Genomic DNA, 60,948 nt, shown 5'->3' on the forward strand with positions numbered 1-60,948 from the left:
TGCAATTTTTGACTCCCCCATAGTATTGAATGGAACAGTAGTACACGTGCTGGACCTGTCCATTAGTGAGATCCAGATTGCTGGGGGGTACCATCCTCATGATTAGTGGGGTCCCAGCAGTCGGACCATCATAGATCACCTTGTAATCCCCTATCCCATGGATAAGGCATAACTTGAAAACTTTGAACAACCCCTATAATGCTGATGTGAAGGCAAACCAAATACAGGCAGTCCCCGGGTTACATACAAGATAGGGTCTGGAGGTTTGTTCTTAAGTTGAATTTGTATGTAAGTCAAAACTGTATATTTTATAATGATTTATATAGATTTTTTTCTTTTGTCCCAGTGATAATTGTAGTTTCCAAATTTTTGCTGTAATTGGACCAAGGATTATCAATAAAGCTTCATTACAGACACCTTACAGCTGATCATTGCAGTCTGGGTCTATAGTAAAGCATCCAGAGAGCTTCACCAGAGGTCACATGGGGCAGAGGGGTCCGTCTGTAACTATGGGTTGTCTGTAAGTCGGGTGTCCTTAAGTAGGGGACCGCCTGTATTAATATGAATAGGATCCCTTCATGTGCATTCATGTTGCTTCTATAGGGCTTTGGTCAAATCCATTTCAAATAAATTCTTCTGGACCCAACGCATTTTGCATGGAAGAAGATAGTGGTGTCTGCAGCTCTACTTGTAAAGGGTCTATAACACATACAGAGGATGGTCTTTTTATGAAGTTATGGAAAAGGAGAATGTAAAGTGTATGTCTCCAATATAATTTACAAGAAACACAATATCATTTTGATATCTGGTTACAAATTAGAGGATCCCAATTTAAAAAGGCAAAGGCAATTTTAATACACAAATGTGATTATTGGCTGGGAGAGCTCACCTAGCAGCTATTACAGACCAGGACGTGATTAACATTTGCTATTATTCAGAATTACATTTTCTTTCGTTTTATTGGAGACCCCCTATGGGACTAATGATTTAACTACACATAATACACCATTAGATAGGAATAAATAAGAATTAACCTTGAGAAATATACTCGGATCACTTATAATGAAGTCAGCGTGGTAAGGTCTGATGATTAACAAATAATGGAGACAGAGCTAAGTACATTCAATCAATGCTAACGCTGTCTACGGGAAAGCGTCTTACTGTTACTTTACATGGTAACATAATTTACCCTAAAGCTCAATAGCAGGCATTGTACATGTAATATGGCACAGTAGTCATGTACAGTGAGGAAATAAGCATTTGATGTACAGACGATTTTGCTAGTTTTTATTTAATTTGATATAAAAACTGAACTTAATATTTTACACAAAAACCTTTGTTTGCAATTACAGAGACGTTTCCTGTAGTTCTTGCGCACATTGCAGGAGGGATTTTGGCCCAGTCCTCCATACAGATCTTCTCCAGATCTTGAAGGTTTCAGGGCTGTCATTGGGCAAGAATGGTGCTCATTTTCTAAGGGTCCGCGGATCGCATTTTCGTCGGTTTTCCTGACGATTTCCGTGTTGCGCCGCATTTAACTGGGGTTTTTGGCGCATGCGAACGGATTTTAGCGCATTCGCAACGGCTTTTATATGACACAAATCAGGGGGCGTGACGTCAAACGATCCGACAGATCCGGACAACGCGCGGGATTTAACATCTCAAATTGTGTCGCACTCACATACGCCGGGAAGAAGAAGGTGAACTCCGGCAGACCTCAGCAGGGGAAGCGACAAATGCAGGAAATCGGGTGCACGGGTGCACGAGCTACGTGAATCGCGCCAGACTTCATCTTCATCGGACCATCCGGATTGGGCATTGCGACAGGACTGGGTAAGTAAATTTGCCCCATTGAGTTTAAACCCCCTCCGAAGATTTTCATTTGGGTTCAGGTTTAGCTATGTCACTACAGGACCTTGACCTGATGCCAAAAAGTTGTGTCTCCTTTGGATTATCTAGATGGTTATTGGCACACTTCAAATTGGCCTTGACATCTGTTGGAATGAGAAGAGGGACCTCAACTGACCTGTAGGATACTGATGGTGCAGTATGTTACTAATGGTAATCATTGAGACTGTGGTCCCAACTCGCTTCAGGTCCTCCTGTGTTGTTCTGGGCCGATTCTTGAAGATTTTCATAACTATCCTTACTCCACAACATGAGCTCTTGCTGGGAGCCCAGGATCGTGGTGATGTTTTTCTTCTTTCTAATAATTGCAACCACAGTCTTCTCATCAAGCTGCTTGCCCTTTGTGCTGCAGTCCATCCAGGCCTTGTGCAGGTCTAAAAACTAATTCCTGGTGTCCATAGACAGCTCTATGCTCTTGACCATGGTAGAGAGGCTGGACTGTGATGCCTGAGTGTGCGGACAGGTGTCTATTATACAGGTAACAAGTCCAACTGGTACAATTAGAACAGGTACAGTCGGTACAGAGACTATTCAGACCCCTCACAGCTCATAGTGCATGTCAGAGCACATGAGAATCATGAGGTCTAAGGAACTACCCAAGGAGCTCAGAGACAGAAAATAATTTCTGAAGCACTCAAGGTTCCTAAGAGCACAGTGGCCTCCATAACCCTTTAATGGAAATTTGGAACGACCACAACTCTTCCTTGACCTGGCCATCCAGCCAAACTAAACAATCATAGGAGAAGACCCTTGGTGAGAGAGGGAAAGAAGAACCCCAAGATCACTGTATCTCAGCTCCAGAGATGCACTAGGGAGATGGGAGAAAGTTCCACAAATTCAACTTCAGCCTCCACCAGTCAAGGCTTTATGGCAGTGTGTGCTGACGGAAGTCTCTCCTTAGTGTAAGACATATGAAAGCCGCACACAATTTGCAAAAACACACACGAAGGTCTTCCAGACTATGAGAAATACGATTCTCCGGTCTGATGAGACAAAGATTAAAGTTTTTGGTCTTAATGTGTGAAAAAAGCAGGCACTGCTCATCACTTGCCAAATTAAATCCCAACAGTGACACATGATGATGGCAGGGACAAGATGACTGGTTGTAGTTGAAGGAAAGATTAAAGTGGCCAAGTACAGAGATACTCTGGATGAAAACCTCTTCCAGATGCTCTAGTTTTCACACTGGGCTGAAGGTCCACCTTCCAATAAGACAATGACCCTAAGCACACAGCTAAAATAACAAAGCAGAACATCTCTGTGACCATTCCTGACTGGCCCAGCCAGAGCCCTGAGCTAAACCCAAATGTGCATCTCTGGAGAGACTTGAAAATGGCCTCCGCCAACGTTCACCATCCAACCTGAGGGAACTGGAGAGGATCTGCAAGGAAGAATGGCAGAATGCAATGGAAGAATGGCCCTTAAGTCTTAATTATAAGTTGTAGATTTATGTATGAAATGTGGTTTAGTAGTATAAAATGGGATTATGACTGCCATTGGCCTTGTCTTGTATTAAAATTATAGTCCCTACAAGTTTGGGATTAACTTCTACATATGATACTTGATTTAAGCTTTTTGGGCAATGGAGAATGAGTGTGCCTTCTGACTGCTTTCAAACTGTAGAGCAGGACCCTTAGAAGACCTTCAAAGGTCCTGAAATGGCTATTGTGTACGTGGACCGAGGAAAGTATTAACTTTTTTTTTATTTTAATGCTTAAAAATTATACAGGGCGATTGGAACACTAAACCACCAGAACTATGGGTGATTTAGTATCCCAAATTAGTGTGACAGATTCCCTATAAGCTATTAAGTGCACCCCTCAGATTTTGTCCCTTTGCAGTATTTATGGTTGCTATGAACTAATACCCAAAAACACCCTTTCCATAACTTGGGCGCCACCACTGCCTGGTTATTATACTGCAAATGAAGATGATTGCAAAAATGTGAAAAGTCGAAGATTTTTGGAACTGCCAGTAAAGTGAATAGTAAATTCCCTGCATATCTTGGCAGCACAGAACAGTGTGGAGCAAGGCTGATATCTAATATGTATGGCTCCTAATAATTGTGTTGCCATCAGTGGTAGGCTCAGGTAAGTGCTGAATGCCCATAGACACAAGTTTGCTGCCAGCTATAACATAATTAGGCCAACAGCTGGCACTCCCAGCCATGCCATTAACATGCCACTTGGGGTCCAGCCAAGGATGAATACTAATGTCTATTGAGCAGGTAAGGGGGAGCAGCTGCCAATCACTTCTGCCGTCATTTGTCTTAGGACAATGCAAATTTTTAGATCAAAAATAAAAGAAAAAACATACAACAAGTTTGGATGATAAAAGCCCCAATCTTATATGTACAGTAACCTTGGGTTTTGATATTAGCTAAACTTTTCTACGACTTGAGTCTCCGCTTATAGCATTCTGGGAAAACACATTGGTTTGTAACACTTGACTGCTATTCCCGACAGTAAATGGGCTGAATGAACATAAGTGTTGCTTTTATGGCATCAGGCCCCCCTCATCCCATATAAAATGATCACCTGGTATGAATATAAATCAAGGAGAGTCGTGCACACAGATGACTACCTGCATTAGAGGGCAAAGCAAAATCATTGCTAATTTCCCCTAATGTTGTAAGATCCTATTCCTGCCGCCTGTCAATCTGTAACTGGAGAGATTTAACATATTCGAAACCCAATTAAGCGTCTTTTATTTACTATGAATAGCATTACCGGGGTGATGGATATGACGGGCATTTTAGCACAGAGTGCTTCAAATGACTTCCGAGCCACAAAAAAAATATAAAATCCTATTTAGTGGTTTATAAGTGTTAGGAGACATATAAGACGCCTCACAGAATATTATAGACATGAGACGGGTCATTAGTCTTATTCAATGTATGGATTCCAATACAAAATACCAATTCTTACTGTGAAATATTGGTATATTCGTCCTTGCTGGACACTTGCTGTAGTCTCACTGACCTCTTGTTATAGACTCTTCCATAAATATTAGGAAAAAAGTTTTTTCTAATTTTTTTTTTCTAATTAAAAGGGACATCTTGCCGGATGGTAACTGCAAAGGAACTGGCACCTTACCAACAAAGTGCAAAGAGGTCAGGACGGTTGGTGGTGAAGAAGTGCAGCTTGGGTGGCATTCTGATTCCCAACTCAGGATTTCACCAGTTTTCCAGTCGAGGACCGGAGCGTGGAGCTGAAGCCATGGAAGCCATGGACTGGCTTAGTGCGGTAGCGGACCAGATCAGGCAAGATTAGAGATGAGCGAGCACTAAAATGCTCGGGTGCTCGTTATTCGAGACGAACTTTTCCAGATGCTCGAGTGCTCGTCTCGAATAACGAGCCCCATTGAAGTCAATGGGAGACTCGAGCATTTTTCAAAGGGACCATGGTTCAGGAATAAAATGTGTTATTTAATTGAAAAAGAATGTCTTCTGATAAGTGATCAGATGTATGCAAACATCTGCAATCTATTCTTCACTGTTCCGCGCGTATATTATCTCCCGACAAGTTAGCAGATGTGAAGAACAGTGAAGAATAGAATAAAAACAGTGAACATAGGATCATTTAAGTGAAAAACACAGTGAAGAATAGATTACAGATGTTCGGCACATCTGCTTACTTGTCGGGAGATACGCTGTCCTGGGATCCGCTCCTCTGCTTCCACTGAAGTCTCCCCGATGTCTCCCTGCTGCGTGCGATGTCTCCCTGCTGCGCCCGATGTGTCTCTGCTGCGCCCGATGTGTCTCTGCTGCGCCTGATGTGTCTCTGCTGCGCCCGATGTGTCTCTGCTGCGCCCGATGTGTCTCTGCTGCGCCCGATGTCTCCCTGGTGCGCGATGTCTCCCCGCTCCGCGTGTATCTTCCGACAAGTAAGCAGATGTGCCGAACATCTGTAATCTATTCTTCACTGTGTTTTTCACTTAAATGATCCTGTGTTCACTGTGTTCACTGTTTTTATTCTATTCTTCATTGTTCTTCACTGTGTTTGTTTAATTAAATGCTCGATCTCGAGCAGGGGAAATACTCGTCCGAGCAACGAGCCGTTTCGAGTACCTTAATACTCGAACGAGCATCAAGCTCGGACGAGTATACTCGCTCATCTCTAGGCAAGATCTGTCCATCCATTGAAGATATGGATAAAGGGTTCTGGGAAGGAACCACCGGAATGTGATGTAGGGAGACCAGAGCGGAATCCACAAAATTCTCTGCAGAAGCAGAGTCCAGGAATGCTGGGACTTGCAGTGGAGCACTAACCTAGGGATGTTATTGAGGCAAGAAGGTTGTTGCTCATGATTTCAGTTGGCCCCATCTGTGAAGCAATACAGTGCAGTTATCCTTTCACTGTTGCAGAAATGTATGATGAGAAAAGTATGATGTTTCTACTCTCATGCTTCACGGTTGGGATGGTATTCTAGCGGTTGTATTCATCCTTCTTCCTCCAAACACAGCGATTGGAGCTGATGCCAAAAAGTTTTATCTTGTTCTCATCTGACTGCATGACCAACTCCTATGTCTCCTTTGGATCATCTAGATGGTTATTGGCACACTTCAAACTGGCCTTTACATCTGCTGGCATGAGTAGGGGACCTCAACTGCCCTGTATATATGGTAACATGGTAATCTGTGGTCCCAACTCGCTTCAGATCCTCCTGTGTAGTTCTGGGCTTGATTCTTGAACATTTTTAGAATCATCCTTACCCCACGAGGTGAGATCTTGCTTGGCGCCCCAGACCATGGAACAAGATTACAAAATAATTTCTGCAGCAATCAAGGTTTTAAGAGGACAGTGGCCTCTAATCCTTAAATTGAATTTCGGGATGACCACATGTCCTTGACCTGTCCGTCCAGCCAAACTAAGCAATCATGGGTCAGAGAGGTAAACAAGCTTCAGAGATGCAGTAGAGGGAGAATGGCAGTCGGGGCTTTATGGCAGAGTGTGGCGACAGAAGCCTCTTCTCAGTGCAAGACATAGAAAAGCTGCATACAGTGTGCACAAAAAAATTAAGGACTCCCAGACAATGAGAAATAAGATTCTCTGGTCTGACGACACAAAGATTGAACTTTTTGGTGTTAAGTCTAAGTGGTACATGTGGAGAAAACCAGGCTATGCACATCACCTGCCTAATATATTCCCAACAGTGACACATGGTGGTGGCAGCATCCGGCTATGGGGGGCGATTGGTTGTAATTGAAGGAAAAATGTACAGAGATATCCTGGATAAAAACCTCTTCCAGATTGCTCTGGAAAACTGGGCTGAAAGTTCACCTTCCAACAAGACAATGAGCCTAAGCACACAGCTAAAATAACACAGCAGAGGCTTCAGAACATCTCTGTGACCATTTCTGACTGGCCCAGCCAGAACCCTGACCTGGACACAATTGGGCATCTCTGGAGATACTAGAAAATGGATTTCACCAATGTTCACCATACAACCTGGGTACTGTGTATTGAGAACAGGAATAGATGTTTGTGGGTGAAGGTCCTTCTCAGTATAAAATTTTCTAGGTGGTTTGAATGGCCAAGGGACCCCTCTGTGGTTTGGCCAATGCACCTATATTATAATCCACTACTAGCTCACTTGCCAGAAAGTGCATGCTCCTCAAACACGGACTGAAATTCAGACAGGAACGCAACAAGGGTGGCTGCGACTGGGTTGCCCCTGTCCCATAGAGAAGCAGCCTAGGCCAGGGCCTCACTGGAGAGCAAACAGGGGACAAACGCCACCTTGGAGCGCTCGGCGGTGAACTGGGATGGCATTAGTTCAATGTGTAGTGAGCACTGAGAAACAAAACCCCGGCACAATTTGGGGTTGCCATCAAATTTGTCAGGCATACAAAGTCTGAGTCTTGGATCTGCTGCCGGAGGAGATGCCTGGGTGGGTGGAGGAGGATCAGGAGCAGATGTAGAAGCCTGTTTTGTGAGTCAATCAGCTGTTGAAGCGCAGTGGCAACTTTGCCTAGAAGTTCCTCTAGAGAGGCAATCTGTTGAGACTGCCAGGAGACAACACCGGAAAGTTCGGCCAGTAACTGACGTGGCTCCTTGGCAGGGTCCATGGCCGGATCTTACTGTCACAGTTCATGAGGGGCGAACTATCAGAGTCTTTTTGGGAAGAGTCTGTGGACCCTCTGGACCACCGCAGGGGTTGGTAGGAGACCTGCGGTGGCAGCCAAGGTAACAAACGCAGGAAACAGTCAGAGCCTGAGAAGACAGCAGGAACACAGAGGAACAATGGTAACACTGGTATGGACTGAAGACACCACTGGGCTGGAACCCTGGAAGGCACAGAAGGAGCACAGGATGGCAGGAGTAAGGGAACAGACCACAGGATACAGACTACAGGACACGGACCACAGGCATGGACCACGGGATATGGACCACAGGATACTGACCACGGGACACTGACCACGGGATACGGACCACAGGATACTGACCATGAGACACTGACCACAGGACACGGACCACAGGATACGGACCACTGGACACGGACCACAGGACACAGACCACGGGATACGGACCACAAGATACGGACCACAAGACACTGACCAAGGGACACCGACCACAGGATACGGACCACAGGATACGCAGGAACTGAACAATGGGATACACAGGCACGGAACCACGGGATACACACAGGTCTTCTGTGGAAAGACTTGAAGATCCGGCGGGGAGTGAAGAGAGCCGCCGGGTTATATATAAAACCCGGAAGTGACCGGCGCCAATGGGGAGAACGCTGACCCTTAAAATCCTGCAGAGGTGGCCAGGTCAGGAAGCAGGCGTACGGCCTAACCAAAACCGGAGTAGAGCCAGGAGCCAGGAGTGGTAAGTCCGGGTCCGGGGATGCTGAAGACACACCGCCACAGAGAGGAGCGCGGGTGTGCCCGCGATCCGTGACATGGACCGCGGGGACACCCGTGACATTATAGCTATCCCCTATCCACATGGCAGGGGATAACAATCTGATAGGTGGGGGTCTGACTGCTAGGCCCCCCCTCTCGTGATCATGAGACTGGTCCACCAGAGATTACTAGAATGTGGGTCCAGTTTTCACTAATTGAACGACACTGCAGGTCGAGGTTGTCTTGCAGATGCCTCAATTCTATGGAAACCTTTGGAAATTAAATTATTGAGCGCAGCACTGTCCCATATTTACTAAAAGTAAACCGCTTGTGGAGCTGGCAACACATTCATGAAGAGTGGAGCCCGTGGCGGCAACTGCGAATACGCACCAGAATGCCCTATTCTGTGCACGGGAATGTATCGTGTGTCATAGCGCAGTCGCAACACAATAATAGCGTAAACACTTCATAAGTACATGTACAACTAGTTTGCACATACATTTATGTGCAGCCTACGCCAGAATGAAATGTAAATGGCCAATGAATGGCAATTCCTTACTTTGTTGTTCCCAAGTCCAAGCAGCCCACACATTGGTCAAAGCAAATCCCGTGACCCGCTGGAACTTCCACCCGGCTGCAGGGCCAAAAAGTAGAATTACTGGAGCAACGCATGAATTGGGAATATAAAGTTTTACTTTTTACCACCACTGCCCTGACACCCTTTCCAGAATTCAGAAAAACTCCTTGGCAACTGCATTTTTCTGTCAGTTGATTATAAGAAAATTATCGAATGTTCTACTGTTGGAACACAAATAGCTGTACTCTGTTATGGTCTGTTTTGTGGAACTGAACACAATACATTTGATGTAGAATAAACTGGGGCTCGGAGTATAAAGGGATTCGCCCTTCTTTTACATAAGATGTATCTTTACTGCCTCAATAATAATCCCTGAATGTTCATCAAGTGATTCAGCAGTCCTGATACTTACTTTTGTGCTGTATGCACACTCTCTGTGATTCTTTGTTTACATGTGTGAGCTCTGATGAAAAAAGGAGCAGTAGCAGGAAATTATGACTCATCCATGCAGAGTTCAGCATGGTGAGAACAGGGAAAGGCTAACACTCTTAAAGTAAGCAAAGGTACGGGTACATATACATGCAGAGAAATGTCTAAAGGAACAGATTTATTGAAAAGTGGCCAACCCCTTTAAGGAATTGCCTAGTTTTCACTGTAAGGGCCGGTACACATGAAGTAGTTTGATGTACAGTAGAGCTAAGTCCATGTGTTGGCATGATGTACCTGTGCAGGATGAGAAATAGAAAAAAAAAGGTCATCACCAGGGGAATCGGGCCTCCAACAACCAGTTCCCTTTATTTACATGCTGTTCCAGAAGATTGCTGGTCAGGTATGAGAAGGTTACTTGCAGGCCCCTAGTTTTCTAAACGTTGGTGACCTCAGGGATAAGAAAGACAATCTCCTGGGTAGGGAATAAATGTCATAAGTGGGACAAAGTCTTTGGACATATATATGATCCCTAAATTCGGTTGTACTGTATATGTGCCCTTCCCACCTGTCAGCATCATGTATCCACACCCCCTGCCTGTCCAGTGTCTTAAGAGTATGATTAAAGATATTGTTTGACTCTGCTTCTCCTCTAACTAGTGTAGCTTCAACGGTGCACCTTTCATAAATCTGCAACAACCCTGCCAATGCAAAGGGTAGCGAGGGTTGCGAATGGAACCCTCTCCATGTTAGGAGCTGCCTACGGAGACTGGACACCTGTTTAGCAGATCTCTAAAAGTGGAGAACATTGCAGCTGGAAACCCCTGCCTGGTAAAGCAAGAGTTTACATGTGTAATGTTAGTAACCAATGATCTCCTTTGTACCATTGTAAAGCAAGCTGGTAGCTGATAGGAGAGTGCTGCCACCTCATCAGGAGAGTATAAAAACCCCTCGTGGGCAGTAGCACATGGTCAGTCAGCTCTTGGATCTTAGTCAGCAGAGTGAGAAGCAAGTCCAATGTGCAGCTCCAGCAGAGCTGCCATCCAAACACACTACAAAGAAGTAGAGGTGTCTCAGGCCAGCTGCCTGACACCCTGGGCAAGTCAGGAGACTAAGCCGCAGAGCAAAGGTTCACTGTCTGGACTTGGCTCCATCTTTGCCAGCCCAGCCTGAAGTGACAACCCTTCCTTGGGAACAGCTATCTCCTACCAGCTTTCCAGTCTGATGACATTGCCTGCTGTTCCAGTTCAAATTAAGAACCGTGAGTTGATTTGCACAACGTGCCTCCGTGTGATACCTGGATCAGGTTGTTTCACCATCACGGGCTCCCCATCCTCTATCATGCAGAGGACTCCTACATACACCTCAGGGGTTGCCCTGGGGAGAAACCTCATTCATCAGCCTCTCCCTCCATATTTCTTGCACACACCACCTGCTGGAGACCTGCCAGGCTGTAGGACCGTCCTCTGGTCCCAATACCAAGCACCGTGCCCACACCGTGCCCAAGGCCACATAAGCCAGCCACTCCGGTATTCGGGGCCCCAGCTGTCGACATCCACCGAAGAACGTCTAGGTGCCAGTGGGGGAAGTTGCAAATGCATCTTTTAGATATGCAAGTGATGCAGATTTTTTTTTTCTCTTGATATGGTCCTTGGGTAAGAAAAGCTAACATATGGCCATAAGGTGGGAGAGAGGATGTGGGGAGAAGCTGCATTATGGTTTATGTATGATGCATTCTGTCTCAGCCCTTGTTACATGCACCAGTAACAGATCCCAACAAGTGTCACAAAAGAAATCTGTGAGAAATTCTATTCCCTCGCCAGCACAAAGATGGAATCAGATGCTCCGAGATATTAGATGGAAATGTTACCGTACACGAGCCCCGCTCATCTGTTTTAGCTGTACACATTCTTACCCTCCGAAAATTTCAATGTGCTGGAGAGTAATTGAGATTGAAGTGAATGTTTGGCAGTGTGATGTAGATTGCAGAATCGCTGTGTTACGTGTAGCACATGGCGGATTGAGTTTATGACCAATCAGCTGAGGTCTTGCTGGATTATCAGAAGGGGGCAATGGCAGGTCTGCCACCACATGAGGGGCAGGTATTACTATTGATGGCCTAGCCTCAGGCCCGGTGTCCAGGCTCGCCCTGATCACATATTCGTTTCCATTTAAACGCATACGAACACCAGTGTTTTGATTTGTGTATATGTAAACAGATTCCCGCTCCGAACTCACAATCCACAGAATATCATTTATCTGCTGTCGACCCCATTGTGGAATTCACTGTGGCGTTATCGAAACCTGCAAGTCCCGGCATAAAAACTCTGAAACTGGTGGATTATGGCTGGATTCTGATGCTTGTAGAATTATCCCTCATGTGCAGATGGCCTTAAAGGGATTGTCCAGTCACAACAACTTATCCTCCATTAACAGGAGAAGGTGGAGCATCCAGGGGTGGAGACGCCTACGGAGCACGAGAACGGGACTGTTGTACCCAAATGCAGGTCTGACATCTGTGCTAGCGCTCCAGTCACATACAGTGACTGTATATACAGTCACTATACAGTGACTGTATATAGACAGTCTATACAGTCTGTCTGTCTCCATCAGCGCCATATAGATGGAGAGAGCAGCAGTCGCATGTGCGGCCAGTCACTCTGGTCATTTAGGGGTATAACGGACCCCCATTCTCATCACCTGTGGGGGGCTCCTAACACTTGGATCCCCTATCTTGTGGATAAAGGATAACTTGTTGTGACGGAACAACCCCTACACAACAGGGACAGAACCGTATGGGCTATAGGAGCACATAGTCAGGAAGGATGTTCAATGTGTCTCATGATGGAAACCAGCAGTGGCAGATAAGGTTATGTTCACACTAAGTTTTTTGTAACACTGATTGCGTTTCTTATTTTTAGGGTTCTGTTGCATCAAAATCTACTTGTTCAATCTTTAGCCACAAGTCACTGTTCTGCTGCTATTTTACGGCAGCGGCAGACTATGACATGATGTGAGGGTAGACGCTCCTGTATGGTAGTGTTCATACAGGACACAACTGTGTGACTGCGCTATGGCACGCCTGTCGCCTCAGGGGTTATCACAGGCAGCAGAGAGTGGAATTCCCCTGTAACTCCACGCGGCTCGTGACGTCACGCCCAGGACACGCCGGAGCTGGTGACGTCACGCCCCAGGGGAGGGACAGATCCCGCTGTAAAAGTGTAACGGAAGGCGTGACCGCTCGAGTCGGTGGGCGGGGTCCGTTGTGAGCCGGGGGCGTGGCGTGCGGGAGATGTCAGTGAGGACGCGGACACGCGGTGTCCCGGGAGCCACCATGACCGTTAATAACGTGACCGCCGAGCGACAACCCGACGACAACGAAGAGGAGGAGGAAGGAGAAGAGAAGGAGGAGGAAGAAGAAGAAGAAGAAGAAGGGGACGCTGACATGGGGAGCCGGTCTCCTCACTGCACGGTGAGCCCCGGGGGGAGGGGTATGTGCGGCGCCTATACCGTTACGTTATACAACGTGTGGCCGCTCAGAACTACATCTCCCAGCATGCACCGCTGCCATAGCTGCGTGCAGTGTCCCCGGGCCTGCTGCAGAGGCCACAGCAGACTCCGCAGAAAGTTTACATGAAGTTTAGTGGCTTCCTGATAATTTCCTGTGTTGTCTCCTGGTGGTCCTGTCCCATGTGAGAGGCTTTAGTGGAACAATATTTGACATTGGGGCCCCCAAAAAGTTCTTTCTGACTGTGTGGTGACTCTGGTTGGAGAGTTCTTAATGGAGTATTCTGGCACTTTTTTTTTATTAATCAACAGTCACCACCAATAAAGATACTGCAGCAGAGCGGCAAACATTATAGAGCATCAGCGTGGCATATTGTAGTCCTGTCCCTTTACCTAATTGGGATTGAACTCTGACCTGGCCTGTGAAGCTCAAACTGTAATCCTGATACTGATTAAACCATCAGATATATCCGGGCGCTGGGTAATGGACTTGTAATCATTGGCACCATCCATCCTAAATACCTTCCACAATACCCCTGTCTAGGAGATGATCTCTAAATACTTGCACTGCCCGTGAAATAACAATTCTTGAACATCTTTTCTTCCAGCTTGACGCAGTGCCGTTCCCTTGTTATTCCTCCTAGAAACAACCAAACTAAGTGACAATTTGGTGATGTCATTCCCCTTGTCAGTGTGGGGTGTCCCTAAACGATCTTATGGTGTGGGATTGTAGAGGTGTATGTCCAACGTAGCTGTTAATTTATTCATAAACTTCTAGGAGGAATAACAGAGGGACAGAATGAGAATTTAATAAACCAGACATGTCAGGAGAGGTGACAGCTATTCACTTCTCCTGCTTGAGCAAACTTTTGGGTGAGGGTCTGTCTGCTACAACCCTCGCTGATCACAAGAACGGGCTCCATTCTCAATAACTCAAAACCTGATCCATTTGACAGCCATGTTTTACGGACGGCACGCAGCAACACGTGATAAGTTGGGATGCTGTATCGATCACATACGGCTGTGAGGTTGATATAGGTGCGCTCAGGTCTTTCAGGGGGATCACAGCATCATCTTCCTCGTCATGTGGGCCTTCAAGGGGTTGTCCCAAGTTGTGAGTAGGATTATAGATAACTTCCTGACCGTCACCCATTCCCTTTAATGAATTGTGCATGTTCAATCCTGCTCCAACCCTTGTCAGGCCACCCCGGGTCTATGGACTGACCTCATCCATCCGGCTTATGTACAGGAATAGAATACGTCAAATCCCCAAGCTATATGACTAGTATGGAGTGACCAGCGGCTCCGGATTCGGGCAGTGATTCCCATCCTCATGTCACCGTGAGTGTTCTTTTTATTGAAGACTCTGTAGTTGTCGGTGTTGTGTGCGTCTGACACTACACCTGCCGTCAACGCTTCTAGTCAGTGCTATTTCTGGACCAAAACAAACTTCTGACCACCTAAGTCTTGCTGCAAAGGTTATTTTTCTGTTTAAAGGGGTTGTCCCAACTAGGAAATCTACCATCAAAACCAGGGATACCTGCTCATAGATCCGGGCACCGTGACTGTGATAATCTTCTTATCTGTTATCCATGGCCTCCTTCCTTCTAAAACCAATTTTTAATCAACTGGGGGTTTTGCCAGAGCTCTTTTGAGCTGCAGCTTCATGCTGTTACACTGTTTCACCCACTCCCCCTCCCTCCCTCAGCACTCCCATTTTCCTCTGCCTGATGTAATCTCGCTGCAGTAGAGGAAGTTTCAGCACACAGTGGGAGGGGGAAGTGCTTCTTCACAGTGTAACGCCCTGTAAAGCTGCAGCTTGGAGAAGCTCTGGTAACACTCCCAGTTGATTTAAAAGTTGGTTTTAGAAGGATGGAGGCCGTGGATAATAAATATAAGATGATTACCACAGTCCCAGTGCCTGGAGTGCCCTGGTTTATCATGCTCGATTTTGAGGGTAGATTTCCCTTAATTATACTGTATGGGAGAATAATCTCATATTGTGGGGGTCCGACTGCTGTGGCAAATCATCAGAACGGTGGTGCACGTGTAAGCTCCATTCAATGTGTATGGAAGCTCCCGGAAATGGCTGATTACGTTGCTGTCTCTTGTACGTCAGGGCTTCTTAACATGTGATGAGGATGATCCCCCTATTCCCGAGATACATGTGGGTTTCACCTTTGGGGCCCAATACTGTATTTATTGTTGAGTTGATAGCTTGGCGGCGGTTCCCACGGATTTCAAGAATTGGGGTACCTCCAGATTGGTAGAGCAGGTGGTCACGCGTTCTCCCTGCTGCTCTGTTCAGATACCTGTGTGTAGTTTTTGGATGTTTCGTTTGTGTTATGACAGACCCCATTCTTGTGATCCTGATTGAACAGAGCAGCGGAATACTTTCTGGACCTACTGCTCCCACAATTAACTATAACGAGAATCTCTAGGGGTCCCATTCTTGTGATGGTGAGGGTCCCAGCAGTCGGACCCTCGCTGCTTAGCCTGTTATCCCCCATGGTGTGGGTGCAGTAGTGCACAGAGTCCCTCTGGAAACCTCCTTACATAATTCTATCTTATTCTTGGAAGAAGAATCACCTTGGATGAACTTAATATCCACAGTGAGCCAGAGGCCATAAGAAAACTCGTACTTCCATTAAATACAACACCTTTCCGGGTGACTCCAGGCACAAATTATTACTAAGCGAGTAACTAGCGATGTCGGCAGGAAGATTACACTGCATGATCATGTCTTACACAGCGTTATTGAAGAGGTTTAGTTTTTTCTTTATAGTAGTATTCTTAGAGGCAGAAAAAATATCAGGCAAATAGGAACTTGTGTTAAAAATGCTGGGAAATCTGCCGGCAGCATGTTATAGAGCAGGAGGAGCTGAGCATATTGTACAGTGTCCTATCTACAGGCAGCATGTTATAGAGCAGGAGGAGCTGAGCATATTGTACAGTGTCCTATCTGCAGGCAGCATGTTATAGAGCAGGATGAGCTGAGCACATTGTACAGTGTCCTATCTACAGGCAGCATGTTATAGAGCAGGAGGAGCTGAGCATATTGTACAGTGTCCTATCTGCAGGCAGCATGTTATAGAGCAGGAGGAGCTGAGCAGATTGTGGTTTAGTCTGTCTCTAGGATAAAAGAAGTGTCATGTTTTATATTGTCATCCATGTGCTGTCTGTGTTGTTTTTTTTGCGCGTGTGGATCCATTGACTTCTATGGAGGTCTGTGGTCACTAAAAGAACGGATGTGTGAACAGACCCATAAGAATGAATTGTTCAGTATGCCATCCCCCCAAAAAACGGATAGCATAAGGACCTCAAAAATGGCCGTCTGAATGAGCCCCGTCACAGGGTGTCTAGACGTGCGTTGTCCAGGGTCTTGCTCTTAATTCGGTTCTATTTTGGTGAAGGTGTTTTATATAATTGTAGATCTGTTCTGTTTCTAGTAGGATGTTTTTTATGTTTACTACGTCATCTAACTGTACAGGATTTTACGGGTCGCAGGTTTGAGAATATTGTAGAGCGCCGGGCGGCAGGAGGGCACAGCTGTCCACCCGGAAGACGATGGATGATTCCTCCCCGGCCACGGTGATGGGAGGCTGGCACCTCATTGTGCAGCAGGAATGACAAACACAAATGGCATGTGGAACCGACCTCAAAATAGCTTGTCATCTGCATTCCCTCGCCTCCTTATATGTCCCAGTGCACACACAGACCCCAGACGCTTCTAGCCCCTGATATCCTCAAAAGCTGCCGAGACGATGGAGAAATGTGATAATACTACGTTACCCATAGTAGTCACGGCAAGCGAGAATATATGTATATACAGGTAGTCCCCGGGTTATGTACAACTAGGGGTCGTCTCTAAGTCGGGTGTTCTTAAGTAGGGGACCGCCTGTAAAATATATGTGTATATCCATCTTCTCTTCCTCGTTTCTAATAGGATCCTCACTCCTGTTGTCTTATTTTGTTAGTATATGTGCCCCATAATCTGTGCTTCAGAATATGACGCTGCTATATAAACATTTTATTATGCGTTGATTAATTTTATATTTATAAACTCGGTTAAAAAAAAAACTTCATCTATATTTAAAGGGACTGTCTGGAGAGAGGGTTGGAGGATGTCCAATTTGGCTTTTAGTGGGTTAAAAAGAAAAATCACGTCACCAATATTAATTTTTTTTTGTTATAGTTCAGGTCAGTATCATGATACTGTTACATTCCCTTTAATGAGTATATTTTCCTTTTATTCGTGTTCCACCAGGAGAGTCAGATGCTGATCAACCAACTAAAGGAGATCACAGGGATTCAAGACGTCACTTTTCTGAGGGAAGCGCTGAAGGTGCGTTTTATTTCCACACGCAGATGGATATTATGGCTTCTTTGGACTTTTGGCTAATTTTTGGTCTTGCCTACACTGCACTCTTTCCTGGTGAAGCCTTTCACTGGGCAATTTCGCTATTTGTTGTAAAATGATCTAAAAACGGTTTAAAAATGGCATTTAAAGGGGTTGTCCAGAGGTTGATAGACATGGCTGCAAACCTCCAACAACAGCGCCACCGCTGAGCATGGTTTATGGCGGTATTGCGGCTCGGCTCTATAGAGATGAAAAGTTTAGTTGCGATACCAGGACAAACCATTGTGTGGCGCTGTTTTTGAAAGAAAGCAGCAATGTTTTTCATCTTCTGGACAACCCATTTTAAGCCTGTTACATGGTGTAAATGTTGACCGATTTTCTAATTTTCCTGCTTTGTACATTCTCCATGTTTCTGTAACATGTAATGTTCTGTAACCCCATGGCCTCGGCATAAAAATGGGTGTTCCCACATCAACCATATTAGGAAATCTAAAAAAAAAAAAAAAATTTCAAAGTTTTTATTTGAACTTTTTTTTTTTTTTAACAATAAGTACAAACAGAAGCCCACTGGGCTTAACTGAATCGTAAATTGGTTCCGATCGGTCGCACATAACATGTTTTATAGACCTTTTTTTTCAGTGATTGGTAATGCTAACCACATCTCGCCCTTTTCCGCCACAGGCCAGTAATAATGACATCACGCAAGCTGTCGCCCTCCTCACCGACGAGTGTGCCAAGGAGCCGGATTCCATGGCGCCAGCGACTGAGCCGTGTAACGCACAGGAGAGTGCGACCGTTATCCAGAAAATAAATGGTATGTTCTCATATGGTCCGTATACTGAAGACAAGACAATTTACATTCTCTTAATGGGTTTTTTTTTACCCATTAAAGAAGTTTTCCCACGAAGCAAAGTTAGGGCCTAAATTGCTGATCAGTGGGGGTCCCAGTGCTGAGACCCTTGCAGATCGGAAGCCTCGTCGCCATGTCAGATTCATGGAGCAAGAGGCCACGCATGCCCGTTCTGCTCAATTAATCTCTGCGGAGCTGACGGAAATTGCTGAGCACTGCGCTCACCGATCTCCGTCAGCTCCATAGAGATTAATGGAGCAGAACTGTGATGCGTGGTAGTCTGCTCCATTAGTCTGACGGAGAGCTGAGTCCGACAGGCCCCTCGCTTTCTCGGTCACCGAAAGCCCCACTGATCAGCATATTAGGCCCTATCCCGTGGATAGAGTCAAACTTTGCTTAGTGACATCTCTCCCATTTACCTATAAACAAAAAAAAAAAATCTCCAAATCCATGTGAAAATAAGCAGAAAAGAGTCATATTTGCTTGAGATCAGTCAAGTATAGAGGCAGCTGGGGGGAGTGTCACTTCAGACTTCATCTCACCGTCTCGTGGTTCTGTGATCTACAGAACTTTAGATACAGGCAGAGGAATGCGTAGTTAGAAATGTGACCTGTAGGTAAAAATCCAATTCCCGCCTATGTACCTGCCTACATCTCTTGTTCTGTAGATCACAGAACCACAGTCTGATGTGAAAGATGAGATTTCTGAAAGATGGGGCTTCTGAAGTGACTCTGCAGCCTCTAAACATGACTCCTCTCCAGAAAATATGAATTTTCACATGACTTTGGAGGATATATATTTCTTTCTTTTTTTATAGCTAAAGGGGAATAAGAAGGAAATCTATTGAGAACATATCCACCTCAGGGGACTAATAGTTTAGTAGGGTAAAATATGGTGACCTCTTTCCCTTTTAAGGAATTAAGGGGGTTCCCTAAATTTGATATATTGGTCTTCTGGTATCACCTTGATTAGCTGTTTATGTGCCAAAGCTACACAGTGTATGCAGTTGTCTGCTTCATACATTCAGAGATGGCTAAGCACAGCTGTTTGGAGGGGATACCAGTTGTCAGACCCCCATTGATTTGATATTGCTCATTAACATAGAATTTCTGGAAAATCCCTCTAAGTATGCTTCTAGCTTTGTCATATGTTAATGAGCCAAGCTTTGATGTTATCTTATACATTGGCAGCATGATCACTATTTTTGCTACTTGTATTTTCAGGTGTGGCTGACCCCATGCAGGATAAAGACGACCTTCAGGCGGCGATCGCTCTAAGTTTACAGGAGGCGACAAGTCATCAGCTGGAGGCACGAGACAGGTACAGGTTCTCTTAGTGATTCAGAGAGCGCCATTCACGCTTGATGTTGTTTACTATGGACCTCACCTTGTTCTATAAGGATGAGGCCAATCTATCGACATGTGGGTTTCTGGATCAAGGCACCCCCTAGCCTGGGCCATATCAGCTGACATAACATAACCTTTGGTGACCTGAAGTGCTAACCCCTGGATGAGTTCTCATGAGGTCACATATAGCCGGACCTAAAGGAACATCTGACTTATTGAATTATACCCTGTGTAGGGTTTGATGGGAGGAGCAGGACTCCTCAAGGCTCCAGGAATACAATGAAAATGAGTCGCGCTCCTCCCTTCAGACCCTGCACCTTGTATTATTCAGTGAATTAGCTTTAAGGCTGACTAATGTATCCCTGACTAAATGTGAAGAGTGAAGCTATGAAGTTGATGGACTATAGGGTGGCCCTGGGCATCCAAAGAAAAAGTAAGCTGCGACCCGACACTCCAATCTGCTAAAATGTTGATCTTTTATTCCATGTCCATTAAAAAGAGAAAATTACATTGCATAATCCAGGGGGCCTGGGCATGCCATTCCAATAATACCATCTATTATACCCAATTCATTGTCATGCTCAAACCTCACCACCAGGGCGGTGACATCCAAACCTCCAACTCCACATAATTCCTGACTTCTCATCAAAGTTTCTTGACAGCCGATGCCAATATTAAATGGCCGCTCTTCAGTCAACCAGAAGTGTAGATTGGTGTTTGCCAGATCTTTGTCCTATTGCTTCCCTCCATGTGTGTTCATTTCAGATCCAGCGACCATCACTTTCAAGAAAACAAAAGCCGCTCTAAAAGGAAACGCTGCGAGATGTGGGGAGATGCCCCTAACCCCAATGACTTGAGAAGGAACGGTGACTGGCCTGTAGGACTGAAAAACATCGGGAACACCTGCTGGTTCAGTGCTGTAATACAGGTAGTGTAGACACCGTGTTATATCGTACACAAGGTGAACATGAGGTCTTCTGTTCTCCATAGGGTCACATGTACGGAGGGGTAGCGGAAACAATGACGGGACGTCACTTTAATTATTCCGTCATTTTAATATTAACGGAAAAGTACCATTTTAAAAAAAGCTACATGTACTTGCCTCTGCTTCCCTTCATCTTGTTCCCACTGCTTGTCTTCTCTAAGCTTGACATTCTGTGATCACCTAGAAAATAGAGTTACAAAGAGGCACAGAGACCAGATGTCCGGAGCTTTGGGTTGCTAATTATTCAAGCCTCTACAACTCCGTCTCCTATACTGGGAGAGGGAGGGGGACATCACGCAAGAGGCGGGAATTCGCACCTCCTGCATGATGAATAGATACCTCCCTCTCCAACATGGCAGAGGGTGCATAATTAGCCCGTAGAGCTGAACATCTTGTCCCTATGGCCTGTGCTGCTTTCTATAAACTTTCCTTTCCCAATGTGTCAAGCTTAGAGAAGACAAGTGCCAGGAACGAGATGAAGAGGAGCGCAGGTGAGTATTTGTATATTTCTTGTACTTTTTTAAAATGGTAGATTTCCTATAATGCACAGTGTGACCCTCACTAGAGGCTTTCAGCTCTGATGGTATTGGCGGTCACTGATCTCTGCTATGTAGCGGCTGTTCATGCTTGTCTGGCTCGGCAATAATATGAAAGCTAAGAATTCTTCTTTTATTTAAAAAAAAAAAGCTACAAAATGAAAAAGCCTTTTTTATGTTGGTTCATATTTTGTTAATACTGCAAAATGCTAAAAGAAATCTTAGCAGCTCAACCATGTCCCCTTTTCGTTCTCGCTTTCACTTCTTAAGACAACTGTCTGGAGCAGGAGCCTTAGTACCAGGTCCTGTGTGCAACAAGACAACAGAATTAAAGGATTTTGTCCTCTTATAGAAAACTTTAATCCTGTAGGTTAAATACCTTAATAGGGTCACCCATATTATACTTGGCCTGGTAAAACCTTTGAGCTGTGAATCATAGTGCCCACAGGCAGCAGGACTCAGAACTTCCTGTGAAGTTCTGTGTCCTACTGGGTCCTGGCGCAATGCAGGGGGCTGTGCAGACATTACTGTGTATCCACACCCCGACATCTGTAACCACTCCCATATTAGTTGGAGGATAGTGCCAAGGGAATCCATATGCCCCTCCAGCAGGACACAGAACCTCAGGACTCAGTCCTGAGTCTTGCTGCCTGGATGTCACGTGACCTGCGGCTCCTGGGCAGTGAAGGGTAATCTTTATCAGGGTAAGTACTGTATGGGTGATCCTATTGGAGTCTTATATGTACCTTTTTGGTAAAATTTTCTATTAGTGGTCAATCCCTTTAACCCTCTACCACCACCTCTTTCACTGAATCTAAATAAGATCATGAGGGATTAACCCCTGTGTTCTCTGCAGAATTTGGACTATTGGGGCGCTCTACTGTATTTTTAGAGTTGGTCTTACAGCTTGAATCCCTACAACTGGAACAGTTTTTCTATTCTTCCCTTGTATTGTTGAGGGATCAGCTCAGTGTCTGCAGTCGTGTGACTATTAAAGATCCCTTAAAACGCGAGACGCTCCTAATTGCTAATTACGTTACTTAGTTGGAGCGGGACATTAACCGAAGGAAAGCGAGCGAACATTTAAAGTTTAGGTTCAGCGCTATGTTCCTGATTCCCGGGAGACTGACTTCCTAGCGCTGGCTGTTCAATTGTTTGTGTTTACACTATTTGATTGCTAAACGAAAAAAAAAAAAAAGTGAAGGGAACGCCACGGCGTGGGGGGGCGATGAGTGACTGCGGATTGGCACTGAGCTCTCCAGTTTTGCGTCTTAAATTGAAAGCCTGTGTTAAACTGGTTGGTCGGCGTTAGTGGCGCTCAATTAAAAACAAGCGTTTTACTAGGTTTCCCGGGTGCGTGTGATGAGAATAAGCCGTAGTTAGAAATACGGTCTGCAACTTGATTGGTTTCTTGCTGTTTATTAGCGTGACACAGAGATGGAAATAACCCCTTCAGTTTGATCGCTTCCCAGCTGAGTATTCCACAGAGCTCCTTTCAGAGCTGCAATAATGCGGAAACCTAAACTACCAATTAAAACAAACGCTTGTTTTCTTTATTTAAAATGGTGAGCTTTACTTAAAGCCTGAGCGACAAGAAAAGCCTGGCCCGAAGACCGTAGATTGTACCGCTAGCGGTGCTTCAGTGGTTGGAAGAAATCTACCGACAAAATGAAGCGTGACAATTACTCATAGATCCAGGCACCATGACTGTGGTCACCTTCTTATGTTGGTTATGTAACGGCTTTTCTTTCTTAAATCAACTATAAAAATTATTCTTGTGATACCAGCGCCCCTTTGTGCTGCAGCTTCACATGCTGTTACACTGCTTCCTTGGCACATTCCCACTCCATCTGCCAGATCTATTCTCACACAATGAGAAGGGGAAGTGCTTTTGCACACTGTAACAGCCTGTAGAGCTACAGGACAGAGGGGCTTTGGCAGTGCTCCCTGGGGAGCCCTTCTGGCTAACTGGAAAAATTTAAACAAATATGAGAAAATGACCAGTCATGTGCCTGGTAAGTGTCTCTGGTTTATCCTGTTTGATTTTGATGGAAGATTTTCCTTTATTAGAAAATGATTGTAATTGTGCAGAGCTTTAGTGGTTAAAGGGACAAAGTGCAGCTTGTACACTCTGGGTCGCACTGTATCAGCGCTCAGCCTGATCACTACGATCTTTGTCTGCATCTTTTATTTATTTGGATGTTTATGTTTAATGTATATTATGTGTTGGTTTTTTTTTTTCTTCCAGTCTCTCTTCCACCTCCCTGAATTCCGAAGGTTGGTCCACAGCTACAGAACTTCCCAAAACATGATTGAGAGGTGTCGAAGTCGCAGTGTGAGTATACAAAAATTTTTTTTAAAAAAATTAAATCTTACAGGACTATTAGGCCAGTCCATCACATAAATTGTGCTCTGGCTGGATTTCATGGATTGACCTTGGTGCTGAAGACGGCACTCCTAGCTTCTTGATATATGATACAAGGAGTCGCTTCTTCTCTGCAAAACAGCTGCACAGATCTGTAATCATGATCACAGCGGGGTAGCCGGGACTCCTTGCATCATAAATCACTGAGTTCCGCCCAGCCAGTCCATGAATCACAGAACAGCCATGGCCTTTGTGTCTCCTACCTTATTGTAGTATTATACTCCCTTTCCAGTATATTTGCCTTCACTTTTATGGAAGTGCCATATCATATTTATAATCAATCTGCTCCTTAAAGCAGTTTTGTATGAAAGTGTAATATTTGAAGAAAAAAGAATTTTGACAACCGAAAGTGAATTGGAAGTGAGCAAAACTATTTGCTGCCTTCACACACCTTTTTTCACTATTAAAAACATGAATTTGCTACCTTTTTTTTTTTTAACACCGATTACAAAGCTAAAAAGTTGGCTTCTTTGACCCTTTCTTCCTCTGGAGGGTCTGTGCTGTGTTCAGTCTAGCTACGATCCTGGGATATAAATTTTTCACAGTCCTGCTGCTACTAGCAAAGCAAATCATGTAGACAAAACACTCGATCCAGCGGTTGACACAGAGTTTTCTTTAAAACTTTTCAGAGTTTATTTCATATCCTTAAAATTCTGATACAATGAGCAAAGAAGCGCCAATTGAATAATCACCAACTCGTTTCCATACTAGCACCTAGCAACACACACAGATCTCCAGAACTGCTACCTCACACTGTCTGCAGCTTTTTATGGTGGTCCGATCTGCTGGTGGACACACTCTAATAAGCACCGGAATACTAAAGTAATAGACCCGGTCATGCAAGGTCCAACTCTTTTGGCTTAGACTTGTGTCATCTCATGTGCAGAGTGCGGGTTGATCATTTCATGTCTTGTATTATTTCAGGAAAAGAGGAACATCGCTTTTATGCAGGAGCTCCAGTATCTTTTTGCCCTCATGGTCGGAACCAACAGAAAATTTGTTGATCCATCTGCTGCCCTGGAGTTGTTGAAGGATGCGTTCCTGTCGGAAGAGGCACAGCAGGTAAGGAGGCCCTCAGCACTTTTCTCATATGGTATATTACTTGTAAGGGGGTAGGGGGAGGTTGAAAACTAGCTGTCATCTGGATAGACAATGCACACAACACAAAAAGGTGATGTCCCAAATCCATTATTATTAATAATAATAATAATAATAATAATAATATCACTATTATTATGCAACAAACAAGTTATTTAGGTAGAACATAAATATTTATTGGAATACAACCTTAGAACTTTAACCTTAATAAATTTGTAATTAAGCAAACCATATGTGATAATAAAGCGTTTTCATCAAAAGTATACCGAATAAGGCTGCATTCACACTGCCGTATGGGGTACGTATATACAGCCGACGTATATACGTCCCCTACAGACGGCAATTGGCGCATGGCGGCACCGTACCGTTCTGTACCCTGTGAAAAGATAGGACGTCCTATCTTTTCTCGGCATACGGCACCGTGCGCCATGTTCCTCTATGGAGAGGGGCGGGGTTTAGCAGCGCTCACCCCCTCCTCCCCTCCCTGACGTAGCTGTGTGCCCGCCATGCTACGGTACGGTGGGCACTCTGCAGTGTGAATGCAGCCTAATATTTGTTTAGCCGATATGTATTTGTTCTTAGAAACACTATTGCCTCCTTCATTGATGACCTCAAGTCTGACCTAATTCTTGTAAGGCTAGAGTACAGCCTCTCTACACTGATTTGGGATCCAGTAACCGCATGGGCAACATCTATTACAATATCCGGTTATAGAGAAACGGTGGATCTTCCAGTATCAGTCTTTTCTCTTGGAATAGCTCACAAAGTGCTTCACATCATAATGCTGCAGAGCTAGATGGCATGAGGGTTTGGCTTTTATACATATAGTACTTTTTCATGTATGTGTTTCTGTAGTTCTGAATTTGAGATGTTGGAATACGAAGGGGAAACTTTTCTATGTAGAGTGTAGAATCCATCATAGCAGCGTAACCTTTACAAACTTGAACTTGGAGGAAAAGCAAACTAAAACATACAGCAGTGTACAGAGAGAGCATACACTGGACAGTCCTGCCTTATTCCAGATTTCTAAGATAAGTGCAGACATTCCTTCCCCTCTTATCTGTAGGGGAAGAGCTTCACTGCTGAGTAAAAAATGCATCCACATTCATCTCACCTAAGTCTACTTCCTTGTATCAGGAATAGAATGGTTTTTTAAAGGACATTCCATAGTTTCCCCAAATTCTGCTGAAAAAAATATTCAGCACATAGGGCAGTAAACTAAATGAAACAATGTATTATATATTTGAGTTGGTCCATTTTATTCCGACTACCCAGCCCTGCCTTTAGCCTGTTAATTCTAGTGCAGCAGCCTGGACAATGGGTTAAAGGGGTTGTCCGAGTTTAAAAAAAAAAAAAAAAATATGTGGCCGGGAGCGGGGTTACTAAAACAATAAAGCTGTACTTACCTCCCGGTGCCCTCCCGTATCCAGCGCTGCTGTCGCTCCGGTCCGGGGGCCATGTAAACAAACATGGCCGCCGGAGCAGCGCTGGACTCAGCTGCCGGCCGGCCGTGGCCGGGTACGCCTATCCGTCCCTATACACAGCATTGTGTATGGGGACCGGAAGGTTGTCGCATCCGGACGGAAGCTGAATGCAGCGCTGCTCCGGCGGCCATGTTTGTTTACATGGCCCCCGGACCGGAGCGACAGCAGCGCTGGATACGGGAGGGCACCGGGAGGTAAGTACAGCTTTATTGTTTTAGTAACCCCGCTCCCGGCCACATATTTTTTTTTTTAAACTCGGACAACCCCTTTAAGACCGGCATCTGAAGCCTCAGCCTTGTGCCGGGAGTATCCTACACTCCTGCCTCTGCGCTCCGTGTGTACATGAGGTTACTTCACCTATTTTCGGCAGCACTGAGACATCTGTTCTTCTGTGCTTCCTATTAGAACTCTGAGTCGGTAGATGTGTGCAGGGCTCTTCTTGGGGGTCTCTGATAGTACATACAGTCCTGGGTTGTGTGCGTAGTGCAGAGCAATAGTGCACAGTGCAGTTTAATAGAGGACACCAAAATACATAAATAAACTGATGATGTGTTTCTACTCGCCAGCAAGATGTCAGCGAGTTCTCCCACAAGCTACTGGACTGGCTGGAGGACGCCTTTCAATTGGCTGTTAATGGCGAGTAAGTGATGTTTTTTTTTGTCCATTTCCTTTTTTTTTTTTTTTTTACCTGGTTTCAATGTGAATTTAAGAGGAGGAATAGATGCTGAGCTAAAGTTTTCCAGGAGTTGGGCTGCATTCACACTAACGAGTGCCCGCGGTACCGTAGCACAGCGTCGCACAGGAAAGGAGGGGTTGAGCGCCGCTTGCCCCCGCACCTTTCCATAGCGATACATTGTGCACGGCGCCGTATAATGGGGAAAGATGGGACACGTCCAACCTTCCCCGGGTACGGAATGCTACAGTGCCGCACTTGGGTTGCACCGTACCGGTTCTTGCACCCATTGTCGGCCAATGGGGGACGTAAGTAAATGGCGGCTATATATACGTCCCCCAACGGCCGTGTGAATGTAACCTCAGTGTGTCCATGGCTTAGAATCAATGAAATGGTAGTGAGAGTAGTAGAGAGGTGTAAGATCAGAACGAGTCTGTATGTATGTATGTATATAAATATGTATGTATATAGTAATAAGCCACACTGAGAGTTGGAGTTCTTAACTGGTGACCATACATGTGAACTCCAGGAACAGAGAGGTAGTCTCGTATTGGTTAGCTGCAGCTCTGGATGTGACCAGAGGCGCAATGTTAGGACTCCCCCTAGAGGTGCATGTTGGCTATGGTAATATCGTACCGCCATATAACACGCTGCACCCCTTCTGCTAATTACAGGTGCAGTTGTGGCTGTCGGAGGTAACTATATGTTTTCTGTGTAATACACAGGGGATACAATTGGTGGTAGTCACTCCACGGTTTCCATGTGTCTATCCTTCCACTGTCATTCTTTCTTGTATTTGTCACTCTGCTCAGCGAGTCTGGAGCATCTTATTCTAGAAATGGAATCGGGGGCGCAACTTTAGTATCTGTACCAGACGTCTTGTTATTTGAGCTTTAGTCACTTGCATTTTTCCTTCTTCATATATCTTTGTATAGGAGTCCAAGAGACAAGTCTGAAAATCCAATGGTGCAGCTTTTTTATGGCACGTTTCTGAATGAGGGGTATCTGGAAGGTAAGTTCTTACTACTGTACATATATGGTTGTATCTGCAGATATAGGAATATTAGACCAGTTTTCGCCACCGCTAAAACTCATTATTTTTTTTTATATTTTTTTTTATACCACAAGATTACATTGAATTGCATAATAAGCCCATAAATAACATCACACAAATTAAAACGCAGGACAGAAAAAATAAACACAAGCATTGTCCATTATGAAAATTATAAAAAAAATCTCAAGGCCTCAGCCATATCCTGTTCTTCTTCACTGTGGTGTGGACCGGCTGTAAGATAACCAGCTGCAGCAGGACAAAAGATAATCACCTCCACCCCTCTTATCCTGAAGATGGTGCAAATCATGAGGAGATTAACCCTTTTCTTTTACACAGAATTATAACAAAACTTATGCGATGACTGAGCAGATATTGTAAGGACAAGTTAAAAATATTGGAATTTTATTTAATATTTTTCAAACGTTTTTTTTTTTTTATAACCCCTTCACGCTCCGTGGCGGATATATCCGCCACGGAGCGCAGTGACTTAGCGCTCAGTGGCGGATATATCCGCCACGGCGCTTATGCCGGCTCGGCTCTGGATCAGAGCCAAACCGGCATCGGGAAACACGGGGTGCCGGCTGTAACTAATAGCCGGCACCCCAGTGTAACACCCGCGATCGGAGTTGTCTCCGATCGCGGGTGCTTAACCCGTTAAATGCCGCGGTCAGCGTGACCGCGGCATTTAACATGCATCTGGGGGGTCTTTCCCCCACGATCGGCCCCCCGAACCGTTTTCGGGGGGTGCCGATCGTTGCTATAGCAACTCTGGGGTCCGATCTGGACCCCAGAGTTACTTGCAAGAATTGCCGGTAAGATGGCGTCTGTGACGTCATCTTACTGGCACAGTGCCAGCCTATGCAAGTGCATAGGCTGACACTGATAATACTCTGCAATACATCAGTATTGCAGAATATTATCATGAACAAGCAATCAGATGATTGCTTGTTCATGTCCCATGGTATAAAAGTGAAAAAGTAAAAAAAAAAGTTATTCAATAAAAAAATAAAGTCATAAATCACTAAAAATGCCCCAAACCATATAAAGAGACATATAACTCAAAAAAAGTCTAAATCATAACACAAACCCCACATATATAGTATCACCGCGTCGGTAACAACCCGTAGAATAAAAGTAAATCATTATTGAACCCCCACGATAAACGCCGTAAAAAAAAACTGTTATAAACCCTCCAAAAATTATGATTTTTACCTTTTCAATCCCACAAAAAATGCTATAAAATGCGATAAAAAAACCATATGTACTGCGACATGATACTGGTGCAAAGTACAACATGTCCCGCAAAAAACACGCCATCAACCAGCTCCGTAGCCAAAAAAGTAACAATGTTATGCCACTTGGAAGACGGCAATACATAAATGATAGATTTTTCCTCACATTAGGGTTTTGTTTGACAAATGTAGTAAAACGTAAGAAAATATATTCATGTCTGGTATCCCCGTAATCGTATCAACCCATAGAATAAAGATAACATGATTATTAGTCTATACGGTGAACACCAAAAAAAAAAAAAAGTAAAAAATCCAGTACAGAATTGATGCTTTTCTACTCCTGTCCTCAAAAAAAAGTTCCTAAATTTTCAACAATAGGTGATACCAACCCCAAAATGGTAACAATGGAAAAAGCATCTCGTCCCGCAAAAAAAAAATGCCGTCACATGGCCCCAATAACGAAAAAGCGAAAATTTTATAGCCTTCAAAAGGGGCCAATGAGGAAACTAAAATCCTGGCAGCTGCAGGGCGCTCCTTCCCTTCTGCGTCTCGCTGTGCGCCCATAAAACAAGTCACAGCCACATGTGGGGGGTCTCTGTACTCGGGAGAAATTGCAGAACAAATTGTTTGGTGGGTTTTCTCTTTTTATATTTTGGAAATGTGTAAATTTTAGTGCTAAATGAACGTATAAGGGAACAATATGACCATTCTAAATTTCACCTCCATTTTGATTCAATTACTATGAAGATCTCAAGGGGTTAACAATCTTCGTAAAAGCTGTTTCTGATAGCTTGAGGGGAGCAGATTTGAAAATGGGTTGGTTATATAGGGGGTTTTGATGCTAAATATGTAAAATTTCATTCAAAACTGTATTTATCCCCAAAATAGTCAATTCTGAAAATCCGGAAAAGCGATATTCGATTTGTAGGCTGCGTGACATCAAAATAAATTATCCAGACATTTCAGAAATTATGAAAATGTAAAGTAGACAAATGGGAAATGTTATTCGGCAAGTTATTTAGGTGGTAAATCGATCTGCCTGAAAACGCGGTGATTTAGAATTTGGAAAATGGCAAATTTTTCAAAAAATTTATCATATTTTCTTTTTTTTTTGTAAATAAACGCAAAACTTATCTGCCAAAATTTACCACTAAAATGAAGTACAACATGTGGGGAAAAAACAGTCTCAGAATCTTTGATAAGTAACAGTGTTCAAAAGTTATAACCATATAAAGCGAAGCAAGTCAGAATCCAAAAAATCGGGCTGAGCCTTAAGCTGTAAAATGGCTGCGTCCTTATGGGGTTAATTGTTTCTACGGTTTCTTTGTATGTGTGAGTATTTACAAGATAACCATGACATTTGTTCCGTGACAGATAAAACGTTCTCCAACATTGAAACTTTTGGGCAATATCCTCTACAAGTGAATGGGTTCAACAACTTAAATGAATGCCTGGAAGGCGCCATGTCAGAGGGGGAGATAGAGCACACTCAGAACGGCAAAACAGTGCAGTACAGGCAGGAGGTCAGTATGAACACAAAGCACTAAACTAATGTTTAGTAATCGAAATCGGGCAATCATGTGCCCTTCTGCTGTTCATGCCATGAAAATTGGTTCATGGTCTGGGTAATCGGGACTCTCACTGTCAATCACTGTATGTGGGTGGGGTAATCGGGACTCTCATTCTAAATCATATGTGGGCGGGTTAATCAGAATTCTCTCTTTCAATCACGGTGGGAACGGTGTCAGTCGATCTGTGTGGGCGGGGTAATTAGGACCCCTCCTAAGCATCTTATATCTGCTCACTACCTCTTTTCTCTCTGCAGCGCTGGTTTACCAAACTACCTCCGGTGTTGACCTTTGAATTGTCACGCTTTGAATACAACCAGTCGCTCGGACAGCCGGAGAAGATTCACAATAAGCTGGAATTCCCGGAGATTATTTATATGGACAGGTAAATGTGTAGAAATATCAGATTGGAATCTCTGTTTAATGCTGAGGTCTCACATCTCTACAAATATGAAGCTGGACAGATCACACTAGTGGTTGGTCAAAGCTACCATTTTAGTGGTTCTCTCAACTTTGTTGGTGGTGGGGAGGAGAAGGAATAGGCAATTGATCTTAAATGTCTTATTCTTGTGTGCAAAGGGACACGAGTCACTATGGGTGGTCAGGCCTAGGGTGGTCATCCTCTTTCTCCCCCGCCCCCCTCCCCCCGACTTTGTTTGCATTGATTATCTGGAGATTGATAACTGGGTCCTTATTTCAGGTTTCTATACAGAAACAAAGAGCTTATTAAGAAGAAACGAGAGGAAATCAAGAAACTGAATCGAGGTATTGACCTTCTCCATCAGAAGCTGGAAAGGTAAACTAAGGTCAATAACCATTTCCTGCACTAAACTTTGGCATTGAGTGTGATAACATATAACAGCGGGCTCTATGGGTCTTCCCGGTACCCTGAATTCATGCTGTAAGAAGGATTCTCTTACAGGAATTTACCATATTTCCTTTGGTAGACCGAAGGTGCCCTTTACACCTTAGCCATCACCCAGTGCTCATTTAGTCTGTAATAAGGATTGGCATTGTTGAGCCCAAAAAAGGGGTGTTCCCAGCTCCTTTCGGCAGATTGGGAAAAGCAGAGAGTTTATGCACAACCATGCGTCATTGATAAGCCGAGCGCATGGACCCCAATACACTTCAATGGAGAGTCAAATGTGTGCCAGACTTTCTGCTCGGATACGGACCCTGTTTTTCTGCAGACTCTTCCCCCATCAGATGATGTCAATGCAAAGGAAATTTGGGTTATCTGTGTGGTTCCCCTCGTACGTATTATACATAAGAGGACTTTGTTGGAAGTCAAACAGTTTTTCCAAAGTGTTGTAACACGCCAGGAATATTTCTGCCCGCTTGTCATCCAGAATGAGACTTGGCAGTCGTCCAGCCACGCCGCCCCCCGTGTGAGGCTACTGGAGTCATCACCCTCAGAATAATACTTCATAGCACGTAGAGCCAAATGTATCAGCTCAGTCATTCCCTGGTCACATCTATGTAGAGGAGATCGGCCTTGTTAGATAGGTCAGCACCTACTGAGGAGCTGTCATCACAAAGGAAAGCATCCTGCTACATACACTTAGCACCGCCACAGCTAGATCTCCATCCTTACTAATGGGGAACCCCTCTGGAGACCCCCCAGTTATTCCTAACTCTGTTCTCCTGTTTAGATGGTTTAGAGGTGTTACAGGAATTCTCGGAAAATCTGGAGGTACAGGGCATAAATAAAGGTGGTAGAAGCGGATCACACGACCCGCTCTCCCCATTTGCACTTCTGCAGGGCCAAGTTTGCCACCTTCCCCAGGATTTTCCTTAATTACTGTAAATCCCCTTTAAAGGAAATCTACCATCTGTTTTCAAGCATTGTGAACCAAGCACACCCTGAGAATGCTGTAGCTACACTGATAGTTACACAGAAACATATCTTGTTTCATCCCTGATCCGAGTGGTTTTGCTCAAAAAACAATTGTAAAATTCAGGAGCTTGGGAAAGCTGGGTTGCTTGCTGGCTGCGGTTCAAAAAACACATTACACAAAGATTCCTGAACTGTCCAGAAGGGACTAAACAACCTGAACTGGATGGCTTATATACAGCAGTTGGGGGATGGTGCAGCGATTGATTACTTCTGCCTGTCAGGGACAAAACAGTGATTACATAATTCTCTTTAGAGATCTAGAAAACCATGAGGAATTGTTACAGAAAGTATATTGGAAAATTGTATGACTTTTTATTGCACAAAGACTATCCATTATTTGCTGAAAGTGGACAGTTATTAGATATTGATCCTGTCCTCAGCTGCTGTACCAGGAGTGGCAGGATGCTTGTCTGAGTGCTGCAATCTCACAATTCAGTTCATGGGCAGCCCCTTTAATATCCTTCTTATCCATGTACGTATATTTTATTGATTTTCAGCCTATTCTTGTGTTGATCAGGTACCAGCAGTACGGTTCTGGTGCCAGCCGCTGCCCCCTTCTTGACATGCTCCAGTATGTGCTGGAGTTTGCGAACACGAAGTCTGCAGCGAGAAGCCATGCTGTGGATGTGACAGACATCTCGGTGCTTTCAGCAGATGACTCCGGTTCCTCCAGTACTCAACCACAGGAAAATGGGTAATTTCATTTATGGTAAAATGTAAAACCTATAAAATAGATGTTCTAGCTAACCTTGTAAATGAAGTGCCGCACAGCCAAAAGCAATTTCCTTCATGCTATTTGATGCGGTTTACAAAGTCTTATCTTCGTTTGTTCTCCGTTTTTTTTTGTTAGTTTTATCTTTTGTGTTGTTCTTTATTGGCCAATATGTGAGTTACATTGTTTGCAATGCATCTCCATTGTGTGTTATAGGGGGTTAGTCTTTTGTTCAGAAATGTGATGAGGCATATATGACGGGGTGACTTGTGTTATTTCACTGATTTTTGTGTTGCTTTTAATCCAGCAGTGGTCCAGGTCTAGAAATTTCGATCTGGCAATTTACAATAATAGTCAGTTTAGTGGGTAGCGTACCTGATGCTCCAGTGCGGGTTCTGAGATGACATATGGTTTCTTTTGTACAAGTTAAAGGGAACGATTTGGAATATTCTGGGGCCTCAAAATTGCCAGAATTCTGTGACCTTGGGGCTTTGCCTTGTTCCCAAGATTCCATGTGGATACAAGTCGGACTCAAGTCCCTGGACAGTACAACTTTCTTTCATTGTTCCATATGACTGTTTGTACTCTGTGATGTATTATTTTATTTGTGTATGTCTCCTATGATATGTAAAGAGTTAGGGAATACGCTATATAAATTTGGGTTATTGTTGCACAAGTAGCTGAACATCATATATTTAGTGGAGGGGAGAGTCGGGCAGCGGCTACTCCCCTCTATTTAGAACAAGTGCATGCTTGGCCAAGCCTCATGTACATGCAGGCAGGACTACTTAGAGGACAATAACCTGATCATTGTGGTTTGTCCAGTTTTGCAGCTAATGGATGCAGTGATCATGTGGACAGTGATAACTCAACAGTTTGCAGCTCATCCATAGAAAGTGCATCCTCATTGGCTTCTCAACAAAGACAAGTGGCAGCTACCGATGAACCAGCCCCGCGGACTGTCACTAAGGAGGAACTGCGTTCGGTGGAGGCCTGCTTACAGCGGTGGAGAGCTGAGGTACAGCAGGACATTCAAGGTGAGGGGTCAGCCAACCGAAAATCAGACGCGCCATAGAGATAAGAGGAGGAAGAAAATCGCTTACTGATCCCTCCGCTTTTCTTCTTTCAGACTTGAAGAATTCAGTGGCCTACATCAGAAAGACCATTGAAGACATCTACAATGAGGCCCATCTGCTGCAGGTAGAGATAAATTCGGTCTGGGGATTTTCTATTGAGACCGTAACTCAACACCCAAGAGGCATATTAAAAGTGGTTTCCCAAGACCAATCCACGGGATAGGACATAACTTGCTGATCAGTGGGGGTCTCAGTGCTGCTCCCACATACCTCCGCCGGACCCCACGTTGCTCCGTCAAACTAAAGGAGCAGACGACCATGCAGGACCGTTCTGCTCCATTAATCTCGAGCTGATGAAAATTGCGGCCGCGCTCACAGATCTCCGTCAGCTCCATAGAGATTTATGGAGAAGAACGGTCATTCGTGGCCTTCTGCTCCATTAGTCTGACGGACCCTCGTTTTCGTGATCTGTGGGGTTTTTGGCACCGAGATCCCCACTGATCAGCCCTATCCTGTTGAAACAAGCTCCCTTTCGATCACCCCTCCCCCCAGCAATCTCTGGATCTGGGGTTCCCGTCCTCACAAATGGTCGGGAACTCTACCAGCAGTGGAACTCTCACTAATCATGTGGATGTGGAATAACTTTGGGTGGCACGGTGGCTGAGTGAGTAGCACTTCTGCCTCGCAGCGTTGGGGTCCTGGGTTCGAATCCCACCCAGGTCAACATCTGCAAAGAGTTTGTATGTGGGTTTCTTTTGGGTACTCCGGTTTCCTCCCACACTCCAAAAACAAACTGTTAGGTTTTTTAAATTGTGAGCCTCATGGGGACAGGGTCCAATTTAACAGGCTTTGTGCAGTGCTGCGTAATCTGCGTGAGCTATATAGATAAAGAATTATTATTATCTTGTATTGCTGTTACAACCCTTTAAAGTTTGTCATGCGCTTTGTTCAGTACACCTGATTCCCGACCCCACTCACTACCTATGCATGCGCCCTTCTTGCTGAGCAAGGATGTTGAACGTGGAGGTAAAATTTAAATTGCGTGATTGTGGCCGTCTTTGCCATATCGCTTGGTCCAGAAAATATAGATGTAATATGAATGGCCTGGTATTCAGTGATGAACTCGCATGTTTCTAATGTCTTTTGAACTTATTAAAGTATAGCTTTGGCATTGGAGAATTGTGAAAGGGTTCATAAATCCTCGGGGCTCGGCCATCTTCACCATTCTCAATCATCGGACATAGCCGAGCACTCACATCGATGTTCAGTAGAGCAGAAGGATGTCAGTTAGGGGGAATCGGACCCCCATTGTTCTGATGGTGAGGTTCAGACCACTATCCTGTAAATAAAGACTTAATATTACACTTCCAGGACTCCCTTTCAGGTTTGCGGTGCAGGATTTCTTAAAATGGCAAAGAGTCTTTGTGCAGTATAAGAGTGACCTGAACCCTTGTTATCCGGGCTCTAATGTTCTGTACTATGTCTGTGCATGAATGGAGACTAGCCTGGGATCAACAGCTGAGAATCCTGGGACGTGATGATGGAGGAAGCTATATCTGTATACTCATCTTGGAGAAGTGAGCTAAAGCATCTATATTTACACTATACATAAAAGATAGATGGGATCACTGCATATGCAGGAGCATGACTAATAATTACCAGGGCCATGTAACGTGAAGGCTTCTAATTACACGCCATCATCTCACCCCGCTGCGTCACCAGCGTCATGACCCGTCATTCACTATATCCCAAAATAATATCCTATGTACGTCTTCTGCTCCCCAGCGAAACTGCATCATGTATTTCATTAATGGATCAGGGCAGACGTCTATCAACCGCAGCCGCCCATTGGTATAAGAGGAGCGTCATTCTCTCTCCTCCATTCATCAGACAAGCGCGCTCATACAAGCCGAGTGTGCATGTGTAAAGAGTGGCTCTGTTTATATGCTGAGGATTAAAAGATGCAGTATATGGCAGCCTGTGTTTTTTTTTTTTTTTAAATGTTGGCATTGGAAAGCAATGTCATCTTTGTGCAATAATTTTCTAGGATATTTTGGCGGAAGTATTTGGTTATTACTTTGCTCACAGGATTGAGTTCTTGGCGCACATGATCAGACATCTCTGTTCTACTAAATGCTATGGGGCTTCCAGAAAAGCTCTGGAGAACTGTATCCCATTAATATGGAGCACTCCCATGCAGAGCCGGTTAATGTGTCTTTGTGCTAATATTTGCGCTTTAATAGACCTTGTGGGAGCGCTCCTGCTGCAGCCAGTTGTCTTACATCCAGGTGCAGGTCCTACAGGAAAGATAAAGAGATTATATTTTCAGATATTTGTTTATTATCCTTTTTAATAAGCGCCAATTTATCCCCTTCCCATTTTTCCCCGCAATATATTAATAATTTTATGGTACTTTCTTCAGGTCCCATACAGGCTTCATGCAGTGCTGGTTCATGAGGGCCAGGCTAATGCTGGCCACTACTGGGCATATATCTACAGCCATACCAGACAGTGCTGGTTGAGGTACAATGATATATCCGTGACGGAAGCCACTTGGGAAGAGCTGGAAAGAGACTCCTATGGAGGCGAGAGAAACGCCAGCGCCTACTGCCTCATGTATATAAATGACAAGCTGCCTTACCTGATCGAGGGTGAGAAATCAACACTGGGTTTTTGCCCCGCACCTTTCCCCTATGTTTTGTATGAATTTTATTAGCTTGGTCCAAAGTTGTGTATTCTAACAGATTTTTCCATAAACTTGCACCCTTGGCTGAGCTTTCATGTATACTCCCATATATTGCTGTCACACACCTGGTGTCATAACCTATTTCGGGGTAACCAAAGGATGAGGTTAATTAGGACACCCCCCAATCACACCCTGGTTACCAGCCGATCCAATCTTTGCCTTGTGTATGGGAAGGTGAACATGTAATCCCATTGTAATTGTTTCTTTTTTTTTTTTCCGAAATGATTCTCTAGACCATGAAACGGGACAACTGGAAGACAGGATCCGCGCTCTCCCCCCAGATTTTGCACAATGTATAAGAGAGGACAACCAAAGGTTTGAACGTGACGTGGATGAATGGGAAGAGGCTCATTCCTGCAAGATCCCACAAATGGAGCCGGCCGTCCCCTCGGAAGAAGAGATCCCGTCTGATGGTAAATAGCTGCCCTACTCTGACACTACAAATGGCTGTCAATACAGGAGGATTCAATTTCTACAACTCATTCAGTTCAAGACTCTATTGTCACAATAGTTCATGTCCCTTTTTTACGGGTTTGTCCACTTAGTAAATAGTGGAGAAATTGTATAAAACTTCATTACACAAACAGTATACAAAAATAATTTCTGTATCCATTCTCTCGATCTCTGCTTGCTGTCATTCAGCAGGAAGCTTCATTGTTCACTTCCTGTGGATAAAAACCGGTCCCTGGTCATGTGATTTCACACAGGTGCAGAGTTTTTTTTATCACATTAAGTAATCAGAGCTGTGTGTTATATCGTGCACCTATGCAACGTCACATGACCAGAGATATAACGAGCCTTGCACCTGTGTGACATCACACACCAGGGACCGATTGCTATCCACAGGAAATAATCGGTGAAGCTTCTTATATAATTGAATTGATACAGGAAGTATATTGGAAATTACTTTTCATTATGCAGACTGTGTCAATCAAGTGGACAACCCCTTTAATCTGTGGGTGGCAGCTATATCAATGTCAGTGGCATGACCGTAACCAAGTGTATTCAATAAAATAGGCAACCCCCCGACCCCCATCTCTGCACATTTTTTAACATCCCATTCTCTTGATCTCTTCACCTTTGTCTGCCTTGTATTACAATATGACTTCTGTTGTCACCCTCACAGGCACAGCTTTTTGTTGTGGGGATTTCAATAGGTCCTTGTCTTCAGAACACGCCATGATTACCAAAGAGCAGACGGCACTCGCCATCACCAAAACCGCCGACTCCTATGAGAAAAACGGAGTAGAGGCTGCACTGGAAGAGGTAGGTGCTGGACTTATAGACAATAAGTGGGCCGCAATCAAAAGCTCCCTATAACTGACCTGCTGTGTCCCGCTGTGTGCTTTTGGGTTTGCACATCGTTGCTTGTTGGCTTTTTGTTTGCTTGGTAAAGTTCTAGTGATCTGCATTGTCCTGTAAAACATTGCATACGGATATAAACGGATTGTATCCGATATATAGCTAAGCGTTCAGGAGAACGTGGGATGCTTAACCACCACCATGTTCTTATGGGTCCTTGGTTTAATAATTGCCCATAACAAACCTATTGTGGGAGTGTTAAAAGAAATTCTAATAGCTTACACTTTGCTTATTTCCAATACATATGCAGCACTTAACTACTTTTACAATAAGGACATATCCCAAACACAACTAGAAGAAAAAAAAAATGCTAGCACACCTCGCCTTACCTATAGCTCAATTTTCTCTTATATTAGTTGAAACTTTATAGAAACCTTAAAAAAAAATTAAGAAAAAATGTTCTCTGCAACGCAAGAGCTCAGCCATATCCTCCTCGTTGTCCACTCACTATCCTGGGTCTGGCTGTAAGACAACTGGATGGAGCAGGGAGCCACTTTCTTTATGAGAAGAATGGAGATTGACATGAGTAGCAAGAGAATTCCCGTGTATTATGTAGGATTTCTATTTGTTTCAAGGTCATGCAGAAAAGGTGAAAACATAGAGGGCTTATATACATAACTAATTTACATATACAGGCAGTCCCCAGGTTACGTACAGGTTCTGTAGGTTTGTTCTTAATTTGTATGTAAGTCGGAACTGTATACGTTATCATTGGAACCCCAGCCAATTTTTGGGTCTCTGTAACAATTGGATTTTAAAAATGTTAGGGGGTCGTCTGTAAGTCAGGTGTTCTTAAATAGGGGACCGTCTGTACATATTTTTATTCATATTTCCTATAAAACTTCAACTTAACCGCGATCAGCAGTGAGGCTTGCATGGTTGTATTGTGTATGTACACTCACCGGCCACTTTATTAGGTACACCATGCTAGTAACGGGTTGGACCCCTTTTGCCTTCAGAACTGCCTCAATTCTTCGTGGCATAGATTCAACAAGGTGCTGGAAGCATTCCTCAGAGATTTTGGTCCATATTGACATGATGGCATCACACAGTTGCCGCAGATTTGTCGGCTGCACATCCATGATGCAAATCTCCCGTTCCACCACATCCCAAAGATGCTCTATTGGATTGAGATCTGGTGACTGTGGAGGCCATTTGAGTACAGTGAACTCATTGTCATGTCCAAGAAACCAGTCTGAGAGGATTCCAGCTTTATGACATGGCGCATTATCCTGCTGAAAGTAGCCATCAGATGTTGGGTACATTGTGGTCATAAAGGGATGGACATGGTCAGCAACAATACTCAGGTAGGCTGTGGCGTTGCAACGATGCTCAATTGGTACCAAGGGGCCCAAAGAGTGCCAAGAAAATATTCCCCAAACCATGACACCACCACCACCAGCCTGAACCGTTGATACAAGGCAGGATGGATCCATGCTTTCATGTTGTTGACGCCAAATTCTGACCCTACCATCCGAATGTCGCAGCAGAAATCGAGACTCATCAGACCAGGCAACGTTTTTCCAATCATCTACTGTCCAATTTCGATGAGCTTGTACAAATTGTAGCCTCAGTTTCCTGTTCTTAGCTGAAAGGAGTGGCACCGGGTGTGGTCTTCTGCTGCTGTAGCCCATCTGCCTCAAAGTTCGACGTACTGTGCGTTCAGAGATGCTCTTCTGCCTACCTTGGTTGTAACAGGTGGCGATTTGAGTCACTGTTGCCTTTCTATCAGCTCGAACCAGTCTGCCCATTCTCCTCCGATCTCTGGCATCAACAAGGCATTTCCGCCCACCGAACTGCCGCTCACTGGATGTTTTTTCTTTTTCGGACCATTCTCTGTAAACCCTAGAGATGGTTGTGCGTGAAAATCCCAGTAGATCAGCAGTTTCTGAAATACTCAGACCAGCCCTTATGGCACCAACAACCGTGCCACGTTCAAAGGCACTCAAATCACCTTTCTTCCCCATACTGATGCTCAGTTTGAACTGCAGGAGATTGTCTTGACCATGTCTACATGCCTAAATGCACTGAGTTGCCGCCATGTGATTGGCTGATTAGAAATTAAGTGTTAACGAGCAGTTGGACAGGTGTACCTAATAAAGTGGCCGGTGAGTGTATATTCCTAACGTCATTGCTAATCTTGCATAACCATTCTCCTCCCTCCTCACCTGTTTTCTTTTACTTTTTTCTTAACTTTTTCTTCTTGTACAGTATGTTCTATTCCGTCCTTTTTTTTATGCTTTCCTTTTTCCGCTACCACAGCCGACTATTCCCGAGCCAGAGGAGGCCAGTCAGCCCGAAGCCGTCCTCTCTACTCAGACGGGGGAGAAGGAGCAGCAGCCCAGCTCCCAGCTTTCCGAAGTAGAGATCCCCACTGTGGGGAAGATACTTGTTAGATCGGATGCGGATGGATATAATGAGGAGGTACAGAGCATGAGGGCTCAGACTCCATTCATCTGTCACACAGTAGGGTCAGCGTTATAACACACGGCTGCTTGGCACATACATTCTGTAATGGGTAATGATGATACTTGTCTTGGGTGCAGTGTTGCCTGAGAAGACAATGCATTGTTAATCCTGACATGAGTTGCAGATTTGGGTGGTTACACTGAGGGAACTGTTCTTTTTTTCTCTCTATTTTCTGATGTCTTGTGGTGTTGTTTCTTTTGTTTGTTTTTTTTGTTCCCTTTTATCCGTCTGCGGTGCTAGACGATGCTGAGCCCCGCCATGCAAGGCGTCATCCTGGCCATACTACAAGCCCGCCAGGTCTTTGATCGTGACGGACCTGAAGCGGGGCTTGTTAAGGTATCCCCTGGTTTGCAGTGTACTAACAGTGGAAGCTAAGATTTTTGACAGGGAATACATTGTTGCTGTGAATACTAATGCGTGCACTTATCAATGTGTAAACTAACCGGTATTGTATTGGCTTCATCAAAACTAGGGAAAGTGAACGTGTTTGCTGTAGGAAACTTGAGGGGTGTATATATTGATGATTGGTATTGTATGGCCGATGGCCATCTCTCCTGATTCTCCCCCTTGTACTTGTGCATCCTCGGCTTGGGAGAGATTGCATGTGTTCCAACAGTTGGGAGGTTGGTAAGCACTGGCTAATCGCCTGTGACAACAAAAACTTTTGCCATTGAGTGAAGTTGGGGCACACCCTGTAGAAATAAGGTGGGTATGGTTAGTCCCCGTAATGTGTGTGGTACATTTAATTTTCTATTTATCAGGCCTACATTGTTGTGTAGGGCACTTTTGCAGCTTTTCAGACGTACTTATTTTATACCCTAGTATAAAGCGACTTTATATGGTGCCGCCTTTCCCTATTTATCTGTCGTTGGAGATGTCCCTTAATAAATAGCGGGTGCACCAGGAGAGTTGGCACCACCTCCAGAGACTTAATTATGTAAATATACTTAAAGGGAAAGTGTCAGCGCAATTTGGGACACTAAACCATTCACAGGTCCTTTTGGACATTATGAAACAAAAAAACTAATTTCTACTTTACTTCCGTCCGGAGCTCTCAGCACCTGTGTGTTGCAGCTAATGAAGCCGGGATATTGTCCACTTCCCGTAATGTGAGAGCAGAGGAGTCCCAAATCCACCTGACAGCTCTTCTCTGATCTACAGCTCTTCTCTGGTTTTACTTGTCCGGTGATTTATTTATTTATTTTTTGACAAGAAAACTTCTGCAGGTATAAACCTTTGACTAACCTATAGAAAACAATCGTGCAGATAATAATGGTGAAATATTTCTATAAGAAAGTAGATAAGTGGGTCCTCCTTTCCCTCTGCCTTTCTTCTTAAACAGTTTGTGTCAATAAACTTCCTATCTTGTATCTACTGACAGCTGAGGGATAAAGGGACCTGAAAAAGTGTCTAATGACATAACTCTTTACAGACAGTCCTTGTATAGTCCCATCACCTCAGTGAGCTGAAGTTAAATGAGATGTAGGTAAGGAAAAAGTTAATAATTGGTCCCCTTATCTGCCTTGAGATAGGTCTGGATGGAGCTTTTGGAACGCTTCAGATTCTCTGCTCGCTACAGGAGAAAGGGCAAATAAACTGTTTTACTTAAATAGAAAATTTTCTGCAATGCTCTTTTCATTCCTGAAAAAAAAAAAATTCACTTCAAAGATTAAGTGTTGCTTTAAGTCTTCACATGGGAGTCCTATAATAGCTGATGTAAGGTGAAGTTGTGTGGACGTTCTTGGTTGCTTTAGGTGTTTTGATCTACATGAAACAAGCACCTGATGTCCACACACAGAGCTGAGATTGTGATGGCGTAGAACAAGGTGCTGGCTTCAGTACCCGGTGGTAAGCACCATTATTTTGTTTGTGCTGCTGCGGGACATTTCCCTCATAGTATTTGCATACTTGGCCATTCGTATTGTGGATGTGCCAGCCGAACAATGAGAGGGCGGATTACAAAGAGAAACTGCTCAAGCCGAATATATTGACTCTCCAAAATCCTAAGTTAATGGAGAATGACATTGGGAGGTGGTCGATCTTGGCCTCTGTGGGGGATTTGCATTAATTTTTGCTTTATTTCAACCACTTGCGTGGCCATATTTCTTATGATAAAAGTAGAGCATTGTTCCTTGAAGTGTGAGCTACATCCTTTTCTCTGCCTGCCATACAACACGTCCGTGGATAGTTGTCATGTACACAATCCATAACGTGTCCCCCGCCTCGCTGTAGTTACGAGCGCCGTATTCTACTGGGACGTGTGTAACTAGCAATTGTAAGTGAAATAATACTTAGAGGTCGGTCACTTTACCTCATGTAATGTGTTTACACGCACTATATATAATATAGATAGATATCTATCTATATATATCTTCGTCAAATCACAAGGTTATCCATTACCCTGCCTTAATTTGTGTTGCTGCTTTACATAACTTTTTAATAATGTGTGTAAATGTGGGGGGCAGGATATGAGGTAAGTTACCAATATACGATCTATAGTCCTGTTCTGCTTTATTGATATGTAAAGTGAAGCCTCCGGTCTTTTACCTCATCAGCCAGACATTCCTGGCCATAAAATGGCCGCAGATGGAGGGTCATGTGATCTCTATCTGTCCATGAATAATCTCCCTGCCAGGTGATTGTTCATGGACAGTTAGAGATCCCAGAACACTCCATCTGCAGCCATATTATGGACCGGAATGGCTGGCTGATGAGGTAAAAGACCGGAGGCTTCACTTTACATACTTATCAAGGTGTTTTTTTTTTTATTTTTAATTTTTTTTTATATTGCTACTATTTCAGGTGAATGTACAACCGTTTGGTCACTTTTTATTAAAATCTTAATGATGTCAACAGAGGCAACTCTGCTACAGAGTTTACCACCGGAAATTAACATTTTTATATTTTGGCATTTTAAGACCTGTCTTTTGATTTTGTTACTATTTATATTTATTCTAAGGTAAGGTGGGTGATTTGAGCTTTTGGGAATTTTTTCTGTATTTTTGGATTCTCTAGGGTACAGGAACCCTAGGGGGGGGTCTGTGTGATCCCAATATATACTGCAATACTACTTTACTGCAGTATATGGGGATTTTCCTACTGATCTATAATAGTGTACCACTGACACACTGTCACAGATAGTGTTGAATGTCATGCCTGGGAGTTTCGCATAGACTTCTGGCTGTGGTGTTTCGACCTTTTGGTGACGTCACACGGCTTTTTTCGAGAGACGTTTAATTTATTAACACTCGTAATCTGTCCCTGCACCAATTGCGGATGTTAGCGGTGGGTGTTTTATGCATTATGTAGCAAACACCCAGTGTAAGAAAAAAAAGTCCAAAGTCCAGTTGATTCCCCCCCAGCACTCGGATCAAAAAAAACCCCACGGACTCTGGGCAAGACTACAAACTTTAAAAGAATTACCAGTGCTTCAGGAGACCGTTATCCATAACTTCTTTCTTAAGTGTGTTCTGATAAAAGCATACTACATGGCAGTGTGCATAGATATACATGACACGGCATCTCAGGATAATGACCTACGCGTTTTGATTAAGCTTGCATACGCGAAACGTGTAGGTCGTTCCACCCACAGGTCCTTATGGATTGGTAGTTTAGTGTTCCAAATCTCCCTTTAGCAAGTCAAGTTCCTTGTTCCTAGTTTTTTTTTTTTTTTTTTTTCCCATAGCACCCTCAAAGGGGTTGTCCAGTTTTTTTTTTAAATGTCTTTCTTATTCTTGTTTAAACATGGACCACTTCTTTAACTGCAGGGTGTTTGTGTCCCAATTCGCCGTGATCAGTCCTCTTTACACCTGAGAGGAGGCAGGTTATCAAATGCTATGGATTACAGTCAGTCTCCGGGTTACATACAAGATGGGTTCGGAGCTGTATATTTTAAAATTGTAACTCCAGACATTTTTTTTTTTTTTTGGCCCAGTGACAATTGCATTTTCAAAATGTTGTGGTGTAATGGGAACAAGGATTATCAATAACTTCATTAGACACCTTAAAGCTGATCATTGCAGCCTGGGACTAAAATAACATCCTGAGAGCTTCAGCAGAGGTCACATGGGGCAGAGGGGCCCGTCTGTAGGTTCTCCTGTACTGAAAAGTCCTAAAAAAACTAATTTTATAATTTACTTCAGAAGTAGATCTTGTTTTAGTCAACGTGTCTAAAATAGATGTAAAGATAATCTTCCTATTTGGTTATCTGGGATCTTTCGCCTTTTAGCCGGTCCTGAACCAGATGTGATGGATTGGCCATCTCTCCTGATTCCCTCACACACGATTATTGGACTCTTGGCCGTGTGTGTGTGTGTGTGTGTGTGTTTTGAATAGGGTGAGGGAAGAAAGTCACTGCCAGATGCCTCTCCTGGGGGGACATTCAAAATCACCCCAGATGCTTTGCTCCTTATTTTAGGGTAGAGTCTGTAGAAGGTTGGCCGGTCCTACCAAATCGAATGTTGTATGGTAGGATGTGTAACTTCTACCTAGACAAAGGGTCAGAACTTACTAGAACAGAGAAGGCAAAATTTTTATGTACATTGTGTGGTGCCTTTTATATGCATTTTTAATTTTTATAGAGGACCTGTCATAATATCGGCACTAGTAAATGCCGCAGTGTTAGAAGGATAGCGTTACTGGAAACCTCTGGTAACGTTATCTATCACTGCAGTGGAGTACAGTGTAATTGTCGGAGCGCTTGCAAAGCTGTCCGACGTATTCATGAGGGGACGGGTTGGGGCAGGGTTAGGGGCGGTGACTGCCGCATGAGGCGCGGCAGTCACCGCCAGCCTATGGAGTGGGGGGGGGGGGGGCGGCCCGGGGAAGAGGCAGCGCTGTACCCCGCTGTACCTCGCCGCAGTGTTAGGTAGCGTTAGCGGAGGTTTACGGTAACGCTATCCTTCTAACACTGCGGCGTTTGTTCAAACGCTGGGAGCTGCTTACTTACGAAATTATGGGTGACAGGTCCTCTTTAAGGATTTTCACCTTGTTTGGTTTTATGGTTTTCAGCTTCCCATGTCCAGTACCTGGAGCCCTACTGAGCCAAAAATCTGCCCAAATATCAGGCAGGAGAAGTTTTTTTTTTTTTTTCCATCTCCTTTATGTTTTGTAGACTGGCACATGTGTGGGCTTCATGCCACCTTTAAGCGATTACATTTGCTTGGAATTTTTAGCTGCTCTTGTTCTGTGAAAAGCACTGTCAGCGCCACTATTGTTCCATCTGCAAAAACATGCAAATTTGTTTTGGAGCTTGTGGAACATCTATTTTTGTCACCACATGCATATGCAGAGAGCGGCTTGGGTTCCAACAAGATAATTTTAGGCTGTACCATGCAGAATCATCCCGCGCTTGACGTAAATTGGTTTTCAGCGCTGAAAAGGTAGCAGATGATGTCTGTAGCTTTTTTTTCAAAGAAGCTTTCACTTTGAGGTTCTGAATCCGTTTTCAAACAGACATATTCATTCCCGGCTCCCGGTAATTAAGTAGCTACACCTCGGAGCTAAAGACACTGAAGTGCACGTCCTCGGATCAGGCGCTGCCTGCTGCACGTCTTCTGCTAATGCGTCATTTGTGGGCAGCGGGGAACGGGGAATTGATGGAATCCACTGACACATTACAGGCTGGTTACTTACTGATATTGTACATGAAACGTTCTGCTGTACGGCCCAACCGTCCGCTGTCATCCCGCAGGGTTATTTAAGTTATTGGCATATATTAATGCACTCAACAAATGGAAAACTTTAAAAGGCTGATTTTTAAAGGGAACTTGTCAAACTATGCAGATGTATAACATGTTGGCAGAATGTTACACAGCAGGAGAAGCTGAGCAGATTGTACATTTATGTAGTGTCCTATCTGCAGGCAGCATGTTATAGAGCAGGAGGAGCTCAGCAGATTGTACATAGTGTCCTATCTCCAGCAAGTTTTTAGAGCAGGATAAGCTGAGAAGATTGTACAGTGTCCTATATGCAGGCAGCATGCTATAGAGCAGGAGGAGCTGAGCAGATTGTACATAGTGTCCTATATGCAGGCAGCATGCTATAGAGCAGGAGGAGCTGAGCAGATTGTATGCATCTGTAGTGTCCTATCTGCAGGCATTGGCCCAGATATATTATTGTTTCTGCACAAGTTTTTTGTCCACATTTGCATATAATTAAACAATGTGGTGCAATTTACACAAGGCAAGTGCAAAGAAAACAAATGCACAGAGCACCAGTTTTAATATATCTGGGCCGTTATGTTCTAGAGCCGATTGTGCAGAGTGTATGCTGACAGCATGTTATAGAGCAGGAGGAGCTGAACAGAATGTGAATAATGTCCTATCTGCAGATGGCAGGTTATAGAGCAGGAGGGGCTGTGAACATTACTTATAGTTTGATGGGAAAAGACTGTTTAGCTTTATCGTTTATTCATTTATTTTACTGCTCATCATGGTTTTATCGGTGAGTGCAAATACAGGATCCCCTATGTAATGACTGTCATCTTGCAGTGTACTGCCCCTACAACCCTTCTTTTTACTCAGATTTACAGCTTCTACCAGTCTTCAATGAGATTGAGGAGTAACTACAGATATAATGGCATTAAATGGGCAAGCCCCTTTCATAATGTCTCTGCTGTGTCAAATGCATCCGTAAGACAATCCCTTTAAATGTGGGGAAAATTGTTGAGCTGTAATGTAAGATGCTACACACTGAGCACTCCATTACACCCTCTGCCAGGCCGGAAGATGGGACCATTTCCTAAAGTACTAAATGGCTTTTTGGGTTAGGTTCTGTAAAACGGGATGTGAAACAGTATGAGGAGGGTATGTCATTGTGAAGACCGTGTGACAAAACCTACTGTGGCTATAATGTGGTCAACTTTTTTTTTTTTTTTATCCCTTGGATAGTCATAAACTTGGCTCCCGGGTTGTTCTACGCTAGTTTATGTTGCATCTAAACTAAGCAATAGTAACTATTCATACGTACTGTACATGTATAGTTTCAGTGTGTTATGGAGGACTTGGTACTTGGGACTTTCCCTCCTTGTACTTCTTATCATGAACGTGTTGTCTTCTCGGTAGGCATTCCGCGAGGAGTACTCCCGACTCTACCAACTTTCCAAGGAGCAGCCATCTCCGTCCAATGACCCGCGCCTGCAGCACGTCTTGATCTACTTCTTCCAGAACAGAGCCCCCGAACGTGTAATAGAACGAACACTACTGGAGCAGTTTGCTGATAAAAATCTCAGCTACGATGAACGGTGAGGAACAAGGGGTCTGCATACTACCAACACAAATATCGATGTTTACCCAGGATTATTCCAGACGTATTGTACTTGCCCTAGAAAACTTTCCTCTTCTGTCTGTAAAAGGCTGCTATAAGCCGGTTTAGGGATATCTGGTGTCTTTTGGTATGTCACATCCTTAGGCTAAATTCACACAAATGTATGGCTGCTGTACCGTAGCACGGTGGGCATACATCGGCGGCGAGAGGAGGAGGGGATGAGCGCCGCTCACGCACGCCCCTCTCCATAGATAAACATGGGGCTCGGCGTCGGATTCTGGGGAAAGATAGGACGTGTCCCATCTTTCTCCCGACTAAGGAACGGTACGATGACGCACATGTGCTGCACCGTACCGTTCCCTTATGGCGCCGTGCACCCATTGCCGGTTGTAAGACTGGTACAGTCAGAGAGGGTTCCCTGCCCCTTCAGATGAATGGTGAGGGTAGAGGTTGGTAGTTTATTAGCTGCAATGTTACTGGGTATGGGGGATGCATACAGTAGCAGAGGTATGGGAGGAACAGAGAAGGCCTTATGAGGCTGTGTTCACACATTGTTCTATGATTGGATTTATTAAGCGCAATTCAAGCTCATCTGGGAGGAGTTTAGACTATGTACATCTACCTTCAGAGTTTCAATTCAAGTGCACCTGTGAGTATGTGCAGGGATATATATTTGTAGCTTTTAGTTTAGTTTTGTTTTTTTTTGTTTTTTTCCAGATCGATAAGTATTATGAAGGTGGCGCGAGCAAAACTGAAAGAGATCGGGCCAAATGACATGGACATGAAGGAATATCAGGTTAGAGGAAGTAGAAGTCCATGTGATAAATATTCCATGATGCTGTGTATCGCTCACACATACCGGCTCATGTACGTCATGTATCCCTCTTGTGACTTTTCGTAATCGTAACTTGTCAATGTCGGTAAAATTCTTGTCATTATATTTGATGGTAAGATCGGACAAGATCCACAAACCCTCACAACTTCCAAAGCTTTTACACAATATCTAAAATAAACCTGTGATTTTATTTTTTTCCCTTCCCCAGAAGTGGCACGAGGATTACAGTCAGTTTCGTAAGGTGTCTGTTTACCTTCTGACAGGGCTGGAGCTCTACCAGAATGGAAAGTAAGTGACCTCTTCTTTTCATGTGGCCTTTGCAGTCAGACACACTTAAAGGTGTATTCCCATTTCAGCAAATGAATGTTATTGTTTGTGTTATTTAAAAAAGTTATGCAATTTACCAATATGCGTTCTGTATCAATTCCTTACCGTTTTCTAGATCTCTGCTTGCTGTCACTCTGTAGAAAGATTCTATGTTTACTTCCAGTGAACAGAAGTCTGCCCATGGTCACACAGGTGCATGGCTCGTTATAACACACAGCTCTGATTACCCTGTGATATAGCAAGCCATGCACCTGTGTGACATGCTTAGATTTTTTGTCCACTGGAAGTAAACAACGAAGCTTTCTACAGAGTGACGGCAAGCAGAGGTCCAGAAAACCGTAAGGAATTGATACAGAATGTTTATATTGTACAAAACAAGTACTAGGACAGATCTGCAGTTTGGCCCCCAGAGCCATGACTCAATGGGGTCCACACTCCTCTTCATTTGCAAATGGTTAAACGGAACCTGTCACCAGGAATGTAATTTTTAGCTGGTTACAGGTTCCAATAGCCTATGCTATGCTGATTTAAAAAAAAAAAATGTCTTTGTCAGCATTCTGAATCATTTCAGTACTTGTATGTAAGTTTTATTTTACATTACCTTGCTCCCTGCCAGAAGCACGTGGTGAGTCCCAGGGGAGGAGCAGCTGCAGCCTCTGTCTCTTACATTCTTCCTCTTCTCCACACCATACCCCTCCTCTGCCTGTTTAATGCACATGACAAAAAGTGGGGATGGAGCTGGATGGCGCAGAGAAGGCATAGACAACAGGCAAACACAGGGGACCCACCAAAAGCTGCTGGCAGGGAGCCAGATAATGTAATGCTGACATAGTTTTCAAAATCTGCATAGGCTAATGAAACCTGTCACCAGCTAAAAAAAAAAATCGCACTCCATGTGACAGGTTCACTTTAAGGTGATCAGATACTAAATTACATTTTTGCAAATTTTTAATGCTTTAGAGTTTTGGTTCTAGGACCGCACATAGTAGCACCATTATAACCTTTTTATTAAAAGCTTCAGGTCACATTTTGAGCCGCAGTTAACAATCTCTGATTCTTGTCAGATACCAGGAAGCCCTCACCTACCTGGTGTATGCCTATCAAAGCAATAGCGCCCTCCTGAGCATAGGAGCTAACCGTGGGGTGGAAGAAAAGCTGCTGGAGCTGTACAGACGGAAGTGCCTCCTGGTGGGTGTCCCTGTGGAAATGAACATTTTAAGACACGGTTAAGGTTCTTAAAGGGAACTGCTGACATTGAAAATGCTGTGAAATCTGCAGACAGTCATGTTATAGAGCAAAAGTTTAACATTTGTCTCATATTTAAGTCTAAAGGTGTCCGATTTGCAGGTAGAGTGTTATAGAGCAGGAGGAGCTGATCAGGTTAAGCTTAGTGTTTATGTGCTGTCAGCATGGTATACAGCAGGAGAAACTGAGTAGAGCATAGTGTCCCGTATTCAGGATGGATGTTATAGAGCAGGAGCAGCTGAGCAGATTAACCAAAGTGTCCTATCTAAAGGCAGCACGTTATAGAACAGTAGGGACTGATGAGATTGTACATAGTGTCCTGACTGTCATTCATTGAGTAGCCCCACTCTCTGGACTCCAGGAGGAGGTTTGGGTTGTATCCCATGAAATGACATACTGATATGCTCTGTGTCTCCTGCTCTGCTATATGCTGTCTGCAGACTGGATTGCCATATTTATAGTGTCTCATCTGATGCACTTTCAGATTGTCGGCCCATTTTCTGTAACCGATCAAGAAATAATGTTCTACTGAAATACTATTGATATTTTATATGCAAAATTACACAACATTTTTAACAATGTAATTTTTGAGCCCCCTCCCCTCCTCCCCTTATAATCAGATGCCAGATTAAGGCTACATTCACACTACAGTATGGGGGACGTATATACGGCCGACGTATATGCGGCAGATATACGTCCCCCATACACTTCTACGGGCTCACGGCCCTGTACGGGAGTGGTACAGTGCAGCACACGTGCGGCACCGTACCGCTCCGTAGCCCGGGGAAAGATAGGACATGTCCTATCTTTCCCCGCATTACAGCGCCGTGCGCCATTACTTTCTATGGAGAGGGGCGGGGGTGAGCTGCGCTCACCTCCTCCTCCTCTCCCCGCACTGCCGTGTGCCCGCCGTACTATGGTGCGACGGGCTCACGGCAGTGTGAATTTAGCCTAAGGGAGCTGATATTTGGGACACTTCTATCTTTAGACTTTGTGGTTCCGTATAATGCTTAGATAATGGACAGAAGTCCTCCCCGTGTTATAAAATTGCATACAACGTGATGTTTATACATGTAGTAGACTTTGGGTCTATATAGAAATTCTAACAAATCACAAGATCTTCAAGTCTTCATTTGAAATATTTCCTATCGGAGCAAAGTTTCTAGGTTCCTTTTGTTGAGGATTGCATAGTGACAGGCTAGCCATCTCTCGTTCCCAAAACTTTTTATTTCAAGCGGGAAAACTCCTTTATTTACATTGCTTCTATAGCACCAACATGTTCCTCGGCGTTGTATAAGGATTGTCATCCAACGTATCAGTCCCTCTCCCCAGCTCCATAGTTGATAAGGTTGGAAAGAGACGCAAGTCCATTAAGTCCAACCTATAAGATCCCGTTTCCTAGACAAGTCAGGATCATTGTTACAGAAGGCCAAAGGCAGGGAAGTGGATTTTGTTATCTTTAGTTTGAAAGTTTTGCCCTTGTTGTCCGCCTGAAGGACCTCAATGATGCGGCTGCCAGGATGTTTGAGAGTCGCGTAGAGGAGCAGATCTCTGAAGGAATCTGCATAATGAATGACTTGATCATCCCCTGTATGCATCTCATCTTCAACAATAAGATCTCGGAGGAGGACCTGGCTGCTATCGAGGAGATGCGGAGTCGCTGGTGCTCATACCTCGGCCAGGATATAGATGGTGAGTCTTTAGTCCTCTTGTATGTTGATGGTCATCCTCTGACAATGACAGCGTTGTTATGGGGCAGCCTTGTCTCTGGTTTATAAAGGTGCCACTCTGATAGGACCCATTGCGCTCAAGCGAGTTTGATGCGTCCAATGCACATCAAGTGCTGAACGCTCAGAAAACTGAACTGAACCGACTTGGTGAGTTCAGTTCTGGTTTCTGAGCTTTTGGGCTGGATGTTCCAGTAAGCACACGACGCACGTTTGATTACAAATTGGACACATCAGACTTGCTCGAGGGCAACAGGCCTTGCACATGCACACCTTACCAGGCTGAGCGCAAGTGTTATAGGGGGAATCTGTACCTTTATACTGCATCGGTAAAGATCAGACATACACTGCACACAATCGCCCTCCCCGCTCGCCCGGTTTCAGCTTATTTTCCTTCAGGTCTCTCTCCCTGTCGCTCTGAACACTCATACTTGTAAGCAGAACCTCTTCATACGTTGTCACCGCATACTCATCAGTATTCCCTCAGTGCCTAAGGTCATTTAAGGTTCTGTCTGACTGATCCAGGAAGCAGCATGTGAGGATGGGGAGACGATCCGTCATTCAGATGATGGCGGGCCGGGGTGTACATCATCCTCTAATGGGACTTACTGCTTATTTGTTGTGTTATGTTACAACCATTTATGCTGTTGTGTCCGCATTGTAAGAATTTCTGCCTCCGTGCGTGTGTGTACCCTGTATGTAATGCAGGGAGATACCGTTCTATGAAAATTTGTACTTTTTTTCTCCCAAAAGTGGGTAAGGGCATATTTTCAGTGATGTGATTATTTATTTGCCATGAAAAAAATTTTTTTTTTAGAAATTTAATCAGATCTTCATTTCCTGGAACATTGTCATAGCTCTCCAAACCCTGATTTCCTTTGTGATATTCTTGTGACTCTAATGCCTCTATCATTGGACCAATTTCTCATGTCTGGCAATGGCACTTACACATATGAGCCCCTCTTGTCCATCTAGTTGCTTGTAGCCATTGCAAGTGCCAGCTCCATCTTCCCTGCAGCTCCCTCCTCCTCCGTGGATATAGTCAATGTAACTAGGGCTTATATTTTTAACTCTAAATCTAGCTTATTTTCTAGGTTTGCCTTGTTTTTGGATAAATGGGACCCTAAACCTGTTCCTGCCATGGACCTACTGGACTTGAGCGTGGAGCTTTATAGACGCCGCCTATGATTCTGCTAGTTTAGATCATTCAACTCGGGATGGGATTAGTTTTGCAGAAGTAACGCGGACAGTAAATTACGGTAGCAGCGCGAGTCTCTGACAGAGGCCTCAGGACAGACTTTCCCCATAATAAATGACTGGTCAGTGTGATTTCCTTGCTGAATGTCACCCTCATATCTTACACCTTCGTCTTGAAGGGACGGTCAGCCGGAGATTACCTGGTAATAGAAGGTCTCCTCCTATACGATCTATAATTCCCGGCACACAAATATCAAGCGAGCGGAGACAAAACTTTGACCTTTTGCTTATTTGACTTTCACGCGGCTTCATTCCCCCCTCCGCCATCGCCCCCTTTTTGAAGCGGCACGAGCGGTTGACGCAGTAATAACCCGTGTCACTTTTAACATCCCTGCATATTTATTGACTGACGGCCCCCACTCCTCTCTTCCTAAGGAAGATTAAAGCATAACGATTTCAGTTTATGGCACATTAGAATACACATTGTCCCTCCAAGCCCGCGCGAAGCGAGATTAATGGGCTGTCAGAAATCTGTCTCTGCCGGCAATGAATTCCAGACATAAGAGTCTCAGGCACGCTGGGTAGGATACAAATTAGCACTGAGCAGTACTTATTAGACAGTGAAGAATTCATATGTATTATTTTATTGTTGTACTATGCCAGGCACATTCGCAGCACCCCTGCACAGTACACCCAGGCTCCGCCGCACGTTTATAGGCGCCGCCTGAACAAAGTCACTTTTTTTTCATCTTTTAAGTAGACGTTTGTCGTGTATGGAACAAAATGTATCACAAAAATAGCTTGTCTGGTGGACCACGAACATTGACGACAGTGGTCATTCCTTCAGTCCGGTCTTTGTGAACAGTGACTGGTGGAGATGCTGCTGGATGACCCAGAGTGTGACCATTGAGGAGGAATGGCCATGTATATAGCCAACAATGACATGACCGCCTGGCCTCTATACAATGACTGTGCAGGGTGTAGAAGATCATCAATCCATATTGGGCTCCGTTCACATCTCTTTTACGTCTTCAGTCATTTCGAGCCAAATCCAGGAGTGATGGAACCCACAGAACAGGTACAAGTTTTCCCATTGTACCTGGTCTACGTGTAGTCACTGGAAAGACTTGCACCTGTCCTGTATGTTCCACCACTCCAGGTTTTGGCTCCAAATAACTCAACAGAGATGTGAACGGGGCCTTAAATTTGTCATTTTTCAGACTTTTAGGCTGTGACCTTTAAAGGGAACCAATCAGTAGCCTGCAAAGATTTAGAGCAGGAAAAGCTGAGCAGATTTTGTCAGAAATGTTCCTGTAAAATGTATTATTTAGGTTAAATTCTACCTGGCTCTGGAGTCCAGGGATGTCCGGCTCAGTGACCATGCTACACAAAGATGGTGGTCGGTTATCTAGTAAGAAACGAAAGATCCAAGAACTAATCCAGCACCTCTTACGGGGGATGCCGATAAAATCAGTGGTTTCTTTATTTTTCAATTTTAAAATCCATTGTGTAGCAATAAAGGAATGGCACACATCAGACCTACGCGTTTTGTCATGCTGACTTGATCATGGTCATCTAGTAAGAACCACCCACTGGACCACTAAGCCCAGGCAGTCCTGTGATCGCAGCAGCATTGGCACTGACTGACTTGGCTAGCCACGGTACTACAAAGATTCGGTTTAAAATCCGAGACTGAAAAAAATCCTTCACGCAAAGACTTTTTTTTGACCAGTAAATTAAGGCTTTGGTCACGTTCCATCACATACGTCAGGAGGACTCCGGACCTAACGTTCCAGAGGAAGGCTGTGTAGTGCCGCACCGTGTAAGCATACAGTGCAGCAGGAGGAGGATCAAACATCCACATCAGGCAGTGATTTAGATTCTGCTGATGTCTTTTTGTCTGCAGTTTGGATACACTGACGGTACGTCACTTTTACACACCCAAGTTCTCGGATAATAATGGACGGCATCACACATAGGCGATTATGGCCTCCGATAAACAGATATCTCTGCTTACAGCAGCCAGCAGTGTAGTCTTCACAGTCCCAACCTCTGTGCCGAGATGTACTGAGCAGATAGAGGCTGATGGGAGACTATTTCAGCCTCTGCCTGACAATAGATGTCCATGGACACGTTGGGCGTGAGCCATCGTACATGCTAGACATTTCCACAACGAAGTGTGATCCAAGCCTTGTGGAAACGAACGACAGCTCACCGTACCCCATCGTTATTGTAGTCTCCTGGGGGCACCATAGAGGGTCCTTTTATGCTTATAATCTTCTTCTTATATTTGTTATAATAAACTGTTAAAATTTTGATAGTTAACTTAACAGACTTGCACATCCCACCCACTCCTTCAGCACTTGTGCAATAAACACTTCCTGCTCAGTGCTGAGGGAGAAGGGGGGATGGTGAGATGAGCTACGGTAGACGCTCGGGCTCATTTAGCATGGTTTTAAAAGTTGATTTTTAGGAGGGAGGTAATGGATAACATAAGAAGATTACCAGTCATGCTCCCTGGAAATATGAGTAAGAGCCCCTGCTTTATCAGGCTTGAATTTTTTTTATTTTTTTATTTTTTAAACCAAGTGCAAATGCTAAGTCAGACTTTTCCCTTGCTGCTCCTATTATAACTGCGACTTAGTCCCAGCTATTCTCTACTATCTGACCCCCCCCCCCCCCCCAACAATGGTAATGACCTCTCAGCCAATCGCTTTCTATACTAGCATCCCTTTAGCACCTCTGGCGGGTCAGGGGGGGACCCAAGCAGTGTCTGAACCAGAGCAGTGGTATCCTTGCTAAGGGAATTTCTTCTTGTTGATTGTTTTGTCAAACTTTTTACCTGCTTTTGCTCTGTGAAATCCTCTGGATTATTAATGAGTATAACTTCTCTCTCATGTGACAGAGAACCTACAGCAGAAGCTCGGGCAGTTCCTCCCACGGCTTTTGGACTGTTCCAGCGACGTCATTGTGCTAAAGGAGCCACCAAAGATCCGACCTCACTCTCCGTACGACCTGTGCAATCGCTTTGCCGCCATCATGGAGTCCATACACGGGGCCTCCACTGTGAAGGTGACATAGAGAAACCACTATGAACTGATACACGGTCACCTATACCTGAGGGCACTGCCCCCCCCCCCCTGCGCCATAGAAACCACCGATGCCTTGTGCGGGAATGAATGAACACTGGACTGTACGAGGAGGAGTGAATGCTCGACACGCTGAGCGTATGAATAGACCACACTGGATTTGTAGGTGTCATGTAGGCACAGCGTGAAAGAAATTTAGACAAAATTCTGCACTTTTTTCCTTTTTTTTTTTCTTTTTAAATAATTGTCTATTTTTGCAGTCACCGCTGTGTATTGACAATGATATGGAGTGACAAGTGATGGGAGACTCAGGGGGGTAGATGCCATACCTATGTATTCCCACTTGTGGCGCGTGCTCACCTTATGTGCGCCCCATGTACTTGAGACTATGTAGCCACAACGTGGAGGAACCCTGCTGCTCCTCAGATAAAAGAAGAGCTCACCTTTCCCGTTGCTTTTGCGCTAAATAAATCCAGCATCCACATCTCTTGCCAAGTAGCTGACAGCATCTGACTGGGTGATAGAGAATTTTTAGCCTGTGGGTGTGGGGTTTATTTTTTAAATTTTCCCGACAATCACACAAGCAGCTGCACGATTCCATTTCAGCAGGATGGAGCGGGTGGAAGGAAAGACTAGTGTAAGAAGCCAAACCCCATTGGGATCTGGCAACTAACCGGCTCTTGGCTCTCTTATTTTGGAAACTGAAAAGAACAAGAGAATATCAGGGAAATGTTAAACTGGCATCGAACAATGTGCACCCATTACCGGGGGCAAAAAATAAAACCGGGGACTTGTTCTTTGCCTTTAATTGCGCCTTCCATTTCTGTTTTTAGAGACGCGGGTTCCTTTTTCCAGGAGATATGTAATCCAGGATTGATGTGCCTAGAAAATTAAAAAAAAAGCGAATATGTATTATTGCCAATGTTGATACCAGCCGTGCCAAAAGCCATTGTCAGCCGCGCACGTGTGAGCCGCATACGACTCTTCCTCTGTTGCTTCAGATACGGGTGACATTTCAACAATTGTGTGACATTTTTACGAATAGCAATAAGCTCCTCTGTTTTGTTTTTTATGTGCAATAAAATATTTATGTTTTTATCTTAGAGTGTGGTTAGTTTTGTACCTAAAGGTGACCTTCATTATCTGGATTGTGTAAGTTGTAGGAAACCCTAGAAGTCGCATGACATCCAGATGAAGGAATACAATGTCTTTTATTTAAAGTATACCTACCATCAAAATCCATCATAATAAACCAGGGACACTTGCTCATAGACCCAGGCACGGTGACTGTGGTAATATTCTTATATGTGTTATCTATGGCCTCCTCCTTTGTGCTCTTATGAACCTTAAGTGCTGCAGAAATCCTTTTGTAGCCTTGGACAGATCGGTGCCTTGCCACAATTCTGTCTCTAAGCTCCTTGGGCAGTTCCTTAGGCCTTATGATTCTCATGTGCTCTGACATGCACTATGAGCTGTGAGGTCTGTCTTTTCAAATCAAGTCCTATAAGTTTAATTAAACACAGCTGGACTCCAATGAAGGAGTAGAACCATCTCAAGGAAGATCAGAAGGAAATGGACAGCATGTGAGTTATAGGGAACCTGTCACCACTTTTGCATATATACATCCAGTGAACAGTTCCTATAGAGCCCTGTAGGGGCTCTACACCGTTCTTTTAGCTAAAAATTGTTTCTTTCACATCCGCATAAATCTATTTTATTTTGTAATACCTGGAATTGGAGGAGGCGTGTCTTGCTCGGCCAGCCGCTCACATCTACTTCTCCCCATGCCTCCTTACTATTCAGCAGTTCATATCATGTGACCAAGGCGATGTCATCAAAGGTCTTGTACCCTTTACATTTGCAAAATGTACCCCATGTATGTTTCTGATGACATGAAATCACAGGAGCCTGCATGGACTTCTACGCCTCCCTATCCTCCATGGAGGCTGCTGTGATTTCATGTGATCATACATACAGTACAGTACAGTTTGCTAATGTTAGGGTAAAGGACCTGAAATTATGTCACTCTGGTCACATGACATGAATGTAACACAAGACAGAGCTGGCCTTCAAAAATTAAAGGGCTGGTTTTATGGCAGGCCAGGAGAGAGAAGAGTCAGAGCCAGCAGACATGAGTCAGGAAAACTAATTTGCATATCAGAAAAACGTCCAATTAAGGTACAGAGCCCCACTGGCAGCTAATTTTTGGTTATATGGGGAGGACTTGTAACCCTTTATCAGCAGGCTTTGTTAGTCAGGGTAAAATTCTGGTGACAGGTTTTTAAATAATGAGTGTCACGTCAAAGGATCTGAATACTTATGACTGTTGTTTCAGTTTTTCTTGTTTAATTAATTAGCAAAAATATCTACATTTCTGGTTTTGGATGCAGAGTGTACATTAACGAGTGAAAAAAGATCTTACCAATTGCCTGCAATGAAACAAAGTGAAAAAATTTAAAGGGGTCTGAATACTTTTGTGCCCACAGTATATGTGGTAACAATGCCTCGCTCCTACTGTGAAACGATTCAAGCCAAGAGTGCACTGTAATGCTTATTTGCATATAAGGAGGCCATGGATAACAAATATAAGTAGATCACCACAGTCAGTATCATGCGTAAAGTCCCTTCCACACGAACGTTGTGGGGATGTATTTCCGGCCCTATAGACTCCTATGGCGTCTGCCGCAGAATGGTACCGTCACCGGGAAAAAGAGCTTACTCTTACTAGTACGGCCGGCACCAGGCGTCCCTATCCTCCTTCCGCCTCTCCAGAAGAACATGTGCTATGCCTGGATCCTGTCCCGGGCATAGTACACATTCATGTGAAAGACGCCTAATGGGATTAATTCATTTATATAGCGCACACAGATTACGCAGAGCTGCACAGAGCTTTGCCAAATCAGTCCCTGTCCCCAATGGGACTCACAATCTAAACAACCTAAGAGCTCATTCACACGCGGTGTGCTGAGGAGGAGGAGGTGGCCCCTCCTCCCTCCATAGAAAACAGCAGTGCACGGCCGCCCAGATCGGTGCCACACTTGTATCCCCGCCGTGCCGCTTTTGCAGTCTATGGGGACGTACATGTGGCCGCATATACGTCCCCGCAGACGGCCATGTGAATTTACCCTAACAGTATGTTTTGGAGTGTGGGAGGAAACCGGAGGACCCGGAGGAAACCCACGCAAACACAGAGAACATACAAACTCTTTGATAACATTCAACACCTTAAATCAAACCTGATTTTCTGTTTATTACAATAAACTATCATTTTTATACTTCCTTTGATCTTCTGACACCACCTAGTGGCCACATCTATATGCACAGGCCATGGAGAAAGGACGGAGATGCCAAAGAGTAACATTAGGGAGAGTACTAGTTACTCTATTAAAGTATTCTTCCGGGATATAGAAACTTTGTTTAACCCCTTAACTATACAAACCTTCTTTTGTTTGTTTCTGGTGTTTCCATTTTTTTTTCTCCTAACTTTCAAAAAAAAAAAAACCCACAACTTTTTTTTTTATTATTCCATGTACTGGGAAGCAGGAAAAATTGAAGTCCATGGAATTGATGTTAAAAACATTTGCACCATTTTCTCACGGGCTCTGGATTCACGGATTTCACTGTGCTCATGGTTGTCACAATCATGGAGATACAAAATTTATATAGGTTATAAAAAAAAAAAAAAAAAAAAAGTATTTTTCACTATATTCTGACACTAATAATTTTTGCATATTTTGCTATATGGACCAGCTTCATTTTCAGGGATAATTCAATCAAGTGGGGGGGGGGGGGGGGGGGGTGATGGGGGGGCAGGGGGACAATGTCCCAAGCAAAAAGTTTGGAGGTGGAAATATACATTGGAGGTGTTGTTCTTTTGCAAAGAGTATTGAAGGGAGGGTGGATGGGGCCATGTAGCAGAAGTTGGAGCATAACTGGGTCAAAACACACAGCCAGGGCATCTAAGGAGCATTTCAAGGTCCTGGAATGGCCTTGTATCCAGATCCGAACCCAATTCAAAAACTTTGGAGGGATCTGAAACTCAATTTTGCTCAGCAAAAGCCCCAAAACCTGAAAGATCTGCGTTGAGTACTGGGCCAAAATCACTACTACAGATCCTT

General features: G+C 44.2%; 1 protein-coding gene across 8 annotated transcripts; it reads left to right on the forward strand.

Moving 5' to 3' along the window:
- The first annotated feature begins 13,002 nt into the window (after positions 1-13,002).
- USP28 (ubiquitin specific peptidase 28) lies at positions 13,003-57,933 on the forward strand. Of its 8 annotated transcripts, XM_072155843.1 has the most exons (28): positions 13,003-13,236; positions 17,539-17,616; positions 18,313-18,445; positions 19,705-19,801; positions 20,593-20,755; positions 23,597-23,683; positions 24,698-24,835; positions 26,922-26,995; positions 27,703-27,723; positions 27,964-28,040; positions 30,689-30,837; positions 31,140-31,267; positions 31,583-31,678; positions 33,297-33,473; positions 34,317-34,528; positions 34,621-34,691; positions 36,990-37,218; positions 37,547-37,726; positions 38,440-38,579; positions 40,938-41,099; positions 41,385-41,480; positions 48,209-48,387; positions 49,128-49,206; positions 49,454-49,533; positions 50,637-50,760; positions 52,314-52,509; positions 56,647-56,813; positions 57,664-57,933. In XM_072155843.1, exons 1-28 carry the CDS (start codon positions 13,057-13,059, stop codon positions 57,694-57,696), a joined length of 3,546 nt encoding a protein of 1,181 aa, XP_072011944.1. In that variant the 5' UTR covers positions 13,003-13,056; the 3' UTR covers positions 57,697-57,933. The 8 variants fall into 8 exon arrangements, 7 of the variants coding, with proteins under 7 accessions (XP_072011944.1, XP_072011949.1, XP_072011946.1 ...); XR_011856440.1 differs by lacking the exon at positions 52,314-52,509; XM_072155845.1 differs by lacking the exon at positions 41,385-41,480 and having other exon boundaries at positions 13,004-13,236.
- Positions 57,934-60,948: the final 3,015 nt, after the last annotated feature.

The sequence above is a fragment of the Engystomops pustulosus genome, chromosome 6 (genome assembly GCF_040894005.1).
Source record: "Engystomops pustulosus chromosome 6, aEngPut4.maternal, whole genome shotgun sequence".
NCBI lineage: Eukaryota > Metazoa > Chordata > Amphibia > Anura > Leptodactylidae > Engystomops > Engystomops pustulosus.

Bases quoted from the DNA above. Each gene is read 5' to 3' on its own strand.
- USP28 (XM_072155843.1), top strand. From the start codon at position 13,057: ATGTCAGTGAGGACGCGGACACGCGGTGTCCCGGGAGCCACCATGACC. The intron at 13,237-17,538 runs GTGAGCCCCGGG...GTGTTCCACCAG, and splicing joins GCCGGTCTCCTCACTGCACG to GAGAGTCAGATGCTGATCAA. The intron at 27,724-27,963 runs GTAACTATATGT...ATCTTTGTATAG, and splicing joins TGCAGTTGTGGCTGTCGGAG to GAGTCCAAGAGACAAGTCTG.